Source organism: Sciurus carolinensis, chromosome 9 (assembly GCF_902686445.1).
Source record: "Sciurus carolinensis chromosome 9, mSciCar1.2, whole genome shotgun sequence".
Lineage (NCBI taxonomy): Eukaryota > Metazoa > Chordata > Mammalia > Rodentia > Sciuridae > Sciurus > Sciurus carolinensis.
The window spans coordinates 80,081,200-80,153,288 of NC_062221.1; the positions used below are offsets into that span (position 1 = coordinate 80,081,200).

Genomic DNA, 72,089 nt, shown 5'->3' on the forward strand with positions numbered 1-72,089 from the left:
GGTGAATGACATTTATTGATTTCCTGATGTTGAACCAACCTTGCATCCCTGGGATGAAACCCACTTGATCATGGTACACTATCTTTTTAATATGTTTTTGTATGCGATTTGCTAAAATTTTGTTTAGAATTTTTGCGTCAATGTTCATTAAGGATATTGGTCTGAAATTTTCTTTCCTTGATGTGTCTCTGTCTGGTTTAGGAATCAGGGTAATATTGGCTTCATAGAATGAGTTTGTGTGAGTTCCCTCCTCTTCTATTTTCTGGAATACTTTGAGCAGTATTGGAATGAGCTCTTCTTTAAAAGTTTTGTAGAACTCGGCTGAGAACCCATCTGGTCCTGGACTTTTCTTTGTTGGAAGGCTTTTGATGACTTCTTCTATTTCATTACTTGAAATTGGTCTATTTAAATTGTGTATGTCCTCCTTGTTCAGTTTAGGCAATTCATATGTCTCTAGAAACCTGTTGATGTCTTCGAAATTTTCTATTTTGTTGGAGTGTAGATTTTCAAAATAGCTTCTAATTATGTTTTGTATTTCAATCGTGTCTGTTGTGATATTTCCTTGTTCATTCCGAATTTTAGTGATTTGGGTTTTCTCTCGTCTTCTCTTTGTTAGTGTGGCTAAAGGTTTATCAATTTTGTTTATTTTTTCGAAGAACCAACTATTTATTTTGTCAATTTTTTGTATTGTTTCTTTCGTTTCAATTTCGTTGATTTCAGCTCTGAGTTTAACTATTTCCTGTCTTCTACTACTTTTGGTGTTGGTTTGTTCTTCTTTTTCTAGGGCTTTGAGCTGTAGTGTTAGGTCATTTATTTTTTGAGTTTTACTTCTTTTATTAAATGCGCTCCATGAAATAAATCTTCCTCTAAGTACTGCTTTCATAGTGTCCCAGAGATTTTGATATGATGTTTCTTTGTTCTCGTTTACCTCTAAGAATTTTTTAATTTCCTTCCTAATATCTTCTGTTATCCATTCATCATATAGTAGCATATTGTTTAATCTCCAGGTGTTGGAGTAGTTTCTGTTTTTTACTCTTTCATTAATTTGTAACTTCAATCCATTATGATCTGATAGAATACAAGGTAGTGTCTCTATCTTCTTGTATTTGCTGACATTAGCTTTGTGGCATAATATATGGTCTATTTTAGAGAAGGATCCATGTGCTGCTGAGAAGAAAGTGTATTCGCTCTTGGTTGGATGGTATATGCTATAAATGTCTGTTAAGTCTAAATTATTGATTGTGTTATTGAGATCTATGGTTTCTTTGTTCAATTTTTGTTTGGAAGATCTGTCCAGTGGTGAAAGAGGCGTGTTAAAATCACCTAGTATTATTGTGTTATGGTCTATTTGGTTTCTAAAATTGAGAAGGATTTGTTTAACATACATGGATGAGCCACTGTTTGGGGCATAGATGTTTATGATTGTTATATCTTGCTGATTTATGCTTCCCTTAAGCAGTATGAAATGTCCTTCTTTATCCCTTCTGACTAACTTTGGCTTGAAGTCCACATTATCTGAAATGAGGATGGATACTCCAGCTTTTTTGCTGAGTCCATGTGCATGGTATGTTTTTCCCCATCCTTTCACCTTTAGTCTATGTGTATCTCTTTCTATGAGGTGAGTCTCTTGCAGGCAACATATTGTTGGATCTTTCTTTTTAATCCAATCTGCCAGTCTATGTCTTTTGATTGATGAATTCAGGCCATTAACATTCAGGGTTATTATTGAGATATGATTTGTATTCCCAGTCATTTGGTTCATATTTAAAATTTTTGACACATCTTGGTTCCTCCTTTATTTGACAGTTCCTTTAGGATAATTCCTCTCTTTGCTGATTTGCTTCTTTGTTTTTTATCTCTTCCTCATGAAATATTTTGCTGAGAATGTTCTGTAATGCTGGCTTTCTTTTTGTAAATTCTTTTAGCTTTTGTTTATCATGGAATGATCTTATTTCATCGTCAAATTTGAAGGTAAGTTTTGCTGGGTATAAGATTCTTTCAGAGCTTGAAAAATGTTGTTCCAGGCCCTTCTAGCTTTTAGGGTCTGGATTGAAAAATCTGCTGATATCCGTATTGGCTTCCCCCTGAATGTAATTTGGTTCTTTTCTCTCACAGCCTTTAAAATTCTGTCTTTATTTTGTATGTTAGGTATTTTCATTATAATGTGCCTTGGTGTGGGTCTGTTGTAATTTTGTGTATTTGGAGTCCTATAAGCCTCTTGGACTTGATTTTCCATTTCATTCTTCAGATTTGGGAAATTTTCTGATATTATTTCTTCAAACATATTGTTCATTCCTTTGGTTTGTTTCTCTAAGCCTTCCTCAATCCCAATAATTCTCAAATTTGGCCTTTTCATGATATCCCATAGTTCTTGGAGATTCTGTTCATGATTTCTCACCATCTTCTCTGTTTGTTCAACTTTGTTTTCGAGGTTAAATATTTTGTCTTCAATATCTGAAGTTCTGTCTTCCAGGTGTTCTATCCTATTGGTTATGCTTTCTATGGAGTTCTTAATTTGGTTTATTGTTTCCTTCATTTCAAGGATTTCTGTTTGTTTTTTTTTCAATATCTCTAACTCTTTATTGAAATGATCTTTTGCTTCCTGAATTTGCTCTGTTAATTGTCGATTGGTGCGATCATTCAATGCCTGCATTTGCTCTTTCATCTCATCGTTTGCTTCCCTGATCATTTTAATTATGTACATTCTGAACTCCCTTTCTGTCATTTCTTCTGCCATGCTGTCGTTGGATTTTATTGATGTAACATCTAGATTTGTTTGGGGCATTTTCTTCCCTTGTTTTCTCATATTGTTCAGGAATCAGTGGGTCATTAAGATATTGCAGATTTCCTCTATCGACTTATAATGTCCCTGAAGATTGCTAGTATATCCCATCTTATCCTTCAGTAGCCTGAAGTCTTGGAGGAGGTTGATAATGAAGAGCTCCACGAAGAAGCTGCCTCTCTAGGGGTGGTGACCCTCAGGTGGCGTATATTCCCTGCTAGTGGGCAGAGGTGCCTCCACTTGTTGACCAATGGTCATCCAATGGGGAAGTAGACTGCGGGCTGAGGCAAGGCCTGTTTGTGCCTGTGTCTCTGGTTTTACCGTCCCTGTGGGAAAACCTCCGCCGGCCGGGAAGACTCACTCGGTGGGGACGTCTCGCTGGTCAGTTGCCCTCCTAGAGGTTCCCCTCAATCTACAACTACCACCTGGGCTGGGCTGTCTTCCTCTGCAACGATCCCAGGGGCCCGGACCTACGTCCTGGGCCTGGGAGCCTCACCCTTCGCAGGCGAGTCTCCTTAGGCTGCCTCTCCCAGAGAATCTGCCCGCTGCCCTGGAAACTTCACTCCGCCCCTAGGCGTGTCTCTGTGCGGCTCTTCCAGCAAGAAGCCACCTAGCTCCTGGGACCCTGCTCTGCACCAATCGCCTGGCTATGCAGCCCCTCCTCTGAGCCACCACCTGGAGCCCCATACAATAGCTCAGAGACCCAGAGACCCGCCAGACACCTCCTCCTCCGGACAACCGCCCGGTTTCCGATGCAGTCACTAGGAGTCCAAACAACTCATTTCGGGTCTCCTCCTCCCGCCAACCACCCGTAGCCCTAGGCAGTCACTCCAAGTCCAAGTGACCCGCCCTGTTCCTCCTCTTCCTCCTTGGGGTAGCCCCCCGGGTGTTCAGGAGCGGTGGCTCCAAGACCAAGTGACTCACCACGCTCCTCCTCCAGGTAGGCCACCGGTGTTCAGGAGCGGTCGCTTTGAGTACAATCAACTCACCACTCACCTCCTCCTCTGGCAACCGCCTGTGGCTCTGATGCAGTCACTCCTAGACCAAGCGTCCCACCGCTCTCCTCCTCCAGGCAGGCCACCAGTGTTCTGGAGTAGTTGTTCTGAGTTCAAACAGCTCGCCACGCAGCTCCTCCTCTGGCAACCGCCTGTGGCTCTGATGCAGTCACTCCTAGACCAAGCGACCCGCCGCGCTTCTCCTCTTCCTCCGGGCAACCCCCCGGTGTTCAGAAGCGGTTGTTCTGGGTCTAAACAGCTCGCCACGCAGCTCCTCCTCAGGCAGCTGCCCGGAGCCCCAGTGGTTGCTCGAGTCCAAGCGCTGTGCTGAGCTGCCTCCTCTATGATGATCCCAGTTGTCTGTGTTTACCGCTCCTGTGGGGGGAGGGGCGTCTCGCCGAGCAACTCCACTTCACAAATTCCCTGCGTTCCGGGGCTACCACCCCATCCGGGACGCCTCCCCAACAGGAGAGACTCACCCGGCGGCTTTGAGTTGGTCCCAAGTCTCTCACTATCTCCTCTTTTGAATCTTGCATCCTGCAGCAACGTGAAATGCAGCCGCCCTCTAGTCCGCCATCTTGGCCCGCCGAGAACAACAATCTCGCTTGTAGTATTAATTCTTAAAAAAAAAAAAAAAAAACTACCTTCTCCTTGAAGTAAACCAAAATTGATTAAAAAAATCAGTGAATTCATAGAAAAAATTCATTAAGGTTGAAACTAGGGAATATTTTTAATCTCATAGCATAAGCTTTTGAGAAATATATGCCTATTAACCATCCTCAACATGGAGAAATTGCACAGTTGGAAAGATAATTAACACATTTGACGTTCATTGCCATAACATAAGGTTTGTGGCTGACAGGCCAAAGATAGGAAATATAGCCATGCCAACATCCCCTCCCTTTTTTTTTCTGTTCCACCCATTTTCTTAAGTGGAGAAAGGAGGTGTTGGGAGGGTACATGGAGGTTTGTGGCTAGAGTGATAAAAGTCCTATATTTATCTTTGGGGACATCAGTATGTTCAGTTTTTGTTTCTTGGCCAAGATAAGTGCAATGAGATTTACGATGTGTTGTTTAATGTCTGACACTACCCTTTAGTCAGTTTCTTTAATGATGGTTTCCAACTGGCATAACAGATTAAGTAAGCCTGGCTGATGACACAGTCAAAAAGGCATTAAAACTCCTGCTTAGAAATTTTACTCTGAATTCATCCAAAGTCAAGATTTCTTACACAGATCTTATTGATTTAAGTTGGCGACAGTGGACACAGTATGGTCTGTCCATACAAATCAAGACCCTGGAGAGCTTATGTATAGTATCCCTTTTGGATTCCCAATGTCTGTATTTTCTTTTGTTTGATGGGCTATATCTTCTGACTGTAAATAAAAATTTTATGTAAGTATATTCTGTGGAGTCTGGTCAGCCATTTCAAATATATGAACTTGGAGGCCTGGGGATGTGGCTCAGTTGTAGAGTGCTTTGACTAGCATGCCTAAGATCCTGGGCTTGAACCCAAGCACTAGAAACAAACAAATGAAAAACAAACATATGAACTTGGGAAATCTTTGCAGATGGGAATCTTTGCATACACATGTAACTTTACATATAAACATATAAAATATAAAAATACTTTATATGCTTTATGTATATACATAATACAAAATATATAAAATATTACATAAGTATAAAATATTAAAATTCTAGTAGACGATTTCATGGTTGTAGAGAAAACTTATGTGTTGCTTTCAAGGTTCTTCAATTTAAGCTGAGTTCTCACCAAAGCTTAAAACCAAACAAAGTAAAATTCAAGTGATAACCTCCTCTTCATGTATAGTACATGGTGTGTATTATCCCTACCTTTGTAGAACTGGCCCTTACAGCAAAAGTATCACAGAAGAATAGGAAAAGCATGCAGCCACACAGTTCCCACATAGTAGATTTTCTGTGGCCTCTGCTTCCCTTCCACTTCCTCAAAGCAGCTTTCAACTGTTTAGCTTAAGTTCAAATAAGACTTCAGCATATAGGTAAAGAAAGCATTAGGGAAAGGAGATTTTGCCTACCTTATTTTATGGCAAGTAACAGCTTTAAATGGAATGTTAAACTCTGTTTAAACACGAGTACTCAGAAACCTTAAATAAAAGTGCCGGGCTCAGCATTGTAATCCTAGTGGTTTGAAGGGCTGAGGCAGGGAGGATCATGAGCTCAAAGCCAGCGTCAGCAATTCAGTGAGACCTTGTCTCTAAATAAAATACAAAAAAGGGCTGGGGATATGGCTCAATAGTTAAGCATCCCTGGGTTCAATCCTTGGTACCAAAATAGAAACAAAACAAAAAACACCTTAAATAAAGACCTGTACAAAAGGCATTCAAGCACAAAGGCTTAAAATATAGCTCACCTACCATCAGAAAAATAATATAATATATAAATATATGTACATACAAATCCATACATGTATACGTTTACATTAACCATACATAAGTACATTTATATTATAGTAGGAAAACTTTACTTCTTAGGAACATTAAATGGCACAAAAAAGATGATTTATGATGGAAAAAAAGGGTGACTAAAGAATTATTTTCTGAACAAGTTGTCATTTGTGTTAAATGGTTATAGAAAGTAATCAAAAGTGTAAAACCTCATTGAGCAATAATATGACTATAGAAAATCTGGAGTTAGTAAATAACACTAAGGAAGTATTACCAGCTAAAAACTTTTAGAAAACTAAAATCTATTGTTAGCTTCTGGTTGAAAGATTATTTAGTATTAAAAGTTATGAATCAGGAAATATGAAAATACTGCTTAATGAGCTATCATAATTGGAATTATAAACTAAAAGGCAAATAAACTAGTCTTAAAATAAAAGGCACATAATAAAAAAATTTTAAATAAATTTTCAAATTACACAAAATTTATGATAGCATCAATTTTAAGAGGCACTAGTATTTTAGATTCCATTAAGATAGTACACTGCAAATTAAATACAATAACTTTTTATCACTTCAAATATTTCATATTTGTCTGAAGAGGTTTTTAAAGATATTTATCATGTCTCACTCTTTTAATGGCACAATGTAAATACACATAATAGCAGGACTCATGTCATATTTGTACATACACATAACATAACTTGATCAATTTCATTCTCTAGAACCTTCCCTTTCCCTCTTTTTTTCCCTTCCCCTTGAACTGCTTGCTGTACTTTACTGTCAGGTATTACTCTTTACTAACATAAAAGGAAAACTACATGCTAAATAAATTAAACTATTTCTAAAGTACTTTCCCATTTCAAGCTGGAATCTTTTGAATCACTTTTGGATGATAACTTCTGATGTCTGAGGTCTTCCACACAAAGCAGTTCTCTGTGTCTTTAACACAACTAATGATGAAGCATTTCTTTCTTTTTTTTAAAATTTATTTTTATTGTACACAAATGGGATACATATTGTTTCTCTGTTGAAGAGAAGTAAAGGCATACCATTTGTGTAGTCATACATTTACATAGGGTAATAGTGTTTGATTCATTCTGCTATTTTTCCCTTTTCCCACCCCTCCCACCCCTCTTTTCCCTCTATACAGTCCCTCTTCCTCCATCCTTGTCCCCCTCCAACCCCCCACTATGTGTCATCATCTGCTTATCAGTGAGATCATTCGTCCTTTGGTTGAGATTGGCTTATCTCACTTAGCATGATATTCTCCAATTTAATCCATTTGCCTGCAAATGCCATAATTTTATTATTTTTTATGGCTGAATAATATTCCATTGTGTATATATATATATATATATATATATATATATATATATATATATATTTATATACCACAGTTTCTGAAGCATTTATTTCTTAGGAGAGATTTTCTTTTGTCTCCAGGTTATTTTTCCAAGCTGTTGACATCTATACAGTAAAATCTGAGGCTGGCATGTTCTTGATCTTACCAGGAGATATCGATGGAAGATTTTCAGATACACAGGACCATTCTTCTCCTTAAATGGTCCTAAAGTGGTTTGTTGCCTGAAATGTCAAGTGTTATTATGTAATTATGCCAAATGCTTGCACATGCAGGCAAAGACAACTTCACCACAATTGCTACCAGGCTGCATCTGTTTTAGCATGTCATCATTTAAAACAGCAAATTTCATAGATGGTAACACAAACTTTTAAACTGATGCAATACAGTACAACAAATTGGATGAAATTCCCAAAGTTTATAAGAAGAAGTAGTAGCTGGCAGGCAAATTATCATAAATTTCTCATCTTTCAGTGAAAAGAATCAATAACTTTTTTAATTCCTGAAGTTGATAAATTTGTAAATAAAGTTCTAAATTTACTTTTGAAAATAAAAAAGCAACTAGGAATAAAATAGACTAGAAATGTAAATGGAATAAATGTCAAATATTTTAAGAAACTTTCAGATTTTTAAATATTAAGCCAATACTAACTTTCTCAAATAGTTTACTGTATGCTAAAGGAAAAACCAAACTACACTTAATAATTCAGTCAAAATTATGAGACAGGAATACTAACATCAATTCTATTAATATGTCAACATCATAACATTAGCAATATTATCATTAATATATATATTTTATGAAATATGCAACATTATCAGTAATAACACTGTTCAAATAGAATGTAAAATCTAAAAGCATTAAATGAGAAAAATGGTGACTTTTTAATTATTAAGGGCATATACAAATCATTAAGCTATCACTGGCATGCACCTTTCTGTACCAAAAGACACAAGTGAATGATATAAAATAAAAGTTGTCAAAACCACAATGGGAAAGTGACAGATACCGGGCAATAAATTTTATACTAAGAAAATAGAGTATACCTTTGTCTAAATGCCCATGAAACATGCATAAAAGTGGTCATAATGGAAATGTCCCTTATCTCTATTAGAAAAGAATGAAAGATCTAATAGAAAAGAACATGGATCTCATTCTCTAATCAAATGTGTGAAAACTAGAAATGAACAAAAATATGAATAAAAACCTCAAGGACATTATCCCAAAATAGAACAGTTAGAAAGTAATGATAATGCCAATAGAATATTTCAGTCTTTGTGGATTTGTTGACATTCCCCCAGATGAGATGTCTACTAGTTTTAAACACATTCATTAACCAACCAAAAAGGAAATATATTTTCAACAAGATAGAAGAACAAAATCAAACCCTTAAAAAATTGAACACATTATACATTTTAATAAAGTAAAAATTAATTAGAAGAGAGGATTCTGATAACATGGTGGCACAGGAGGCATCAAGAATCTGTTTCCTCACCTAAATAATAATCACACTGGCAGATCTGCATCATGCAACTATTTTGGAACTATGAAGTTTACTGAAGGCTTGCAACTTCCAAGGGAAGGTTTGGATTATAAACTGCAGTTAATTTTGGTCAATGTCAGTTCTTAGTATAGTGGCAGCTACCCATAGTACACCCCTTAGCCCTGTGGCAGGGAGCTGTGCTTTATGTTCCTGACATAGACTGCTTGGAGCTGGACCCAGGGTGGTCAAAAAGGGCCTTGTTCTCCAAATATTGGGGAGCTGTGCTCTGATCATTGCTTCTGATCACAGAGGTGCAAAAAGGCGAAGCCAACGTTACAGCTCCCATCTCTCAATGTTGCACAGCCTTCAACTTTGGACTGAAGTGATTTCCATAGGACTTAAAAAGCTGGTACCCTTTCACCTCTGTGATGGTTAATTCTAGGTGTTAACTTGACTGGATTAAGTAATACCCGAGGGATTGGGGAAGCATTTTTCTGGTGTGTCTGTGAAAATGTTACCGGAGAAAACTGCCATGTAAGTCAGTGAAATGAGTGGAAAGGATCTGCTCCAAATGGGTAGAGTGGGGTACAGCCAATTGGCTCAGGAGGTGGGGTGGCCTGCATAGAATAAAAAAGGAAGAAAAGGGGACTGGGGATATAGCTCAGTTGGTAGAGTGCTTGCCTTGTCCCCCAGCACTGCAAAAAAAAAAAAAAAAAAAAAAAAGGTGATTTCTTCTCTATTCAGGAGCTAGGACACTCTTCTCCTGCCTTGAAGATCAGAACTTCAAGTTCTTTGGCTTGTGGACACCAGGGTGTATACTAATGGTCTCTTGGGTTCTCAGGTCTTTCATCTCAGACTGAGGATTATACTCTCTTTTCATGGTTCTGAAACCTTTGGATTTGTACTCAGTCACACTACCAGCATCCCACAATCACTACCCTAGAAACCAAGAATGTGGTAACTTTAGGATAATAAATGTAATCATTATGGTAACTACAAAGAAAACTAAAGAATATACATAAACGAGAAAAGAAAACACAAAGGAAGATAGTAATACAGGAAATGAGGAATAACAAAATACTCTAAGTTATTAAAGAAAATAGAAAATGGCATAAAGAAGTCCCTCCTATCATCAATTAATTTAAATGTATATAGATTAAGCTTTCCAATCAAAAGTTAGCGACTGGCAGAATCAATTAAAAAACCACTATATGCTATTTACCACAGACTTATTTTAGATCTAAGTTATTTTAGATCAACTTATTTCAATAAATAAGTTGAAAATGAAAGGATAAAAATGGATCTTGCATTTGAACAGGAAACATCATGTTCAGTGGTGAAGATTGAAGTTTTTCCTCTAAGATCAGCAACAAGGCAAGGAAGCCCAATTGAATCATTTATATTCAACACAGTATTCATAGGGCAATTAGGCAAGAAATAGAAAAAAAAGGCATCCATGACTGAAGAGAAGAAATAAATTATCTTTGTTCACAGATAGTATGATCTTATATGTAGAAAACTCTTAGAAGATTTCACACACACACACACACACACACACACACACACAAATCCATTAGGGCTAATTAACAAATTCAGCAACATAGTAGGATACAACCAAAGTAAATACACAAAAATCAACTGTAGTTCTAACAATAAAAAATTGAAAAAGAAAGTTAAGAAAACACTTTCAGGTAATAGCAGTAAAAAGAATAAAATACTTAGCAACTAAATGCAATCAAGATGGTAAAAAACTTACAAAAATAAAAACTATAAGATATTTCTGAAAGAAATTGAGGACATATACAAATGAAAACACATCTCATGTTCATGTATTGGAAGACTTAATTTTATTAAGATGTCAATACAAAGTAATCTACGGATTTAATGCAACCCTATTAAAATGCCAATTTTTTGGAGACATTAAAAACCCAAAATAAAAATCACATGGAATCTCAAGCTGTGTTGAGTAGCCAAAACAATGCTGAAAAAGAATTAAGCTAGAGGATGCACACTTTAAAATTTACAACAAAGCTATGGTAATCAAAACAAGTGTAATACTGGCCCTAAAGATAGACAAAGACCACTGAATAGAATTAAATTTTCACAAATAGTCAACTGATTTTCAACAAGGTTGTCAACAACATCCAATCATGACAACAATCTTTTCAACAAATGGTGCTGGGAAAACTGGATATCCACATACAAAAGGATGAAGTTGTACCTAACACTATATACAAAAATTAACTCAAAATGGATCCGTGACCTAAACGTAAGACATGAAACTACAAAAATCTTAGGAGAAAACATGGTGAAAGCTTTATTGCATTGGAGTTAGCAATGACTTCTTAGATATGACATCAAAGGTAGAGGAAACTAAAGAAAAAAATAGACAAGCTGGGTTTCATAAAAATTTTTAAAAAATTGTGTATCAAAAGACACTATCAACAGTGTAAAGCAGCAATCCACAGAATAGGAGAAAATATTCACAAATCATATATCTGAGAAGGGATTATATCTAGAACATATACAGAACCCCAAAACTCAATGGTAATAACAAAGCAAACTCATTGAAAAATGGGCAAAGGACTTAAATAGGCATTTCTCCAAGATATGCAATGGTCAATAAGCATATGAAAAGATGATTAACATCACGAATACTAGGAAAAGTCAAGTCAATTTATAAGGAAATGCCATCTTACACTCATTAGGATGACTACTACAAAGAACAACCACAACAACATAAAATAAGTGATAATATGGAGAAACTGGAACACTATTGGTAGGAATGTAAAATGGTATAGCCTCTGTGGAAAACAGTATGAACATTCCTCAAAATATTAAAAATAGAATTACCACATGATATAGCAATTCTACTTCTTGGTCTATATTTAGGAAATGAAAAGCAGGGTCTTGAAGAAATATTTATACCCCATGTTTATAGCAGTTACTCACAATAGTCAAAACATGAAAGCAACCTAAATGTCCACCAATGGATAAATAGATAAGCAAAATTTGGTATATACATACAAGGGAACATTATATAGCCTTAAAAGCAAGAAATTCTGATATGCTACCACATGGTAATTATAACAAATCAGTCACAGAAGAGAACTACTATAAAATTTCTATTTTTATAAAGTACTTAAAAGCAGTCAGACTCATACAAACTAAAATAGAAGTTGCAAGGGCTGAGGGGACAGTGAAATGAGGAATTATTGTTTAATTGATGTAAAGTTTCAATTTTACAAAAAGAAAAGGGTTCTAGAGATGGACAGTGATGATTGTACAATATGAATAATATACTTAGTAGCACTGAACTATACACTTAAAAATGTTAAGATATTAAATTTTGTATTATGAATATTTTGCCACAAAAAAATCTGGAAAAAAATAGGAACAGTTAACCTAAAAACAACAAAGAAACTGTTAAAAAAAAAGTAAACCATTCATATGTAAAACTAAGAATGAGAAAGAAATAACAGTAACAGAGGAAATTAAAGAAATTAAAAGAATAATTCAGACATAAAACAAATTTGAAAATCTGAATGGTTAATTTGCAAAATATAAATGAATGACTAAGAGTAAACCAAGAAAAGGATAAGGGAGAGAATGTGTGTGGGGGGGAAGTACTCCTCCTTAAAAACAAAAAAGTAAACCTAGGCGATTGTGTTGGTGAGTTCTTTCAGAACATAAGGGAACCTATAAAACTAATGTTTTAAAAAAATCTTTCCAGGGCATTGAGGCCAGTGGGAATTGGCAGCCTGGCCATGCTACATCCGTGTGGGATTATTAGACATGGTTTGATAAATCCCTGAAGGATTAAATGCATTACTAGCAATATCAGCAGGTTTCAGTAATTTTGGCAGAGGCATAATCGCGCTTGAAGAAACTAAAAGAGCAAAAGGGGAAGAAACTCTGCAGGGCTGGTGGGGGGGTCTATTGTGCATCTATTGATCAAAACTTTATTAAATTCATATTTGAATTTAGAATTCATTGATTTTTTTAGTTTTGTATTTTATTTAGTAAATGTTTTTGTTTTCATATGAAAATATAAGCAAGATTATACTTCCTATTATGTTTGTGTGTACTTAAGTAACAGTAAAATAGAAAACAAGGTTCCACCTGAGATATGTAAGAAAGTTTTTTCCCCCCTTCAAATGGAGAATGTGTATTATTTAATTTCAGAAACTCTGCTCTTAGCTTTAGAAAAGAAAAATCACCCTTTTCATTGCAATTAACTTTTTCTGCCTCTTTCCCCTACTGGAATGAAGCTCACAGACAAAATCAAGATACAGGTAAAGGGAAAAGGAATCAAGGACGTGGCTGTGCTTCATTCACCTGCTGGGCATGTTCAGGAGTAAGAGAACTCTCTGAAGTAATAGCAATTACAAAACTCTACAAAATCTAGCCCACTTTACAAGTGGCAGGGCTCTCACATAAGGAGGCAAAAAAAGCCTTAGTTATAAGCACAGTAATTCTGCCCAGGTGTCTTCTACATGTGGACCTTAAGAACCTACGGTTGCAGGATGCTGTGGCTAAGGATTTGGAATCATGGTCATAGCCACCTTTTCACCTATAACCAATAGCAATACTCCTGCTTTCCCTCAGGATTAGGCACATGTCAGGACAGAAAGAAATTCAGTTCTAGGACAAATAACAGAGTGGGATCAGGTTATCCATTGCAGGTCATATCTGTGTTCCAACCAATGGCTATTCAGAAACCATGGAGTAGATTCAGTGCATTAGTTGTCATAACTGCATAGAAAGGAATCTAAATGCAGAAAGGAATTTTAGAAATTACTTGGTCCAATTTCTATACCAAAAAAGAAATCTCTTCTAAAACATCCCAATGACACAATCTTTCCCTAAAACCTTCAATGATAATTTACTAATACTCTCTACTCTTCAGAAAGGCTTTTTCTACATATGAAAAATATTTTTTGAGAGAGTATTTATAACTTTACCCCATCACTCTTGCTGTAATTCACTTTTCTAAAGTTGGAAAGATGCCTACTTCTTTTTCCACATGATATTCTTCCCTCCAGGTTATACAATCCCTTGATTCCAAGAGCACCTAGGATATGGTTTCTAGACTTCTCCCCTTCAAACCATCCTCTTTAAAAGTAATGCCCATGAAGTATTCTAGGGCATCCACATAAGAACTTAGCATATTTTACCTTTAGCTTTCCCTCTCTTCTTTTCTCTCATTAAGTGGTCAGTTAACATAAGTAAACTTTATTTTGAGCAATACTTTCTAAAAAGGAGGGTGGGAAAAAAGTAAGAAAAACTTATCTCCATTCACTTCTGAAGTTTGCTATTTAATGTACTTGTAAGATAATTATTACTTTTTAAATTTTGGATCAAACCTAGGAGCATTCTACCTCTGAACTATGGATCCTTGCTCTTTTTAACTTTTTATTTTGAGGTAGATTCTCATTAAGTTTGCCCAGGCTAGCCTCAAACTTGAAATCCTCCTGCCTCAGCATCCCAAGTTGCTGGGATTATAGGTATTGCCACCATGCCCAGCTAAAAAAAAAAAAAAACAAAAACATTGTGCATACTATATTTCCTAAAAGTGAGGTTCTATACCTTGTTTTCACTACCTTTAAAATAGATTGCCATGATAGATATCATCTTCCTGTTTCACATAAATCTGATGGGAATGCCTATGTTCTACGTTAAGGTATATAGTTTTGCTATTTTTAGATGTCAAAATATACTCAATGAAAGTTTCAAAAGCTGTTTCAGTTTTTGCATTGCTCCATTTCTTGAATAAAAAAATTCCACATCCCACCTCATATGAAAGAGTGGTGACACAGATACAGGTTTAGTAATTAATTTAATCACAAATTGCGACCAATTCTTGACAGTCACATTATTCAGGATATCACAGATGGATTATATAATAGCATTATCTTACATATATAAAAATTAAGAGAAAAAAAGAAGAAATGTGTAGGCTCCCTGACATCTTATCACTTAAATTTATAGTATAAGACTTTGTAAATATACAGTGTTATTAACTAACCCTGTCCTCAGCTGCATGACCTTGAACAAGTCACTGTTTTCTTGTTTTTAAATTATCTATCACCTGATAGCTCTACCTAACAGAGTCAATTGGCTGCATGAGAAAGTACCTTTAAAAATACCATGCACTTATAAGTAAGAACTATTATTCTAAAGTGATTTCCTATTTTTAGGGTTATACTATTTATATTTCATTAAAAGTCAACAGTTATTTGCAAAATGATCCTTTTAAAAGGAACTCTTAGTCTTACTGATAATCTTGTATGATTATGAAGCCAGTGTCTTGACTCTCAGAAACAGGATATGATATAAAGATATATTAACAGTCACAAGCATTAATTAATAACTAATTAAACATGCCTTTATATTAATTTTCCCAAATGTAATAATTCAAGAGCAATGATGTCAAGATGTTGAGATACACAAATTGAAGAGGAGGAAAAAAACTCACAATGGTTGCTTAAATGATTTAAAATGCAAGTGTTAACTATGGTAACTTGGGAACCAACTTCACCTATATGAAGCTTACTTATATATAAAACAATGAAAGATAATTACTAAAAAAAATTCCCATAAATTTCTAAAAATTAAAATTCTGAAATTTTGTTTCTGAAAAATTGCTTCTTCAGCAAAATATTTAGCACAGACTACATCATCCCCAAACTATGGCAGAGTCATGCCCTCCAGCCAAAATTTTTAGTTTCATTGCTTTTTAAATGCAAAATGATTATCTCTATAGTCTCTAAGTTTGGGAAACAACCTAGATGTTATTTATGATAAAAAAGGGAAGACTGTGACATGCATACTAGAACTATATAATTATGATATCTGGCAAACTGATCTCTATCTGCATATAGGATATATTTAACATGATTACTTTTCTGGAAACTTGGAGTACAAAGAAAATTATCTGCAAATACATGTTGCTGACTTACTAAACACTGGGCTATTAATATGGTCTCTATGCTATGATTTTGTGTCATTTCCTCAGAAAATTTTTCACCCTTTGGGTAATTTAAGCCTTGGGATGGAACCGTTTTAGGAGTGATTAGATATATACAAAGAGTATTATGCTTTAGTACATCCTTGGTTTATCAAAATGAAAACATAAATATTACAAATATTGAAAATGTGAAAATACAATTTTTGAGAGCTGCCAACTATTTGGGTACCAATTAGAAATTGTCTTCATCTGACTCATCACTCTTGGGTTTGGTAAGCCTTTCCAGTTCCTCTCCATCCTAAAAGGAAATAGATAAAATCAGTAATTAATTAAAACAAAATTTAAAAGGTCAAATTTTTAATGATCAGTAAGAAGAAGTCTTATCTAACATGTAAATCAGGATCTTTGATTAAATTGTGAATATCATCTGGCCAAGTTAAATAAATATTTGGAAAGTTAACTTTAGAAGTATAATGAGGAATAGAAGGAACTTACCTCAAACCCAACGCCAAAATCAAAGTGAAGAGAAAAAAATTGAAAGTATTTCCTCTAAAATGAGGAAAAGACAAGGATGTTCGCTCTCACTGCTTCTATTCATTATAGTTCTTAAAACGCTAGCCAGAGCAATCAGGTAAGAGAAGATAATTAAAAGGATAAGAAAAGAAGACGTCAAATTAGCTGTTTCCTGATGTCATGATCCAATATCCAGAAAAACCCCAAAACTCCACCAGACTTCTAGAGCTGATCGATAAATTTGGCAAAGTAGCAGGATACAAGATCAACATTCATAATTCAATAGCGGACCTACACTCTAACAGTGATTCTCCTGAGAAAAAAAATCAGGAAAACTATCCCATTCACAATAACCTCAGAAAACAAAACAACTGTTAAAACCAAAAAACCTGGAAAATCAATCTAACCAAGGGGTGAAAAATCTCTACTATGAAAATTATAGAACACTGAAGAAATAAATTGAAGAAGACCTTAGAAGATGGAAAGACCTCCCAAGTTCTTGGATAGTCAGAATATTGTCAAATGGTCATCCCACCAAAAGCAATATACAGATTCAGTGCAATTCCCATCAAAATATCAACGCCATTCTATCAATGCCAATCTTCACAGAACTAGAAAAGCAGTCCTAAAATTTATCTGGAAGAATAAAAAACCCAGAATAGCCAAAGCCACCTGAGCAAGAAGAATGGTGCTGGAGGCATTACAATATCTGATCTGAAATTATACTACAGAGCTATAGTAATAAGAGAAGCATGGTACTGGCATCAAAATAGACATGAAGACCAATGGAATAGAAGACACAGATACAGTCATCTGATACTTGACAAAGGAGTCAAAAATATATGGCAGATAAAAGATAGCCTTTTTAACAACTGTACTGGGAAAACTAGATATCCACATGTAGAAGAATGAAACTAGATCCCTATCTCTCACCCTGCCCTGAAATCAAATCAAAGTGGATCAAAGACTTAGGAATTAGACCAGAAATTTTGCAACTGCTAGAAGAAAACAAAGTTAACACTCCATCATACTGATGCAGGCACCAACTTCCTTAATAGACCACTAAAGTTCAAGAAATAAAACCAAGAACCAATAAGTGGGATGCCATCGAATTAAAAAGCTTCAATACAGCAAAGAAAATGATAAGAGTGTGAAGAGAGAGCCCAGAGAATTGGAGAAAATCTTTGTCAGTTACTCCTCTGACAGGGAATATATAAAAATTTACATATTCAGAATATATAAAAAACTTGAAAAGATTAACCTCAAAGAAACAAATAACCCATTCAATAAATGAGCAAAAGAACTAAAACATATTTCTCAAAAGAAAAAAACAAATAGCCCACAAATATGTGAAAAAAATGTTCAACCATATCTAAGGGAAACACAAATCCAAACTATACTGAGATTTCATCTTGCTCCAGTTAGAATGGCAAAATTATCAAGAATACAAACAGCTGGACATGGCAGCACACACCTGTAATCCCAGTGGCTCAGGAGGCTGAGGCAGGAGGACTGTGAGTTCAAAGCCAGGCTCAGCAACTTAGCGAGGCCCTAAGCAACTCAGGGAGATCCTGTCTCTAATAAAATACAAAAAGGGGTTGGGGATGTAGCCCGGTGGTTAAGTGCCCCTGGGCTCAATTCCTGGTACCAAAAAATAAAAAAAACAAATAAAAAATAAATGTGGGAAAAAATTACACTCACACATTGTTGATGGAATTGCATTTTAGTATAACCACTCTAGGAAGCAGAATGGAGATTTCTCAAAAGACTAGGAATGGAACCATCCTATGACCCAGCTATCCTACTCCTTGATATTTATCCAAATGAACTAAAATCAGCACACTATAGTGATACAGTCACATCAATGTCTATATCAGCACAATTAAAAACAGTCAATTATGAAACCAGCCCAGGTGTCTGTCAATAGATGAATGGATTAAGAAAATGTGGTAGCCATAAAGGATAATGAAATCATGGCATTTGCCAGTAATTGGATGGAAATGGAGAACATCATGCAAAGTGAAATAAGCTACGCTCAGAAAATTAAGGGTTGAATATTTTCTCTCATATATGGAAGCTACAGAAAAATAAGGGGGGAAAAGGAGGGTGGGGGATTAGATACCATAAACATATAGGGAAGTTAGGTGGAGTAGGAGATTGAGAGCAAGGGAAGGGGAACAGGAAAGGGGAGAAAATGCAGAATGAATTCAACAAAATCACACTATGTGCATATAAAAATATACCACAGTGAATTTCACCTTTGTATATATGTAGAAAGCACCAATCAAAAATAAATAAATGTGCAAAAGAAAGATCAGCAGAGTAGACAAAGAACAAGGGGAGGGAGGAGGGAAAGGAAGTAGGAGGATAGGGATCAAAATGAAGTAAATCAAATTCCAAGACTGTATGATTTTTTTCAAAAGGAATCCAAGTACTATGTATAACTATAATGTTCTAATAAAAAATTAAGCTTAAAACAAGTAAAATGTACTCAAAAGTTAACAACATAAGTAAAGTAAGGAGCACCATCTGCTGGTCTTGAGGTGAAACGATGAAAGGATGGAGGAAAAATTTTAAAATAGTCTAACTACCTAAATTGATCTTATTTTACTTAAAAATTAGGGTAAATAGTATTATCAGCCCATTGGGGGGGAAAAAAGAAGAATTCTGAATGTATACTGTCTGGGACTGGGGCAACTGGGATATAAATTTCTAAATTTTTCATCTTCAGATGTGTTTTATTACCATCTGAGAGGTATGACACTTTTGGAAGGTCTGCCATGACCACTAATAAGTAACATATTTTCCCAAAGGACAAACCTGTGAATGTGTTCACCGTGTAAAACAGTTCATATTTTGCATACTCATGAAAATTGTAGATCTAAAGCTATATAGAAGAGTTCATTCCATTTTTCATTTAAACATACTTAACTCCTTAATTGAATCTCCAAAAGACTATTAATTTACTTATAACATGACTGAAAGATCCTTCCAAAATGATTGTAGGCAACCTGGCAAATATTCAGAATAACTATATAAGCATTTTTCTAGAGAATTTTTTTCTCCTACTTGTAAAGATCCTTCTGGAAACTACCTTCCTTAGTAAATTAAAAGAAATTCTGCCCTTCTGGCACACTGTGGTTTATAAATATAAGAAAGATTAAAGGGCTAACTTTTCCATTTAAGAAGATTGACCAACATAGAAGATCAACTTCTTTTTATGAATGAGGCTTATTATTCCATCTATTGTGCAGTGCAAAGAGTAAGAGATGAGGTGTCAGACCTTATGGATCTACTGTTAACTCTTTCATCTATTACCTGTAAAGCACTTAACCAGTTTCTCCAATCATAAAGCTAGGGAAACTGGACAAGACCTGTGAGGCATCTTCCAGGTTAATGATTCTATAATAGCTCCTGATACTATCAACACATAAAGTCCTTGAGAGATAATTTAAACTTTTCTCCATCTCTGATAGCATTTATCATGAGCCTTTGCAAACATCAATGCATGTCTGTTGACTGATTTTAAACAGTCACAGAGATCCAATAGTATCTTTATTTTTCCTTGAATAAACATGTTTTCAATTTGCAGAAGAACAAGTAAAAAAGCAGTATCCTCACAAACTTACCCCACTGGAACGCTCCCAAAGATTGCCACTTAGATCTCTGACCCTCTCTTGCCTAGGTGGATATTCCAGACTTTGAGGCTTGCTGGCATTATAAATAAAAATGGAGAGAAGGACTGATGGGGCTTCCAGGAAAAACTCCAGGGAGGGCTTGAAGTCAAAGACCAGGACAGATACTGCTGTGATGATGACAGTGGTGATTTGGGCCATCAAGACATGGAACATGTTATCCAGGAACTTCAGAATGAAAGCCACTGAAAGGCCCTGGAATGCAGTTACAAAAATAAGAGCTACTGAAAATGCATTATGGCCATAAAAAAATCCACAGTTCTTAATCTGATCACGGTTACTGCTTTGAAGGCCCAGTGTCAGTCCATTAAAAAGAATGCCAAAGAAATAGAGTTTGCTGTTTTGTATGAAGATGTTTTCAGTGAGCTGGTTCCCTTCCTTTAATATTTTTTCATTATAGATATTGGCCATTGAAGAAATGAAACACTGTACTATAATAAGAACATGGCCCAAGCCAAGGCGAATATGACTAAAAACTCTGGCTGTGGTGTTCCATTTAGTTTCAGGAAAAGTCCACTCCTTTGCAGTACAATTATCTTTTCTGGAACATTCGCTTCTGTAATGAAGGCAGGAATTGGATGGGGTGAAGAAGGCATCATGATGAAATCCATGTCCTGCCAGGTTATGCTGTGAAGTTTTAGTTCCAGCAGTTAGGGCCACAATAGACAAGAAGAGAATCAGGAGGGAAGCCCACTGTGTCCAGTTTAGATGCCGCCTGTTCCAAAGATGAAAAACAAGATTTTACTATCTTTCCCACCTGTATTCATTGTTTATACTGAAAATTCAGAAACTCAAGTACTTGGTTGAATAAACTATCCTCAGTTTTTGCCAGCATTCCCCTATACTTCAAGTTCAAAGAAAACCTGCTGGTGGTATCTTTGTGTCTCAAACTTGATATTTTAATTTGCTTTTATAATAACTTTCCCTTAAGGCCATTCAATCATTTCGGCACATGTAGGTTTCCTTTTAGGCAGCAAGTTTAACAAAGTACCCCATCTACATTCAGAGATATCTTGGTACAGTAACTTTTATTGTGCTATAGCATTGGTTACAGCAGTGATTCACCACTTGGTTTTTAGAAACCAGAAAGAATGTAGAGGAGCTTCAGAAATCTATACAGGTGAACTCCCCACCTACAAAGGAGATCAAATTTTCAGAAGTGTTCATGACCCACAAAATATTTAAGGAAGCTAGCCCCTAGGTCCTAATCTGAAGAGCATTATACTATTAACTGCTGGCTGAAAAGGTAAGGAAAAAGAGACTTTTGGGGAAGTATTTTAGTTTAAAAAACCTAACAATGCTTTATTAATTCACTTTGCTGTACAACAGACTTGTGAGATACAGGAGATATGAATTATTATTCCATTTTGCTGAAGCATTCAGTTCAACAGACATTTAATAAGCAGCTACTACATGCCAGGCAGATTGGGGAGATAAAACCTTGATCTTTCTCCTGGAAGAATTTATACTTTAATAAGGAGAGCTATAAAACAAATAAATAATGGCAGTAGAATGAATGACAAATGATCTATGGAACAACTGGAGTACACTGAGGAAGGAGCACTTGAATCTGTGAACAAAGTCAGGTATGACTTCAAAGAGGAAATGACATATGAGATGAAAAACAAAATGAAGTTTGTAATATAAAAAGGAAATTGGTCATCTCCGGGCAGAGTGAAGTGTCTACAAAAAGACAACAAGAATGTACAATGTTAAGGAAGAATGAAGGGATATCTAGGGTTATGGTACTCTGGGATGCTTCTGGAGAACAAACTTTGATGTTAGAAGATAAATTAGTTAGATAAAGAAGGGAGAAGGCCAGAAAAGAGAATGACATAAGAAAAGACAGAAGAGTAAAGCTATACATGAAATCCAGAAGTCCTAAGACTTTTTTGATATTATTGGAACATTTACTGAGCACCTACATTTTAGGGTAAGGCTCTGGGGGAGGAAAGCTGTCTTAAGAGGTTAAGTGACTTCCCAAAGGTCTATATTATGAAAGAGTAAGGAATGGATTTGAGTCATAGTGTTGTATGTCCTAGATCATCACAACAGTAACTCTGAGGGATGGGGATGTAGCTTAATGGTAGTGTGCTTGCCTAGGATGCTCAAGACCCCGAGTTCAATCTCCAGTATTGCTAAAAAACTAAACCAAACCAAACTGGCAACAAAAAAACTTTAGGAATAATTCTGAGTTCCCGGATATATATATATGAAAGATAAATATATAGGAAAACATGTCTGATTCCACTCATACTTCTATATAGCTTCATAGTTTGAAACTGTGAAATGCACATACCAGTCTAGATAACAGCATACCTGTCTACACACTCTCATGTTTTCTCATCCACATAATTTTCTAACTAATTTGATCTAGAGCTCAGTGATGGGGCTAGCTATAGCTCTACGTCACGAGGTCAAAAACGTCAACTACTTATATTTCTGAAGGTGCAGCTGGTACATATTAAGTAGTTGAAAGCAAACAATAGTAGAGAAAATACAGAGATGAAAAATGGATGTCCATTTTATAAAAATAATTATTCAAATATTATACATAAGAACTGAGGCAAAAACAGTGTCTTTAGAAGTTTTCAATTCTTGCAGATAGAGATTCTCCCCTAATAGTAACATTGCAAATAAAGAATCTAAGGAAACAAACTTTTTTTTTGGAAACAAACTATTAAAAACTATTAAATTAAAGAATAGCTACTATAAACAATTACTCACCAGAGGCAATATTCTAGAGAAGGTAAAAATTATTAAGAATTATTAAGAAATTGTATGTTTTCAGAAAAAAATATAAAGTTTCATCAATTATCTTGCAGTTAGCTAAGGACCTGTGTATTTATAAATGATGACCAATTACACATGGCAAAGTTTATTCTTCAGTTTAGTCAGTGCAATAAAATAGCTCACTTATCTAATCCCCCCTCTGCTCCAGTAAAACAGAGTCAATCACTGTTAGGAGCTGACTGCTTGTAGCTAAAAGACCATTCTTCCTGATGACCTCTGCTTCCATGCAAATTGTTTGCTTTCAGATCTCTGTTCCCAAGTATGTTTTTACTTGGTGACCTCCTTTATTGACATAAGTGATAAATTATGAAAAGGAATGCTGTTTATTTAAAACCGAGTTTAAGGCTTTAGAAAGACTACTTAAAGGCAAATAACACAGAGGATAAAAAGCCGGTTGCAAATTACATATAGGTAAGCTAATTGTGAAAGTTTAGGGAAAAAATAATAAAAATCTTTTAAAAAGTATTTTGAAAGTATTTTCAAATACTTGATGTACTTTAAAGTAACTGAAACCAAAAGTCATGGATGACAGATGACTATAGCGTCATACAAGAAAGAAACCAAAAAACTCCAAATAGCAAACCGTACATATACTCAAGGGAAAAACCCTAGAGCTCAACAATAGAAGGATATTCATCAAAAGGATGAAAAGATAAACAAAGTTAAAATAAATTTAGATTTACACACACACACACACATGGTATCCCCATTTGCAATTTTCTCATGTAAACCAAAAAATAACAAATGAAAAATCCCATAACAAAACAATTTATAAGTTCCAAATTCCTTGATGTTGAGGCAGGATGACTTTAGCTAGTCTATCCCACCTTGATATGAATCATCCCCTTTCCCTGTGTATCTATGTTGTATATGCAACCCACCCATCAGTCAGTTATCATACTTGCAGTTGAGTCTGTGCTCAAAGTAATGCTTAGTTTACTTAATAATAGCTTCAAAGAGCAAGAGTAGTGATGCCAACAATTCAGAAATGCCAAAGAGATACTGTACAGTGCTTCCTTTAGGCAAAAAGGAAAGTTCTCAACAGGGAAATAAACAGAAGGAGGAAAACAAAATATATGTTTTGCTGCCACACTTGAAACTGCAAAAGTTGTCATATGGTAAATATTTGGTTAAGATGGAAATGACATTACATTTGTATATGTGTATATAGGAAAAATCACTACAACAGGGTTCAGCACTATCTAGTTTCAGGCACCCACTGGGAGTATGGGAATGTCTACCTCCCATAGATAAAAGGGGATTACTATTTTTGCAGTCATCTTTCTGTATGGATGAGTGCTGCATCAATAGATTCAAACAACTCCCAATCAAAAATATTCAAAAAACAATTATATCTGATCATGTACAAACTTCATTATTTCCCAAACAATACAGTATGACAACACCTTATAAAACATTTACATTATATTAGGTATTTTAGATTACGTACAAATAATTGACTATATGAGAATATGGAGGGTATTTTAAGTTACCTAGAAGAAACTGAGTATATGGAAGTAGCATGCAAATAATATGCCATTTAATGTAAGAGACCTGAGTATTTATAAATTTGGTATCTGCAGGGGTCCTAGAACCAATCTTCTGTGAATATCTAAGGATAACTATATATAAAGATTCCTAGTAACTGAATAATTACATTCAAATTGTATCAGATAAGAATAATTCTACCAACTTTCATAATAAATCAAGGCAGAACATCAAAACAATTTAGTGGGTTATGAAACAATTTCTTATTTTCAAGGAACTGTACAAAACACATTTCCTAGTAGCATAGAGGCTGACTGGAATAGATTTATGAGAAATCATAAAACTTTGTCAAGTAAATAAATAATTTTGGAGAAAATGCTTGCAATACCGAGTGGGACTTTGCCTTAACTCTTTGGCTGACTGGGATAGTGTATGTATCAAAATGTTTGTTAATGATCTCTTCCCACAGCTTTTCTTTGGCAAGATCAGAGAACCTTATACATATAAAGTAGGTAAAAAAAAAAAAAAAAAAAAAACAACTAATCTTGGTTACCTTTTGCTCCAACAAATCAATTTTCAGGTTGACACTGTTATTTCCAAAGCCAAAACAAACAAGATTATACAGCTCTGCTAAGGTGCAAGAGCAAACCAATAAGGTAGACTGGGAGGCATAATGCCTGCCATCAGTTTCCACTTTGAATCAGTGGCTACCCTCAAAGAACAAATCTATAGTCACATAGAGTTTCTTTGGAAAAAACAACAGGACATTTAAATGGTAATTTTTCTCCCACTTTCAAATTCCTCCAAGAAATTCTTGCATTAATCACCACTTAATTTTTCCTACTTTTGCACCTTATTATGTTTTACCTATATGGAAAAGGTATTTGATGGCTCTGTTAGAGTCAAGCATAAAACAACCTTAATATTCCAAATGAAAAATGAGTTATGGCAAATAAACCAAGAACATGTGATAGAACTCTTAAGTTACTACTCCAAAGTCAAAATTTCATTGCAAAGGGCAAAGGAACCATCATATGATCCACAAAGAGTAGTATTAAACAGGGAAAAGCAAATAACATATACCAACAATGATGAAATGATTAAAAGAGAATACAATTGAATAGAGGAAAATTATTCAGATTCTAAAATGATGGAAATCCTGTTGCATGGTACAAAACAGAAGAACTTTGAAGACGATGTACTAAGTGCAAGAAGCCAGTCACAAAAAGAGAATGTATGATTCCACTGACATAAGGTTTCTAAAATGGTCAAATTCACAGAAACAAAAAGGAAAATGAATGGTGGTTACCAAGGATTAGAGGGAGAAAAGAGAGTTGATTACTGTTTCACGGAGTTTCAAATCCGTAAGATGGAAAACAGACTGGTTGCACAATAAAATAATCATGCCTAACATACAGAACCATATAATCAAGTGGTTAAGATGTCACTTATGTATAGTGTTTTTTAACAATTACAAAAGTTAAAAATGTAATAAAAGATAATATTAAATAAAATACTTAAAAGGCATTCTCATAAAAGACAATATTTATTAGCACAGTATTGTGGCTTTGTTATTTAGAGATGCTTCAGTGCTAATTTTTGAATTAGTACAATTAAGATCCACTCAGGTAGCTAATTTAGCTTTTATGGAAGTAATAAAACTGGGGTGTTTTTATTATTTTTTTAGTACAAACACTTCCAAGGGTTCAAAACAGAGAGATGTTAACAAACCATGTCTAAGAATCAATATTATTGCTCTGAAAATAAGAGGTAAAGAGTAATGGAAAATATTTTTTACTTTAGTTCATAAGTGTGATTATTAAAATTTGTAAAATATAATTATTATTATTATATTTAGTATTAAAACAATTAAAATTTACAGTAAAAGTAGATATGGATTTGGTTATATGAATTAACTTTCCTAATACAAATAGCTAAATGCTTAAAAATTTAGATTTACTACAGGGTAAAAGTTGGAACAACTAATGAATTTCAAATCATACATGTTATGATTTGGCAAATGAAGTTTAATGTAATCTTGATATAAACTTGTATATTACCTAAAAACTTAAGTATTATACTACGTGTCCTCATAAACTGTCATTTCACTGAAAAAGCTTTTACTTTAAAAAACACATTTGAGACCTCTATTCTCTTATTAAATTGTAAACATTTTATTATATGTTGGAACCAATTTTTCTTTTGGTTCATGGAAGTGTATCTCCATTTTATCATAGGGACTAATACAAAAATATTATCACTTACACAAATTATCCTGGAATTCAATTTTTTATACACAAGGTGAATTTCATGTTGATTTCAAAGGCCTCAAAACTTTTGAACTAGCATTTTTTAACTTGCAAGTTACAGAATAATTTTGCAATTCACAACTAAAGTGAAGAACATGAGGCACAGAGCAAATCTCAATGTAATCTAACATTTAAACTATACTAAGTGTACTATTAATTTTTTCTAATCTCTCAAATTAACTATCACATTGAATGCTTTCTCAGAGCAAATGTTTCCAGAATCTCATATAATTTATGTATTAAATGTACCATGGATTTAACAAACATTTAGGCTGCCTCTATATAAGCTACCCATCCTTTAGTACACATCAATTATGAAGGAACACCTATCACATAACATAGTGAGAAATAAGAAATTAAAAAGATAATATTACTCAGCTTTAAAGAGGAATGAAATTATGGCATTTGCTGGTAAATAGATGGAATTGTGGAATAACATGCTAAGTGAAATAAGCCAAACCCAAAAAAACTGAAGGCTGAATGTTTTCTCTGATATACAGATGCTAATTCACAATAAAGGGCAGGAGGGGTGATGCTAGGGAAAAACAGAGTTACTTTAGATTCGGTAGCGGGGAGTAAAGAGAGGGAAAGGGGTATAGGGGTAGGAAAAATAGTACAGTGAAACAGATATTATTACCTAATGTACACATATGAATGCATGACTGATGTGATCCTACATATGTATAATCGGAAAAATGAAAAATTATACTCCATCTATGTATGATTTATCAAAATACATAAATGTATTCTATTGTCATGTATAACTAATTTGAACAAATAAATTTTTTTAAAAAAGATAAAAAGAATGTAAAATTTAAAAACCAGCATGACAAATAGAGCAAAAAATTAATTTTACTTTTTATCATCATTATTAACAAATTAAACTAAGATTAAGTACCTACCATCTCTTTATCAGCCTCCTTAGACTAAGATATTTTGCTTTTTGCTTTGCAGCAGAGCCTATTTACCGAAAAATGTTTATACTATTCAATGGTCCTCCTGGACATTGTAAAGATGGGTGATAACATTTTAAAGTCTAAAGCCTATCATTCTTATTCATTTTGATTAGATTCTTCAAATTGTTTACCAATTAGGGATCAAATCATATATTTATCTCAAAGGGTTAAAAAAAGAATTTGTCACTCTATCATCTCCCAAGAACTAATGTATTAAATATCTTAGAAACCTCCTGGTTCCCTATTAAGTGTCTAGCGATTGTACATAAAAAGCTCATGAATTCTTTCTTGAAAATCTGGCACAAAAAATTAAAGTACCAAGTATAACCCAATTAATTATCTTATTTTCAAGATGCTCAAGACATTTTATACATTTGATCACAGAGGATTTAGACAGGCTATCACTGGAGTTGCTTTGAACATGGGTTAAACAATATGCCCAATACACAAAGCCAATTAGGAACAAAATCTTGGTCTTGGGATTCTGAGGGCTCAGCGCCCTGAGCATATCATCTGAAACCAGGCTGTGCCATTTTAAAGTATGATATATGCTTTCCCAGCAAGTTACTTACTTCAGCACTATCCTGAATAGAAGAGCTGTTGTTATAATGCTAAAATTTGAGAAGATAACAGCCATGGCCTAGAAAGAAAAAGAAGATAGAATTACAATCCAGAGTACTGACCTCAGAAATCTCTCAGTTTGGTAGTTCACCTGACAAGAAGAGCTTTTTAGTAAAAAACTAGAGGGGTTATTAGGGCAGCTATTTCACTAGAGGATTAAATTCCATTTTTATTGCTTGTTAAATTCATGAAGATATGATCAAAATTATTGTTTAGGCTTTTAAACTGTGTGTTCGAGTTCAGGCAATACCTGTGTAAATAATCTTTATAGATCTGAAAATACTTAGGACTTGTAAAGGTTTAGGTCTAGAAATTAACAGCTACCATGCCTATGAAATGTACTTTCCATAGCTTTCAATGAACTTTACAGGCTTTTAATACTGCTTCTGTAGGTGAGTAGGAAGTACCTTTAGGCCCATTTATATGGTAAGAAAATTTAGACAGATTTTTATGTATCTTTACTGTTATAGGAATTGAATCAATTTTCCAGCTTGAAATGAAATGACTCAAAAATCAAACTTTTCCCTTTGGATTGATTCAAGTTATTCTAAACACTTAGAAATATGTTAGCCAGATTTTACAGTGGTCTGTTTTTGTGAATTCAGTCGTATTTCACAAGAATGGTATTAATCTGCATATGTTTATTAATCTGAATACAGTTTTACTAATGATATGAATCTATGTTGTGTACAACCATAGAAATAAAATGATGTACCCCATTTGTGTATAATGAATCAAAATGCAGTCTGTAAAAAATAAAAAAATTTAACAAATTAAAAAAAGGAAAGCATAAAATTCTATCAAATTCTATATAACTGGACCTGACAATATCAATAATTTTTGGTTCACCCTGCTTTCTTCCTTGCTGTCAATTTAAGTTGATTAAACTCCACAGAGAGCCAGGTGTGGTGACACATATTTAAAATTCAAGTGACTCTGAGGGCCACAACAGGTAGATCTCAAGTTCAAGGACAACCTGGAAACTTAGCAAGACCGTCTCAAAATAAAAAGGGCTTGGGAAGAAATTCAGTGGTACAGCATCCCTGACTCTAATCCCTAATACCAAAAGTATAATAAAAAAATAAACCCCAAAGATTATAAATAGTCTCGTATAACCACTAATGACAACAAACATGGCTAATAAGCAGCTTTTTATTAAATTTAAAAGTCCAAGAAAAACTAGGAATAATTAAAAATATACACCATTGTTGCTTTTCTACTGAATTTTTAAAATTTTTCTTTGACATGCAATAACTGTAAATACTTATGGGGTACATAAAGGGTGATAATTTGATACACGTATATAATGTAATATAATACATGTAATATAATATAATGATCAAATCAAGGTAATTAGTACTTCTACTTTCTTAGCCATTTATCTTTTATTTTTTTGGGAAACTTTAAATTTTTTTTTTTTTTTTTTCAGTGCATGTCTCTGCAAAACAAATTCTTCTGAGCCTCCAGTTAAGAAAAGACTAAGAGAAGATGAGGAAAATGTTTGGTTAACAGTAAGGGAAGTAGTGTTCCAGGATAAACACATCAAAGGCAGTGCAAATACACTTAATTAAGCAGTCTAGTTGGTTTGATGAATTCTAAACACCTTCCATGTAGTACTATAAAATAAATAAAACATAAGAGCTCTATGCGCCCAAATTTTCATGTATCTTTAATTCTTTAAATAGACTCAAACAGAAATATAAGAGTATGCCATGTGATTTGCTTTGTAATATCTGTGTTTGTACATAGTTGGGAAGGAAAAGCAAAACTATAAATACAGAGGAAAAAGAAGAAAGATGAAGCAGGCATCATGGTGCACACCTGTGATCCCAGTGGCTTGGGAGGCTAAGACAGGAGGATCCAGTTCGAAATCAGCCTCAGGAACTTACCAAGGATCTAAACATTTGGCAAAATCCTGTCTCAAAATAAAAAATTAAAAAGGTAAGGGATGTGACTCAGTGGTTAAGCATCCCTGAAAAAAAAAAAAAAAAAAAAAAAGAAGGAAAGGGGTATAAAATTAGAGTTTCTTTGTTGGATACAAAAAAATACAACAAATATTTATTTACTGAATGTGAATAATTATGTTGTTGGGCACAGGAATTCTAGGATCTAAAAAGAAGAAGTGGAAACAAGAATTTATGAGAAGACACAATGAGCACTTACTACCAACATGGGTCAAGGAGTTAAAAGTAACCTCAGGTGATCAACTGGTCCAGATCCCTGACCTAGATTAGTTTACTTCTGTTTAATAAATTGAGTAACTGAAACTTAGTGCAGTTGGGATCTGCCTTGTTACACAGCTTTTAAGTTATGAAAAAAAATGTTAATCTCCTGTTTCTACTATAGCTACTGAGCCTTTTCACCCTGTTCTAAAATTCATGTGGTTATATGTAAAAGGTTTCACAGAGATCAGTGCCAATAAAAATCCTACTCACAACCAAAATGCCTACTTCAACTTTTTAAAGAAACTTAAAACACATTTTGGCAATAAAGGCAATAGAAATGTTCATTTTATAAGATGTTAATGGGAATACACATTTGACTCAAACTGAGTAATAAGTAGAAGCAGAAGACCAAATTTCAATGCTGATTACTGATGGCTTTCCAAAGTGACAAAGGCTTTTTCAGTTGGGAGGATATAATCCTTACTCTCAAACAATTTGCGGGTTAAATGATAAAATTAATGGAAAAAGAAAAACCACACAAATAGAAAACATTTGAACTACATTAGAACAGGTGTAAGAGAGGTATCTTCTGAGTTAGTCATGGAAGTCTGCTTGGATGTTGAGAATGAGATTAGAGGTTGATCACACGATGGCTCAGAAAATAGGCAGACTGATTAAAGTTACACAGAGAGGCATGGCTTCAGATCCCTTGGGCCAAGGAGCAACACCACCATAACATTCAGTATACTTTAATATAGTAATCTCTAACAGTGACAGAATCTGGCAAGCAGATCCATAATTTCACATTCAAATGATTCTGGGAAAATTTCAGCAAGGTCAGTGAGAGCAACAAGAAATGAACACAGTCTAGGAAAATGATAGATTAGTTCTGGAACTCATATCTCTGTTATCTTTTCAAAGGCATTCTCTCTGTCATATTTACTTACAGGCTGAAGATAGGATAGGACATAGAAGACAATCAAGTTGTCCAGGAAATAGAGAAAGGCAGGAATGGACCACTTCATGAAATTAGAAAATTCCTTCCAGGAAGCACATCTCAAATTTCTACTTCGATGAGGTTCTACAGAAAGAAACAGAGGAATAAATAAATGATCTTGATGAGAAAGCCTATATTTTTAGAGAAAGTACATTACATTTGATCACTGATAGAATTTGTCAAAAGAGGCTTTATAAACTTGCCTCTATAAGTGCCCATTAGCATAAAAAATATAGAACTTTACTAGTCTCTCTCTACCCACCTCTTTGTTCCATCACTAACAATTTGCAACATCCTTAGGAATACTATCTTAATTCCTGTTAACTTAGAGCAGAAGTTGACTCAAGATACACATGTGGTTTCTCTTGCTTCTCTGAGAGCATAAGAGCAAGAGGAAGATCAATAAGTTAAAGTAAGTGTGTGGGGAAGAGCAAGTTTCATGTTGGGATTCCTCCCTACCCCACAGAAGATCAAGAAAGGGAATTAATATGGGGAAATTTACAAATATGGAACTAGAAACAATTAAAATTAACTTTTACTAATTCTAGTGTGAGTTGTTATCCAGTTCCAGATTGCCAAACACTTGGAAGGCATACTGTAACAGAGAGACTATAAAATGAAAAGAGAGGAAGCAAAGAGTTTAAGCTAAGTAATGCTTCAGTTTCATTAAATTGGAAATGTATTCCACTAACAATAAACTCTGTACAGATTGAAAGCACTGAATATGAAAATTCAACCTCCTGGGCAAGCACTTTGGTGCTTTAAATTTTATGTTTACCTTACCTGAAAAGACAGATCAAAGAGAGGGCTAAGGGTTCATAACTGGGCAAATGAGATGAAGAATTAAGACAAAGTAAGAACCTATACAGTATATTTGAGGAAAGGATTAGTATCCCTATTTAACAGTTCTGCCTCAGAACTAATATCTCTTTGACTTCAGTGTACTATGATGACTTCCCTATAGGAAATGGAAACTGTTTTGCAATATGATGCACAGCATCAGCAGTGATTTAGAAAATCCTGAATTTAGATAAAAAGCCAGCCTAGCAAAAGTGAGGTGCTAAGCAACTCAGTGAGACCCTGTCTCTAAATAAAATATTAAAATAAAACAGGGCTGGGGACGTGGCTCAGAGGTCAAGTGCCCCTGAGTTCAATCCCTGGTACCCCCCCCAAAGCAAAACAAAACAAAAAACAAACAAAAAACTAACTTGGGGTGTTAAATCCTCAAAAGAACAAGTATGAGGTAAAGTACTGAACAGGACACTTGGAAGCATACTAGCTTTGTCCTTTCTAGCACAGCTCTACAATACATTTTCTTGGAGCAAATTTCTCTACCTACAAAACACAATTATGTTTGTGTCTTAGCTTCCTCAGATATAAAATAATAGATCAGAATGATATAAACTGTCATTTTCAGTTCTAATGTTTTTTGATTCTGTGATTTTTTTACATAGTACCATTTCAAGACTTACCTTTCTTTATAACACAGAATGACACAAGCACACAGAAAACGAGCTTCACCAGTTCTGAGCACACATTCACAGTAGTTGGTAGATAATCATACTTGTTCTCTGAAATATAACAGAAATGTTTTCTTAACTATATTCTATATGTTTATATATAGTTAATAATTGTTTTAAACTTAAAAGCTGGCTTTACACTAATAAATTTCTTACAACTGTCTCCACTTTTTTGAATTTTTCAAACAGTTCATCCAGTGTATTAGCCATCTCTCTTCTATTTAGCTTTATATTACCTTTGAGTTTGGAAAACATGCCTCAAGCTTTCATCCATGTTAATAACTATGTTGAAGAGTTTAGGGCCAAAGGCAAAGAAAGTTCTGTAGCAAGGTATTGCAGACTACCTTCTAAACTGACCATTAATCAATACGTGGGGGCTGACTAATCAAGCTGTTATGATTTTACTTGCTGCATTATTACTCAGTTTATGGTTCATCTCATGTGACTTGACTACCTTGTTAAAATCAAGATACATGTATCTATGACATTTTCTTAACTCAGAATTTTCCAGTGTGTTTCATTTCACAGTGAAAACATTTTTTTTTTCCTTTTCCTCAGACTGTCTCTGCATCTTTGCCAAGTTTCCATTACTGTACTTATTATTTTCACAATGTGTTTATGTCTCCCCAAATAAACTATGAGTTCTTAAGGACTATGGTTTATGCACTTTGAACTCATATTGCTAAGACTTAGTCTAGGACCTGACAAATTAATTGAAGTTGAGACACACACAACTCCCCAAGCAGACCAGTTAGTGTGAAGATATCATGGTTTTGTGTGTTATCAATAACTAGTGAGAAGTACTCAGAACAGTTTTATGGAATTGATGTATTTGGTTAAACTTTTACATTTAAAAAAAACAACAATTTCTTGAGTACATACTTACCAAATCTTATAATCTGTATTGACCCATTGATTTAACTCAAAAACAAGTGACTAAATATATCCTCCCATCTATTTCAAAGTAGGCTGTAATTAAGTTTTGTTATATGCCCAGAAACACCTGTTGACTGAAGCAATAATCAGATGTTGTGAGATGTTTTGTACAAAGGGTTTGATTACAAGTTTGCCTGACCCAAACTGCACCCACTATCAAAATTTTTTCTTGCTGAGGATTGAAAGGTTAAAGAATAATATTTAAACATGCTTTATCATTCATACGAAGCAAAATACTTCATAAGGTTTTATTAACTCCATTTTATACACAAGGAAACCAAAGACAAGAAAGATGATGTGTGATTAAATATTCTATACAGGTCTCCTCTTATCCCTGTGAGTTCTTTTTCTATTCTTCACACTTGAATAAATTCTCCTTTAACACACACACACACACACACACACACACACACAAAGGATTCTATCTGTACTGCAAGTGTTAACTTACCTTCATTGGCGGAATATTTTACCAGTAAGATGCGACTTGAGCTTAAAGCAATGAATAAGGCACCTAATAGGAATGTATACATTGTTGAGAAGGGCCATGACCCAGGTCGCCTACAGCACTTTCTTTCCATTCCACTGTTTTTAAATTGCCTTAAAGAGAAAAACACTTTCATGAGTAAACCTGTTGTCAGACCTAAAAATTAAACATAAAGCAAATACCAGTGGCTGTGCATAACAATAGGAAATTTTTAGTAATCTGGTTAGGGTTATATCAGAACCAAAAAAAGTTGAGGAATACAGGAAAAACATAGGGAAAGGAAATGAAAAAATCAAAATCTGGTAAGAGGGAGTACTCGAGAGAGAGAAAAGACAGGGCCAGATTAGAAATGATGACCAATGGTAGTAAGTGAGGAACTGACATTTTGTTACTGCTGAAAAGCAGTCTAACTCGTCAACAATTTTTTCCCTAGAAGAAAAGATTTCGGAATTATATTTTTTTCTCCTTAGTAGCAGCTCTTCCCTCAGATGAAGAAAAGGGGCTTGATGGGAAAGATTTCATTGTCATAATGACCGAAATGAAAACGTCTGAAACACAGCTGTTAATTTTTACTCGACCAGTGCAGGAAACTGAAGAGCCAATTTTTGGATTTAATGAATTTCAGGCCCTCTTGTGACAGCTTGAGGACAAGAAATCCCAGTCCGGGTGAGTACCTGCCCAAAGCATCCCAGCGTACCGGTAAGCACCGCACATGGAGCCTGCCCGGATTGGAAAGAAAATGCCAATTCTACCCAGCTGGGCGCAAGCGTGAGTGAACCAATGAGACACCTCCAGTTCAAGAAGAGGCCAAGTTTCCCTCCACAGGGAGGGAAACCCTCTCATCACACCTGCGCAGTAAGGATCTCGACTGGCGCGCCCCCTCTCATGCGCACGCGCAATACTTTGCCCGCGGGGCGCGGTTACCTCAGTCCGTCAGAAAAGCTTCTAGTGGAGGAACGCACATCATAGAGCTAAGACGGTGACTGTTTAGCTCCGTAGTAGCAGCAGTAGCTTTGTAGGGTCCATAGGAAGGAAAGCTATGAGAGGGAAACAGAGGCGAAAAAGCCTCTCTCCTCGGCTCTCTATTCCGGAACAAAAAAGCACTATAACGTCCCGACCGGGAAAGAGCGGACTCGGCGCCCATTGCGCAGGCGCGCTTAGCGTTAGGCTTCCGGCAGGAGGCGAGAAGCGGCGCGATTCCGCCCCGCGCGGCCTTTTCTTGCGTCACGTGGTGGGGGAGTCTGGTGTCACGTGAGGCCCAGGTGGCGGCGGAGCTACGGCGAGTGAAAGGAAGGGGAAGTCGGAAGGGGTTCGAGTGAGGCAAGGGGGGGAAAGACAGCTCTCTGGAGGGCCAGGGGTGCGTGTGCACTTGCCTCTCCCCGCCCCTCTCCGATCGGTCCTGCCTGGGTCGCTGTCGGCCAGGTGACAGCTGGGCCCGACCCGCAGTGCTCTGCCTGGGGCGTGAGGAGCGCGCGCCCTGCCCTCTCGCGCAGCTCCCGCCGCCCCTCCCCCTCGTCCCGTCCGTCCCGTCGCTTCGCGTCCCATCCCGTCCGGTCCTTTCGGGTGCCTTCGTCTGGGTGCCGATGCGAGTCGGCGGCATTGGGGACATCTTTTGACTTCCTGGCCCCTGTCCCGGCTGCTCTCCCCACCCCATCGCGGGGCCGGCCGCTGTTCCGGCCCCAGGATGCAGAATGTGATTAACACGGTGAAGGGAAAAGCACTGGAAGTGGCTGAGTACCTGACCCCGGTCCTCAAGGTAAGCCGGGCCGGGCTTGCCGGGGGCTCTCAGGCTCACGCTCTCATCTCTGCAAGGACCGGGCGTCAGAGGAGACCCCTGTTCCCCTGCGGGGAACAGTGTAGGAACGTGTAAGGGTGGGACGCAGCGAAGCGGGCAGCCCCCATCCCTGTCTTCCCTGGCTGTTCCGTAGGGCTTTCTGTCTCCTTTCTGATAAAGTTGGAGCCGACGCTCAGTGTGTGCTCGGGTCTCCACCCTTTACAACTCTGCGTCTGGGTTTGTAGGTTTGGAAGGTGGTCGGCATCTAAGATTTAACAATATTAAATCCTAACATCGGAAGTTTTAAAAACTTGAACAAGGATCTTGCTTATCTTTTGGACGAGTGAAATGTGTTGGTAGCAAAATGGCATATGCTACCCCCCTCCCCCGCCAAGTTTCATAGAAAGACTTTTATAAGTATGGAATAGGTAAATAGTGACTGCGGTTCCAATTCCTCTAGAGTTCAGAGGAACGAAGTGGAATTGGTAACATCGAACTGAGCTAAAGAGCAGAACTACGCTTTCCCACGTTTTTAAAATATCAGTAACTGGTTTTTAATCTTGAACTTGCAGTGATACTAAAGAGCAGTTTGACCCTCCTGATATATACTTTTTAGCATACTGGTAAAATACAGCACTTACAAAGTAAAAATGGTGACACATTAGCTGTTACAGCAGCGACTGAATTGTTTCTAGTTTTGAGAGATAAATTTCTAGAACTGCATTCAAGTTTCTCTTACTGTAGGGTACATTTTTGTTGTAACTTTATTTTTATTTTCTGAAAAGTGCACAGTGATACTAAATGAGTGGCAAGTGCTCGCTTAATTTTCTTTTTCATTTTGCACTTCAGTTAGAATTTTACTAATCATAGGTTGGAGTTGAAATATTCTGGTATACTAAGAGAAATGGTAAGCAGTTTTACTTTACTCCCTTTCCTTGACATAGGGGAATGTCATATCTGTATGTATTTTAGCATGCTTCCAAGACGCGATTTGAAATGAGACCTTGTTGGGCCAAATAAGAAAAAAGTCAGGTACCCTTAAATGAAAATCCTAACTCTTGCTTTCCTTATGTTTGTTTACTGTGAAAGTCATTTTAGTTTGGCTTATTCAGTTGACTAGTTAAAATTCAAAATTAATTTTGACATTGAATCAAATGCTTCTTGTTATGTTACCTTTTCAAAATAGCATGTCTATGTAAGTATACTGCATTTTAACAATACACAGTTACTACTTTTTGGTTTCAAGGAGAGAGGAACAAAAGACCTCCCGAATTAAATATAATAGTTATTTGATAGTCCAGTTGTATTTTATTGAACTTATGACATAGATTGTTTTGAAGAATTGTTTTACTTGTTTTCCAACTGGAAAGAAGTGTTAGCATGTCAGTATGTAAGGTGTATATTTTTGCTATAAAGGAGAGCAGAATTGTGACCCTCTCTTTGTCACTCCTTTGCTCTTGGTTTATAGAGAGAATCCTTAAAGTTTCCTGCTAAATGAGGGAAGGCAGGGAGAAAAAGGGAAAATTCCTAAGAAACAAATCAGGATAATGGCATTCTTGTAAACTTAAGAAAACACTCATGTTTTGTTTAGGGAAAAAAGCTTAAATCCTGGTAGTGATTTTCAAGACTCTACTTAATCAGTAGAGGTTGCAGTCTCAAGTTCTATTCTGTCCCATGATCAATTTTGCTTATGCCAACTTGACCTCTTTAGTACTCCATCAGGCACACTCCTACTTCTAAGATTTTGCATTTGCTCTTCTCTCAGCCTGAAATTCTCTCTCCCTTGGCCTTATGGTTTGTTCATTGACATAGGTGTTCAAGTCACCTATCAGTGGTTTTTATTCTGTTATTTCAATTTTTCATGGCACTCTTTCCCTACCACCTGGCAGATTCCTCTCTGCTTAATTTTTTTTTATACTATGGTATTCATTATCATTTGATTTTTTTTCTAGTTGAAGAATTAAAACAGTTTTTGAGGGCAGAGATGAGTTTGATCTGTTTTATTCATACATACATACCATTGCCTCAGACTGTGCCAGGCACAAAGTAGTTATAAATATTTGTTGAAAGAGTAGTGTTTATAAATGAATCTTTTCATTTTTGTAGACTACCATAAAACTTTACTTATAACCTAAAATTTAGAAAAATTTAGTAAATAGTATATTTAGAGGAGAGAATATTATTTTAATATCTTGGTGGAATGAGAATAATGGGAAATACTAAATGATTCCTACATTTGATTTCTAATATTACTCAGTTTAAGACATTGGCTGAATTCTTAAGATTCTTAAACATCTTTAAGACATTTTTATGGTACTGTTAAATAAAGGTATTTGTTCATTGCATAGAATCATTGTAGAACTTCATGCTTATTTAAACCTTTGAATGTTTTTTCTTAGAACTGTTTAGCACTGATCAAAGTATGATTATTTTCATGTAAGTTTTCCACATTAGACTAGTATAGATCTTTGTAATCAAGTACCAGTGACATACACAGTATGTACAGTGTGTAATTTTTTGAATGTACTCCATTGCCTAAAAGAATTAGTTGCCACCACAACATTTTGTAATTGAAATTGAAAGATGTTATAATACTGTTAATGTTTTTGCTTTCTGTAGGAATCAAAATTTAAGGAAACAGGTGTAATCACCCCAGAAGAGGTAAGTGTTTGAGATATTTTGAAATCTTTATATTTAAAATTGTATTAAACTGACATTTTTGCTTTGTTAGAGAACATCTTGAACTTTTTGATTTTAGTACAGTTAGATTTTGGTGATTTATGGGAATTTCTGCTGCTTATAGAAAAGAAGATGTAACTTCCTTCTTGCTTTGCAACTTCTCCTATTTCTCCATAGTTCCTCTTTATATAGAAATTAAGGTGGGAGAGGGAATGGGAAAGATTCCTATAGTCACATACCCTTTATGCATATTTGTATTGTGTTGAGCTGTGCTGTGGGCTCTGTAGGGTTTTCTGTGTCAGGGTGCTCTATCATGAATTTTTATGGCTTTCTGTTTGGAGACTTTGCTCATTGCTAAAGTTTTAATATTCAGCTTAAATATATTGTTATATCCTGGATGGTCATTTCGTTCACTTTTTATACTAAACAAGTAGTATTGAAGCTACATGAGATATGAGACTGGAACTAATAGTTATTTTGAAGGCCAGTTATATTTCATTGACTTTAAACATAGAATTGTGTTTTGAGGAGTCATTTCACTTATTGACCAAATCTATATGATAAGAGTTCTCTTTCATTTATTCACTCTATCCCTAGAGAAGTAAATACTGAGCTAGAAAACCTTTTTGGTTCCAATTTTGTATCAGATTTATTTTGTTCTTTAAATAAAAAGCAAGGGATTTATTTAAGCTTAATCTTTAACTCACTGAAAACATAATTCATTGGCAATCTGTACTCATTATTTTAAAAGAAATATTTTAAAACAAGCCATATTGTATCTTGGGACCACTGTTGTAGCTATAAATTCCAGGACTTCAGGTCAGAGAATTAACTGATCTTTTAATTTTCATTATGATGAACCTCTTACCAGTCCCAAATCCTTCTGAGTTTTAAGGATGAACTTATCTTTTATCTAAAACTGTCTTTATTTTTAAATGAAGACACATGGTATAATGGAAAAAACCTAAAGGACCTACTTTGTAGACACATTTCTCTAGTTTCTACTTATTTTGGCAAATCAGTTAAACTATCTAGGTCCAGGCCTCATGTTTCCTCATCTATAAAATAAAGGACTTGGGCCAGACATTCTCTGAAGAACCTATTCTGCCTTAGGCTTCATGAGTTTAATACCTCAAATACAAAAAAAGGGTAAGTTTTGATCAAAAGGCTATTATATTCTTGCCAACCAGAGCTGTAATGTAGACATGACTTTTTTAAGTATCTGAAATCAAGAGCAGAGATGAAAGTTTGTTGTTTTCTCACTCTTAGGCTTTATCTTCACTGTATGAAGATGACTAATTGTTAGAAAGTGGAAATTAGAGATGCATTCTATGGTGTTTGAATAGAATTCAGCTGTTTTAAAATAGGAATTCATTCTAAAGTGACTAGCTGTTACACTTAATAGCATGCAAGAAGTTAGTAATTTTTCTCTTTAAAAAAAAATTCAAGGCAGAACTACCCAAGTTGGGTACCATCCACATAATTTGAGTTGGGTTGGATATAGCACAATTACAGAATTGAGTTAGATTAGAATGAGCCTAGAGGAGGAAAATGGGAAGACATCATTTGCTTTGGGTAAATATTACATGCAAAATTCATTTATTTGTTTTTCCTTGTTGTTTCTGTCAGTCTCCAGCTATCTTTTTGTTTTCATTGAGAGGTGTAGAAGCATTTGTGTTTAAAAAGAGGGACAGCCAGTATCTACTATTGTATTGCCTGGGAAAAAAATAATGTTGGATGTATGTATGACTTGATTAAGTAGAATTCTTTTAATAAAGGACAGGTTGAAGAGTAAAGTTGCTCACCAAAAGTAAATATTGGTTCTATCTTATTGAAGTTATTCATTACTATCTATTGACAAATAGAGAATAAGTAATCAGAAAGAGAAAGGTACAGGAAACAATTTTTGATGATTTGAAATTTTACTGTATTTTACATGTTATTTCATTTAGACATGTGAAGCAAGGTGGTCGTTGCTAATGAGAGTAAATGTACATATGTGCCAATTATTAGAATAATTCTGTGTTCTTAAAAATAGTTTTCCTTACTTTCTAGTGTTTTGATTTTTTTTTATTAATGAATACCACCAAAGTGACCCACGAATTAGTCTTATGATACAAGGCACTATAATTAAAGAATTTTTATTTTTAATTATTTAACTTCCATTTTGCTAAGTATTACTTTTGCTGCTGATAAATTAGTTCCTGATAACCACAGAACTAAAGTACTCTTTGTTTGCAGTGACCCCAAAACGCTTGACTTTAGAGCAAAACTATTATTTTCATTTTTTTCACTAAACTAGTTTAAATAATAAAAAGATTATTTGAAATGAAGGAAAAGAAACATTTAAAAGTTTCCTATGGGAATGTATTTGATATATCTTACCCTGATGATATGTCATCTTAAAATAGGTTATTCTCAAAATTTTTATTTGATAGTTTTGCTCTCTTAAATTTGAGTATTTTATATAGATATTCTTTCTCAGGAAGGCATTAGAAGACTAAATATATTGTTTTTTTTTTTTCCTGTGTAATAAGCCCATAAACAATGCAATATTTTAAGTTAGAGATGTTGTGAAATAAAAGCAATTGGGAAAGTATGTGCACCAATTGCTTCAGTTGGGACACTGTAGTTATAGTTCTTCTGCTTTCTGCTCAAAAATAGGCTGATTGCTATCCTTTGGTAAGATCATCTTGTGTCCATGTAAACTGGAATTCTCAAAAGTTTCATCTATTTCTCTCTGAGTAGGTTTTTTTTTTTTTTTTTTTGAAGGGGAAAAAAATGTGAATAGTGTTTAACCCTGCCCATAAAACCTAAGGATTAATAGAGGATTTCATTTCTTAGTTTTGTGTGTGTTTTCAGCATCAGTCCAATAACTTCTAATTTTGGCCCCACTGTTTGGCACTACATTCTTGTTATTAATGATTTCTTAAAGAGTATGATGAAGTTTTCAAAATTGGCCATTACCTAAATTTTAAAAATTATTATAAAACAGTGCTGGGGTGTAGTTCCATGATAAGAGTGTTTACCTCACACACATACAAAGCCCTGGGTTCAGTTCCTAGCACTGAAAAAGGAAAGGAAAGGAAAGGAAAGGAACAGGAAAGAACAAAAAAAAGGTTAAAGAAAAAAAAAAAAAAAAGCCAGGCATAATGACAGTTCCTGTAATCCCAGCTACTGGGGAGGCTGATGCAGGAGGATCACAAGTTTGTGGGCAGCCTGGGCAATTTAGTGAGACCCTGTCTCAAAATAAAAAGGGCTTGGGGCTACTGGGGTTGTGGCTCAGTGGTAGAGCACTTATGTGTGAGGCACTGGGTTCAATCCTCAGCCCCACAATAAATAAATGTACAAAATAAAGACCCATCAACAACCAAAAAAAAAAAAAAAAAACTTAAAAAAAAAGAGAGCTGGGGAACTGGCAATGTATCTCAGTGGTAAAGTGCCATTGGTTAAATCCTTAGTTCTGCAAAAAAAAAAATACACACATACATATAAATTTATATATATACACGAATATTAAATATATAAGTAAAAGTAAGAAGAAGCATATACTGATGTAATAGAATAGACTTACGTCCTCTACCTGTACCTATTTAGTAATTTTTCAAAGGTTTGTATTGAGTTTTTCAGTCATTAACAAGAATCTCTAGTTTATTAATCAATAATAATAATCAAAAATAATTCTTGGGGCTGGTAGAGCAGGTTTGTTACACCTTAATTGATTGTTAAGTATCAAGGTTACCCGGAGTGATAAGTTTGGTATTTTGCAACCCCACATTCAGTGATGTTCCATTTTTCTTTTCCCCTCTTTCATATTCCTCCCGAATCTGGAATAGTTTGTGGCAGCTGGAGATCACTTAGTCCACCACTGTCCAACATGGCAATGGTAAGTAATCTTAAGTGAAAAACAGAAAACTAGAAAAAGAATGACTTCAGAATTATGGCAGTTTGCAAAATAGGTTAGTGCATGCAAGTTAAAATGACAAGCTTAACCTTCTTCCTATAGGTTTTTTTCAAACCCCAGTGATAATCAAAGTAACATAAAGGAAAAAATGATGTGGACCTATTTTATTTTGCTCTCATAGGATAAAAGATGGATATAATGGAGATAAACCTTCTTTACTCTAGTATTCCCTTTGTAGTGTCTGTGTCTAATTTTGTGGTTCTTTAAAAAATAATGTTCAGGTGTTTAATAAATTTAATCAAATTTCTTTTTTCAGTTTAACAAATGTTTATTGAACATTTTTTTGACAACAAAGATTTGGTGGCCTTTTATGTTCTCTAAAACATAAGGTGTGAACACTTTTTATTGAGTTTGAAAAGTATGTACCCTCTTTATAAATTGCCAAAGTTAAAAAAGGTTCATAATAACTAATTAAGGTCTTGACTACAAATCTACTTGTTAGACTTAAAGCTCTTATTTTTTATTAACTCATAATAAAATAATTAAATATAATGTATGTTTTGAAATATTTGAAAAATAATCAAATGTTATAAAGCAAATGTAGTTTCATTATTTCCAAGTAATAATGGTTAACTTTTATAGAAAAAGAGATCCCAGTACTGGCAGAAGTATCACCTTGTTTGAATGTAGCTGCTTCAACTTATGATTTTTTTTTTTTTTTTTGTCTTAATGAATTTTTTTTCAATTGTAGTTGAAAGGTACAGATTTGGTTGGGGGCAGTGGTTCCGGAATTAACAAGGTTTTAATTGATAATGTTTTTCTTAATATCTAAAGAACTTATATACTTCAGTACTTTAAACTAGTTGAAACACACTTTCATCTCTGGCCAGTTTTATTCTCCTTTATTTTTATATTTACTGTGTGCCTGAAACACTGTTTCTTTTTTTTTTTTTTCAACCAATTTTTATCTTGTTGGGCATTGTTTTTTTATGGACCAAGAAAGACTAAAATATCATCAGCTATATCTATTTTTATGTCTTTTTCTTTTATACTTGTATCTCTGTTCCATATATAAGAAAATTAAATTAATATTGTAGAATTTTTCTGACTTAAGAGAATTTTTTTTCCTTATATTCTAAGTTTTTTGTTAAAATTAGGTTCTGGTCTATAATATATTTCAATACAAATCAGTATAAAGTATTAGTGATTGTTTTGTGATAATATGATAAGTGTGCATTTTCTATATTGAGATTTCTTTATTGTAGACTTTAATTGTCTAAGTAGTTTAGCTATCTGATTTGTAGCATTGTGAATAGGGGTTTGTATGTGGACAGGATCTTCTAATAGTAGACCTATTTTATGAACAGGCATTAGTAGAATTCTATTTTTATGAATTATGATTGTTGAAATAATTTTTTTGAAACTTAGAACACAGTTATGTCCCACTTCAGTGTCCACACTTTGGACTGACTTGCTGGGACCAAAGGAATAATCTTAAATCATAGGTAGAAACAGATTATTTCTGTGCCAATACTTTCATGTGCTCAAGTGCTGTCATGAACTTATTTTTAACTTCTTTCTTCAGAACCTTAGGCATTGTCATCATATTGTTGAATTTGACAACTGAGATTAGTTGAAAGAAGAGACTGTTAAATATACTAGGGCATTTCCTGGCTTTATCTTGTGCTCCATACTATGGCTTGAAATTTCTGCTGAAGCTTGAAAAAGCAGTAGAACTCCAAGTTCATGTTCTTACATTTGTGAGGACAACATGTGGCCACCTCAGTTCTGGCTAAGTCTAGTAGGTAGCCCACAAAAATTCTTGATGAGAAATGTCAGAATAGCTCAAAAACGTTTCAATTGGTTCTGACCCACAGAGAAAGTAGTTTAAGATTAGAAATCCTGGAGTCACTTAGCTTGATCCTCTTTCTTTACACCTTCTGGTTTTGTGACTGTGGGAACCCGACGACACCTTTAAACTTTAGTTTACTTGCATAGAAAATGGAAATATTATTATTAGCTTCCTCTTAGACTTATGACAATAAATTAATAATAGTGTAAGTTTGAGTTTTATTATCCAATAAGAGACTTTTTTAAGCATTACTGTTGTCAATATTATTGTCTTGTTACTCAAAGCCATCTTTTCTTACTTCCAGTTTTAATACAGTGGTAGGAACAGGGATCTTGCCAACCACCTACTTTGTTATGTAATAACATGCAGCTTTTTCTTTTTCTTTTTTGCCTCTTGATTCTCAAGATGAACTATAATTTGTATTGATAACATGAAAGATTATTCTGTGGAATACAGCTCCCTTAGAGCAGCACTTCCTTTTTTTTAGAGACATAATGGTTTCTTGATAGTTCTGTTATCTTTCTATATTTGTCTAATAGTTAATCCAAATTCTCTTAAGTCTATCTGCATCTCTTAGTATATTTCACTTATTTTATTGTTATGCTTTTCTGTGTCCTGACATATATCACTTAAGGACATCCTTCCCCAACCAATTCTAAAACAATTCCTGAGTAGTGTGGATTCTGTAGTTTTGAAATTTATTTTTATATCTTCTGTTCCACATTTGATAAAATATATTTTGTATTTTGGTGCTTTTCACTGTTTTCAAAGGGCTACAGGGGAAGAATTGAAAGTGAAGGCATACCTACCAACAGGCAAACAATTTTTGGTAACCAAAAATGGTAAGAATTATGTTGTATACATTGGTAAACTTTGCACAGTTATATTAAAAACAACAATTTACACTTACCAGATTCTAATTTATTCCTAAAATAGACCTTAAAGCTTTTCAGACAGAAATGAGGAAATTTCATGAAACTCTAAAATTTCTATTCTTGTATTTTTTTCTAAGTTGATTTTTATCTCCTCTTCCTTTTGGTTATTTATTTTTGCAAAAAAATTGTCAAGATACGGAGGAAGAGAGCCTTAAGAAAAGTTAGATTTCTCCTAATTGGATATTTAATTGATACTGTCTTTGATATCTAAAAGTTCAAAGCTGAAGATTTTTATTATTTATTGTGCCATTGAAGGATTGCCTATAGGCACAAAAAAATGTTTTGAAACAGATTTCTTATTTATCAAGTTAAAAATAGCACTAAAAGGTTGTGATAGTCATTAAATAATCACATAACAATATATGATTTCCATTTAACTTATCCCATATGGGAAAAAAAATAATATGTAAAAAAAACCAGTATTTTTTACCTACAATATATTTACTTTTAGGATTGATTATTTTCTAATTAAGTAAAATCAGGAGATTTATAGCAATTTGTTGACCCTACATCATGTTCTTACTTTACAATTGTTCAATATTATGCTTATGAATCAAAATACTTATTAATTGATAGATCTGCTTTGTGAAAAACTGGGCACCAATATTGTATAAAGGGATAAATTTTACATTTTGGTTAATTTTAAACTATTTTATCCATTGGAATAGCTGGAACTTAAATATAAATTCTGACAGGTGGTACTTCCATGTTCTGAGAGTAAAGCCATTAATTAGTATAAGGTTATTGTTGGATTAGCCTGAAATTGAATAGTGTCATCTAACTTCAGCCTATAGTTCTTTACAGACCATTATTGTAAAGAATATGTAGAACACTCCCACCAGAGCCTTTCTATTTGTCTTCTAAAAAAGCATTTTAGGGAAAGATTAATGTGACCAAATAATTAGTTGAGTGTTCATGGGCTGAATATAATTCTTAATCATTTCATTAGAAGTGAAATATATTCACTTAATATTTTGTAGCATAAATATATCTATAATGGAATAAGCTTCCTCTTCTTTCTAATGGATTTGTGGTTAGCAGATTGTATACCACTAACTGTATTTACCATTCTTTTATAGTGCCATGCTACAAGCGATGCAAACAGATGGAATATTCAGATGAATTGGAAGCGATCATTGAAGAAGATGATGGTGATGGGGGATGGGTAGATACATACCACAACACAGGTAAAAGGGCAATAGAATGAAATATATTTAAATTGTATTAAACTTTTTTCAGTTTCGATAAGAAAAAGAGGTACATAATGTATAATTTTGTCCCAGTAGATGTTTACCTGAAAGAAGTAGGAGGACATATTGGAGGAAAAAGAGAGTAAAAAAAAAAAGAACTTTTGGAGTATACCAGATTTCCTTAGTACCTGCTGCTGTTTCAGTTGCAATTTGAAAATATCTATGTTATTTTCATTATTTCTAAATAGAGGCAAAAATAAAGCCAATCAAAATTACTAATACTTTGGTATAGAATCTCTTATTTATATGTTGTTGCATTACTGGATTATGAGCTCCTTTATGATAGGAACTCTTCTGTACTCATACTTGTTTTACCCACAGAACTAGGATCTAGAAGAAATTTTAAGTATTGTGAGCTTCATGAAGGTAGGGATTCATTATTGAATCCTTAATATCTATCTTAATGTCTTACATAGAAGTTATTCAATAGTTAATTGAATTAATTGTTAATTATTAATTGTTAATTATAATTAACAATTATAATAATTACAATATTATTAATTGTTAATTATTGTTAATTGAATTAGGGATTTTTAAAGTGTATGTTTTCATATTATTTGAAACACTGAATAAACTTTATTATTACAGGTTATAAAATTCTATTTTGCCACGTGTTTTTGTGTCTGTATAAATGCATATTATTATGTGCTGTCATAGCTTCCGCTTATTACTTAGTTTTCATGAAGAAAATGTGTTCTAAGTTCAAGTGTACCATCTAAAAATGAGTTTTCTCTCCCTGAATCCTAGAGACTAATAGGTTTATCCCCACAGTAGTAATAAAGCTGTGTTTCTTAACCTCAACACCATTGACATAATTGACATTTGGGGCTGGATAATTCTTGCCTTTCTCATGCATTGAAAAATGTTTAGTAGTATCTCTGTCCTCTGCCTACTAGATGCCAGTAACATCCCCCAGTTACAACCAAAAATGCCTCTATACATTGCTATATCTTTCATGATAGGCAAATTGTTGCTCTTATTTGTGGTTTATTGCAATAGACAATGGACTAAGTCTTCTGCACAGGTAGAAGTACCACCTTGAAAGGTCACTTTCTCCTCTACTTTATAAATTAAGAACACTGCCATCTGTTTCCTTATGGAGATATAGGCACAAATCCAGGACTTGAGCTTCTCAATCTGAAACTTGTGCTGCTGAGTTAAGTGATGTTATGTCAAAGCTTAGAGGAAATAAGAGATTCAGCAACTTTTTAAAATAGTCTTCTTTTCCCCCACCAATTAATGCTATTAGACTTTTTTCCCTGGTATTCACAAAATCTTTTAACTTCTCTAATTTTCCCATGACTGGAAGATGTAGTCACCAATTTAGTATTAAATTGTCTGTTGACTGACAAGAACAATCGGATATAGCACTATTTCTGATGTCAGCTTAATGAGTTACTCTATTGTTTAGTTGTGTTCTATTTCATATTCATTATCTCAAACTCCAGGGGTATATTTACAATATCATTTATCTCAGAGATAAGTAGATAGATATCAGTATGATTGGAGTGACAGAAATCTTTAGAAATTTGACAACTAAAAAAATAGTTTGATGATAGAGAACAGTGTCATTTTTGCACATGAAAAATAGCACAATATTTTACTTCAGTTAATGTACATTCTAATTATCCTTTATGAGATGTAAAATTTTAGCATATTTAGTGGATCATTTTTTAATGTCAATTTGATATGTTAAGATTTGGGTTTTGCATATCATTTAAAATATAGAGTATAAGATAGATTATAATACTATGAATAGTCAAGATAAATCCCACTTGTGGAGCACTAGCTGGTGTCCATTCAATAATTAATGTGATGAAAGCTGTTGTTTTACCTTTCAAACTTCAGCTATTATACTGATTCTTAGTAACCATGAAAATAGTGCCAAAAAATAAATCCAAAGATCTACTGTAGTCAAGTGCCCATTTGCATTTACCTGCCATAATAAAGACCTTTGCTTCATGCATAGCACTCTTCAGACTAAGGAAGAAAAAAAAAAAAAAAGATGGTTGTGGAATTATTGTACCTATTATAGTAGTTTTAGAAAAACTATAAAGTAAAAGCTTTATGCTAATTGTGGATTTTGACATCTTTCATTTGTGAAAGTGAGTATATTAAACAGGTACATTAAAGTTTCAGAGGATGAATATGCCTCACTGCTTCACTTATTAGGAGCTAAGAATGTATTGTATTTAGGGTTTTTTTGGTTTTTTTTTCCTGTAGTATCTTTACCTACGGTGGTCTTACTGAATTGCCTATTCTTAAAGAGTCTGATTGTGAATATTGACAGGTATTTTGAACTAGAAATATTATCTAGCTGACTCAGGGTGTTGCCACCTGCCATAATACTTTCATTGAGACATAGGTAGTTCTGAGGGATTTGCTCTATGAGTTACAGTGGAGAACCACTGAACCAAAAGTCAACTCACATGTATTTTAAGCCCAGCTTCTTCATAACTGTGAGACTCTAGCAGGTCATTTTGCTTCTTTGATTACTTCATTTCTGCATAAGAAGAAATTATTATTATAATTGCTTTAGAAGCTAATGTTTAGAAGAATTAAATAAGATGTGGAAACACTTGGCAAAGCAGTGGGCCATATATAAATATAAAATAGTGTTATCACATATCCTAAGTTTCTGAAGCAAGTAGCATGTTCTAAATATCTGAAGCAAATACATATTAATATAGCCAATATCTAGTTGAGAAATTTTGGATACAGGTTTAATAAAAAAAAATGTAAATGTGAGTACTGTAATTTCTTAATATTTTCACTATTAGAATGTATTGTGATAGTCAAAGTAAGTGAGAAATAGTAAAAGGAGAAGGATAAGTCATGGCAAATATTAAATTAGTTTATATTTTTAGTTTGAGATAGTGCATTTGGCATTATGTTAGTATTTACTTCTTCACTTCAGAGCAGTTGTGAGAATTTAGATAATTTTAAGTGCTTGTATGTTGCTTTATTCAAGTAAATGTGATGTTTACAGCTTAATTTTAGTTACTCTTTTTCTGCTGAATTGTAAACAGGTATTGCAGGAATAACTGAAGCAGTTAAGGAGATTACACTGGAAAGCAAGGTACTGGTTAGTTAATATTTCTATAATCAGTGACCTAGTTATTTGCCTATATAATATATCTGTATATATCTGTTGATATTGTTCATCTTTCTTACCCACACTTACTGATATCAAACTCATTTAAATTCCATCTTTTTTTCCCTCAATTTTCTACATCAAAATACTACTAAAATACTACTGCTTCTTAATGCTTCTCTTACTTTTCTTACCCTCCCTCCCTCCCTCCCTTCCTTCCTTCCTTCCTTCCATGCAGGGAATCAAACCCAGAACCTCATGCATACTAGGCAAACTCTGCCACTGAGCCACAAACCCAGCCCTCCCTTATTTTTATTTTAGTATGGCTTAAAAACCATATTGTGGGGCTTTACGGTATGGCTCAGTGGTTGAGCACTTACTCATGTACATACCAGGCCCTGGGTACAATTCCTAACACCATTAAAAAAAAAAGTAAAAGAAAAAATAATGCAAGAAAAAACATTTAAACTTTTTTGAACTTGTTACTAGTAAAAGCTGTTTTTCACTAATTGGAAAGGTGTCTAAGATAGTTGAAAAGAAGTGGATTTTGTTTTTAAGTGTATTCAATAGTACATTATATATATGTGTGTATATATATATATATACATGGAATATTTGGGAGAGTTAATTCTTGATAATAGACAGTGTCTTAATATTTAGACTTTGTACTTTAAATGTTATGAGCAATTTAATTATTCTCTGTTTTCTTAAATTACTGGCAAGATTTTTTTTGCTTTCATTTTTGAAAATGTAAATATATACTTCAGCTTAGCATTATCCAAAGTCATGGTATTTTGAATCACTAGAAGTTAAGTCAGTTAAGTTTTATTATATGATTTATTTTGGGGGAGAATAAAACATGTAATTGGCTGCTTGTAAGTTTTCATTTAATTTAGGTTGCATATATTATGTTAGTTTTCCATTTCTTGGAATGATTACAGTTGTTTTCACTTTTTTGTATAGTCATTTGAAATGATTTAAAAAATACAAAATGTCCTCACTTTTATCTTCTCTTAATTATTTCTTTTAATTATCAAGTCTCTTGGAGGATAGACTATTTGGATGGAATAATTGTGTCCCTATTGTTCATCGGAACCATTCCCTAAAACTCACTAATTTAAGACATTCCTTGTATTTTTGTCACTGCCTCTTCGGAAATTTGTAATTGAAGCTTAACAAGAAGTGTAAGAAAGTAAAATAACTTCCCTTTTTTGTTTTTTATACTTGGAGTTAAGGTTTGGTTCATTGACCTGAGAATTCATCTTTGGAATTTTTGCTTTTGGGAAAGTTTGATTGACTAAAGAGGAATTACACAAATGTTTTTGCTGCTTCAGATGATTTTATTTACTCTATTAATGTATATGCTTCAAATTTTAGAATAAGTAGCAGAGCAGGGTGGACAGGTTTTTTGGGAGGTGAAATATGTTTATGGTAATTCTTTCAAGAATTTTTAATAAATAATGGTTATTGTGATGCTTGGGATCCCACTTAACATCATTATGTGATACTAAAGGATGAATGCTTATAATTGAAAACTGGGATTTATCTTTCATATCATTTTTTTTAATTTAACACTATATAGAATTTATATTATTTTAAAAATAAGAGTCCTTAGAACATTTGCCATTTAGACTGAAGTATGAATTTTGTTTTTCATTTTGCTTTTTGGCACTGAAGGTTGAAACTAGGGCCTCACATAGGCTGAGCTCATTCTCTTCCACTGAACTACCCCTCCCAACTCTCAAACTTTAACCTTGGTTCTTGATTTGTTTTACTCTGTTCTACTATATCAAGTATGACTACCAGCATGATTAAAATTTTTCTTAATGATCAGTTTGTCAGATATTAGCTCATTTAATAATTATCCAGGTATAATCTTTCTTCTTTTGTTTACATTTTAAGTATAATTAGGATGCATTTGATTTAAATTTCTAGTGGTAAATAAAACTCTCCTTAAGTAAAATGTAACCTAAATGAAATGAGGTTATTTACTTACTTTTATCAATTTCATAATTTTAGAATATTAGTTTTGTGTATATTAGGCCTACCACTGGTTAGCATTATTCTTTCATAGGACACTTATTAACAATTAAGAAATTGAATGGAAATCTCATGTGTTATAATAACTAAAATTTGATAATTTTAACAGTTTTAGATTAATTAACAAATTAGAATATAATAGTGGGGTTTTTTGATTTTTGTTTTGGTTTTTTGTTTTGGTACTGGGGATATGAGCCCATGGGTGCTCAACCACTGAGCCACATCCCCAGCCCTTTTTATTTTTCATTATAAGGCATGGTCTTGCTTAGTTGCTTAGGACTTCACTAAGTTGCTGAGGCTGGCCTTGAACTTGAAATGTTCCTGCTTTCAGCCTCCCCAGTTGCTGGGAGGCTGTGCCACCATACTTGGCTAGAACATAATAGTGTTGGATTTATCATTTATTTTAATTTATAAATGTGTTGTGATTTATAAATTTTTCTTCTTTATAAATATACAAATTAACAAAATTTTGAACTGCTTTTCTAATATTACTGAATTAATAAAAATATACTATTAGTGAATTAATTAAAATATACTATTTTATTAGGAGTTCAATTGTCAGTTATTTTTAAAATGTTATCTCACTTGACTCTTGGTGCTTCCAAAAACCTTTGATATTATTCAGTCATAGCACTTAGCACATTACTTTCAACAACTGACTTACGGGTTTGTCATCCTCACCCATGGTGTTTGGATTTCTTGAGGATAAGAACTGCCTTATCATTCTTATTTTTCACAATGGTTAGCACTGTGCTAGCACCTGATTGTTCAGTGTTTGAACTAATGAACATATTTAGGTAAGTTTAAATGAAATTAATTTTGAATGGGGATATAACTCAGTGGTAGAGCATTTGCCTAGCATACCTGAGGCTCTTGGTTTGATCCTCAGTGCTGCAAAATAAACAAACAAACAAATATAATTAATTTCAAAGGACAGTATAAAACTCCAAGATTGCTCAGTGCTTTGTGAAGAAGAAGAAGAGGAAGATGAAGGAGAAGCTGCAGACATGGAAGGTATTTGTGTTCTAGATTTGCTTTAATTCAACTAAAATACTGTTTCTAGAATATTTGTAATTAATGCAGATTAAGAATTTTGTGCTCCAAGGCTATCTCTCTCCTGGAAGTGGCCAACATTTTCACTTGAATGTGAACTCCTTGTTTTACTCCAGAAGCTTCTCACTGTCCAGATGGCTGGCATTTTCTCTTAAATATATTTTTTTTTACTTCACCCTCAAAGACTTCTCTCCTTGAATATCTGATTTATTATATAAATATGTATCTTTAAAATAAAAACTGTACCCCCTTGAGTTTTAACTTTTGACATTTAGCAGTCTAGGGAATATTTTGTTAAAATTTCATCAGTACAAAACTTCTTTGATCTTGGACTCTTGCATAGTCTTAACAGCATTATTTCTGCTAGAATAAATGTCAAGTCCTAAATCTCAATGCTGGGTATAGCTGCAAACTACTACTTTTTAATTGGTTCAGAGCAGAACAAATTATGTGTTCTACAAATGGTTTGTTTTTTGTTTCTCCCTTTTTTTTTGGTACCAGGGATTGAATCTCCTCTGTCTAAAGAGAGAGGAGAGTAGTGAAGAGTGGAGTAAGGGAGGTAAACAGGAACCCATATTGTGCAGGGTCCTAACTAAGAATAAAACAAGAAACCATTTTTCTAACATAATTTAACAATCATATAACAGCAGTGAGAACATGTTGAAGGGGAAAAGAGACATCAGTAAATAATAAAGCTTTGGATTAGGGGTCTAGTATTGGTAGTGATGAGAAATAGTAGAATTCTGGACATATTTTGAGGGTAGGGCCAAAGGGATTTCCTTATAGATTGAGCTGGGATTTAAAGACAGAGTAGTCAAATGTGACTCCAAGATTTTTGACTTGATTGTCTAGAAAGATTCCGTTGACTGACGAGGGTAGGAATTCAAAGTGATTAGCTTTGGACTTCGAAGGGAGTGTCAATTTTAGACACGTGATATTTAGGGTGCCTATTAATCATCCAGTGGAGCTATAACCAGTTATATATCCATGTCTGTAGAAATAAGTTGGGGATCATCAATATTTAAAGCCATTGAAACTGATAAATTCATCCTAGGAGTAAATGTGGGTAGAGAAGAGACAAGGTCTAAGAATTGAGCTGTTAGTTACTGTCCTACTGTTGTATTTGTATCCAGAATTTCTAACAGCAGCCTCAAATATCATTTGGGTATGTGAAGCGCATATTGAAAGAATAGCCAGTGAGGTGTGAGGAAAGCCAAGAAAATATTATATCTTAAAAATCAAGGAAAGAAAGTGTTCCAAGGAGGAGAGAATAATTCATGTCAGATATTCTTAAGACATCAACTAAGATGAAAACTGGAAATTTACTGTTGAATGCAGCAAGGTGGAAATCACTGAGAAATATAATGAACATATTTTATGTAGTTAATCTCCCCTTATTTGTCATTTTGCTTTCTGGGGTTTCTCTTACCTAAGTTCAGCTGCAATTTGAAAATATTAATGAAAAGTTACAGAAAAAGAAGTCATAAATTTTAAATTGCATGCCATTCTTAGTAATGTGATGAAATCTTGTGCTGTCCCTTGGGTACCACCCTTAAAGAATTACCCCTTTCTTTAGTGTATCCATGTTTCTTGCCCCTTAGTCACTTAGTAGCCATCTCATTTATCAGATCAACTGTTACAGTATCACATTACTTATGCCCAGGTAGTCCTTATTTTACTAAATAATGATCCCAAAACATAAAAGTATTGATGCTGGCAATTCAGTATCAAAGACAAGCTGTAGAATGTGTTCTCTAAGTGAAAAAGTGAAAGTTCTTGACAGTCATGGAAAAAAAAAAATCTTACACTGAGGTTGCTAAGACCTATAGTAAGAACCTATCCATGAAACTGTGAAAAACAAAATGTTCCTCTTAGTTATGCTGATGATCCTCGGACTGCAAAAGTTAAGGGCACATGCATGATACTTGCTTGAGATGGAAGAGGCATCAAATTATAGAGTTTAATACTATCTCTGGTTTCAGGCATCCCCTGAAGGTCCTAAAGCATATCACCTTCAGATAAGTGGGGGTGAGGATTGCTGTATGTAATGGCCTTGAATTCACTGTGAAGTCACCAAAGACTCTTCAGTATTATTATGCCAGTTGATATTTCTAATAGACTGCAGCATAGACCAGGCCTTAAATATGCTGACTTTCATGCATATTTTGTCACGTAAGGTATCTGCTGCTTTAGAAGTACAGAATTTACTCATTCACATTGCTTCAGTATCTTCATTTAAAAACAAACAAACCCTAGTTTTTGAGTGATACTCTGAAGTAATATATAATATGTATAAATATATAATTTATAACAAATTATATGATTTATATAAGCATAAAATTTAAAGAATTTTCTTGAACTTGATTCATCTTTTATTCTTTTTATAACAGAATATGAAGAGAGTGGATTATTGGAAACAGATGAGGTTTGTAAATTGTTTTCTCAGTTAATTTCTAAAGAGTATACTTGAGGATTAATAGTATTATTAATGACCTATCACTCTTTCATAGAAATTTTTAAATATTTGTTTTACATTGGTTGTAATCTGAAATTTCAGCCATGAATTTTAAGTTCATTTACTTTTAAGGAAAAAACAATATAAAATGGAAAAAAATAGATTTTTCTAGAACATCACATTAATACTAATATAATGGCTGTAAATTTTCTCTATTGTGTGCCAGGCTACCCTAGACACAAGGAAAATAGTAGAAGCTTGTAAAACGAAAACTGATGCTGGAGGTGAAGATGCTATTTTGCAAACCAGAACTTACGACCTGTACATCACTTACGATAAATATTACCAGACACCAAGATTATGGTTGTTTGGCTATGATGAGGTAAAAATAAAGAGAAATATATTTCAGTAAAAATATTTTAAGTTGTTGGGTTTAATTCCTTAGTTAGATACATGGTTATATGGTCTTTTAAATTTTAGAAGTCATTTATTTTACAATTTTATGATTAGTATTGAACTTGTTTCTTATTTTGAATAAACTGAATTGTTAATGTGACACTAATGCTAATTAAACAATCTGTTTTAAGTTTATTCCTTTGCCTCTAAGTTTATCTCTTCAAAATATAAGGGAAATTTAATTTGGTATATTTTCTTAATTTTTGTTTGAGATTACATCTGTCAGATGTGTAAGCATTTACAAACTGATCATGACACATGAATCTGTCCCTTATGACCATTTAAATTCATTTGCTTAATTGAATTAAATGAAAGAGTAACTAAAATTGACTTTTTGTTGTTGTGTTGATATTGGGGATTGAACCCAGGGTCACTTTACCCCTGGACTATATCTCCAGTCAGTCCTTTTTTCTTTATATTAAGACAGCCAGGGTCTCATAAATTGCTAAGATGGCTTCAAAATTTGCCATCCTCTGGCTTCAACCTCCTGAGTCACTGGGATTATAGGTGTGGTGCACACCATGCCTGGCTCAACTTATTTAACCTATCATTCATATGACTATAAATGGGAAACAAGAAAATAAAACAAAATAGGCCTATGAGATGAATTGAGTTTTAAAATGCCTTGGCAGCCACACATTTGCCTTTCTGTGGAATCTTTTCTGCATTAGATCATGACCAATGTTAGATAGCCTGAATGTGTGTGCTTCTTCATTGCTCTCTGCCTTGATCTAAATAAGTTGTAAACTTTACCCCAAATAATTTGGTAATTCTAAATTTTAATTAAGGTGAGATGGGAGAGTGATGGGAGAGTACGTTTATTAAAGATATTGAGGTTTAGTCTGAAAGCTTTTAGAGTACTTTCAAAGCATTTTTTATGCTCTCAGCAACGGCAGCCTTTAACAGTTGAGCACATGTATGAAGATATCAGTCAAGATCATGTGAAGAAAACAGTGACCATTGAAAATCACCCACATCTCCCACCACCTCCCATGTGTTCCGTTCACCCATGCAGGTCTGTATATAGAGAGAGTGTATGTGTTTATGTGTGTGTATATTTTGTGTTTATTTGGGAATCTGTAAATATAGAAAAACAGAAAAATTTATAAGTAAATAATTTTTTTCATCTTTAGAAATGTTCTTGTGCTTAAATGTGTGAAAGAAAGGAAGAAAACCTCATCAATTTAAGTTTAATTCATTAAGAACTTTTTTGTTCTCCTAATGTGTTTAGTTGTAGAGCATATCTTCCTCTTTTTAGCTTCCAGAATAGCTTGGAAGATCCTGTTTTGGACTCATAAATACTCATCATTTTGATATGATTTGCATTATTGAAAGTACATCTTTCTGTGAATGTGTAGTATAAAATTAAACCCAACAGTCTAATGAGGGTTGGAGGGGAGAAGATTTTTTAGCTATTACATATTAAAATTTCACCAACAACAGGTTGTTTCACAAGTGGATATGTGCTTTTCCTGTTTTCATCTATTTCATCTACACTAATAGGATTTGTTCTTTGCTTTCAGGCATGCTGAAGTGATGAAGAAAATCATTGAGACTGTTGCAGAAGGAGGGGGAGAGCTTGGTGTTCATATGTATCCTTACTTGTGTGTGTGATTGATGGCAAAATGGCTCCTAGGTTTTTTTTTTTTTTTTTTTCTTTCCATTTTTGGGAGATTAGTGACGAAAACCTTAATGATTGAATACTTAAAACTTGTTTTGACTCCTCATGTCTGGAAGTCCTAATGGGAGTCTAATTTACTTAGATATTATATTGCGATATTATATTGTGATAGGCCTTGTTCATTGAGTAGAACATGTCCCTGTGCACTGGTTACCTCTGCCTTATTACACAGGTAATCTTCTAATTTAGAATAACAGATATCTTTAAGTATATTTCCAATTTAACATGTTACCAAAAATATGCTTTCGCATCATGTAAGAATAAAGTTAGGTTGTATCAATTTGAAGTCTCCCTGAAGCAAAGAATTCAACTTTAAAACAAATAGGTTAATTAAAACTTAAAGTACAAGAAGTACTTTAGGTATTTTTAAAATATAGTATTTTATTTTTCTCCAGTGAAAATCATCTTTCCTAGTACCTTACTATGGTTCTCCGAGGTTGACAAGAGCATTAAATGAAAGTCTGTGTCTAAGTACATTGTCAGATGCTGAGATACTTGTATCTGTATTCATAGAGGCATTCAGATTCAACAGTTTAAATGCCATATAACTTGAATTAGTTTTTTTTTTTTTTTTTTTAGGTTGCTGTTAGTTCATAGCACTCAGTGTTAGATATAGACTGAGTGGTCATCAGTGTCTTAAAGTACAGATAACTATAAGCATTGGTAATAAAACTTAAGTCTCTCTGAGAACTTTGGGCTTATTTGACATTGAAATAAACCAAGAACTTTCTTGTTACATATAATTTTCTCATTCATCTCTGTATTAGAGGCTAGGTAGCAACTTGGAATACTCTGTGTAATTCATTGTAGAGTTACTAGTTTCTCCAGTAAACCTTAACTCATAGTATTTCCTGGTACAGTAGAATGTTTAAAAATATATATTGCAAGATTTGATTGTATATACAGTCCAAAATAGAAATCCTAGCAAACTTATAAGCTGTAAGGGGTAAAGAAAATGAATAGGGGCTGGGGTTGTGACTCAGCGATAGAGTGCTTGCCTAGCATGTGTGAGGCACTGGATTCAATTCTCAGCACCACATACAAGTAAATGAATAAAGGTCCATCAACATCTAAGTATTTTTTTAAAAAATAAGAAAATGAATAAATCTTATACTTATTTAAACATGGGCAATTTTGTCCTTATTTTTATATCAGAGGGCCTATATGAACTTCTCATTAAGAAGTTCAAATTCATATAATGGAATAGGTGGTCAGGCAGTGTTAAAGTTCTGTGATTAAATTTTTTTAATGAAATTGATATAAGATTTTGTCAGTTTTTCCCTGAGGAATTAATTATTGCTTAATAAAATGGATAATTACAGTGTGGGTTTAAAACAACACCATTTACAAATCTTATTTTCCTTAGCTAAAGACCTTCAGGTATCTTCTAATATTTTTGAAATTTGTACAAGCTGTCATTCCAACAATAGAATATGACTACACAAGGCACTTCACAATGTAATGAAGAAAGCATAGAATCTATTCTTAATTATTGGTTCTGATTTTTAAATAATTAACACATAGGTGTGACCATTGACCATATTCACCAGTATGTACAATTTCTCTAATAGAGGGACTTATATGTTTATGCATTAAATAAAAAAAATGTTCCACTACCAGCCTTACTTGTTTAATAAAAATGTGTGTAAAGAGACAGTTTTTCTCAATTTTTATCAAAAGGCCAGAGAAGGATTTCCCCTCAATAATAGCTCTTTGGGTGAAGATGTGTCTAATTTATAATCATGACAATATTTTGGGTTCATATTTATTAGGAATGTATTAAAGATATAATAATGCCAAAAAGCTACTACTAAAAAATATTGCCTGCTGAACTGTCTTCCCTTCTTCTCTTCATAATTGTTCCTTTTGTTTTCCCTCTCTTCCCAATCTCCTATCTGCTAATAGTATTTATGAAGCACTTACTATATGCCAGGAAATAAATTTAGTACTGTTACATATCTTGTTTCCTGATCATCGGAGTTCAGAACAACCCTTAAAGCCAAAAAGTAGCGCCCAGACCCTTTCACACTTCCTCTTTTTATATTCTCTTTATACCCTTGCATTGTCTCTCATCCCTGTTCATCCTAGTCTATTCAAACTGGACTGGCTAATCTTTCCCCTAAAGAAACTTTTTTTGTTTGTAATGCCTCTTTATTTCCCTCTCTTTTCCAGTTGTCATTCAATTCTTAATATTTCACAAGGAAAGCTCCATAAGAAAGATAATGACTTAGTGGAGATACTGTGATATTTGTTTTGGTACACAGGAAGATATAAATGTGGATGTCATCCTCTGATGTGTTTTAAATATCCTGCTTGCTCATTTAGCCAACAGGGTAGTCTGTTTTATTAATTTAATCTTCCAAACTAATTTTACCAGAAATTTTATTTTTTGAATACTTTTAATTACCTCTAATACAGATATTATCAAATTGTTTTCTCCCATTTAAGACTTCTTTTTTTTTTTTTTTTTCCTTCCTTAATACTGGGGATTTAGAGACAGGGTCTCACTGAGTTGCCTAGTGCTTCAATTTTGCTGAAGCTTATGATCCTCCTGCCTCAGCCTCCCAAGCCACTGGGATTACAGGTGTGCACCACTGTGCCTGGCCCTTTTTATTTTTTATTTTGAGACAGGGTCTCACTAGGTTGCTTAGGGTTTCACCAAGTTGCTGAGGCTGGCTTTGTACTTGTGATCCTCCTGCCTTGGCCTCCTGAGCTGCTGAAATAATAGGTGCCCAGCAATACAGAGATCCTCAATTCTTTGTTTTTTAGTTAGGAAAATAGTCATATTTATCTTAGTCACCAGGTGGTGGCATAAATATTTTTGGTCCAACCTTTGTTGGACCAGTTTTTTTTTTTTCCCAATTGAAATTTTTGTTTGGATCCCCAATACATATGCAAAAGGTATAAATGTACTTTTATGAGTTCATTTTATAGCACTCACTGAGAACAATGCATTGTTTTAATGAGTGGAGTTGATGAGATTAAAACTGAAATTCAGATTATGGTTAAATAAGTTCAATTTATTTTAAATTTTAGTTTCATAGTATTTTAAAACATCTGATTTACATAAGTAGCAGCAAATGGTGATTTTTTTTAACTTTTCATTTTTAAATGTTTTTTAGATTCATAGAACTCTTCCAAAGGTAGCACAGAATCTGTAAATTCTTCACCTATCTTCCTCTGATGTGTTAATATCTTACATAATCATGATGTGGTATTATCAAAACTAAGAAATTATCATTGATATATTGTTTAGATTTTATTGATACTTCCCCAGGTTTTATGTTTTTTTTTGGTTCCAGAATCCAAACTAAGATACCATTAGCTGTCATTTGTCTTAGTCTCTTCCAGTCTGCCACAGTATCCTTGTCTTTTTTTTCTTTCATGACCCTGATACTTTTGAAGAGAAATTGTGGATGATATCCCTCAATTTGGGTTTTTCTGATGTGCTCTCATGATTAGCCTGTTATGAATTTTTGAAAATACCACTGTTAGTGACGAGCCCTTTCCTTTGCATTATGTGAGATACACTTTGTAAGGTGTATCTGCTAAGTTTTCTACTGTGGAGTTAGTATTTGTTCTCTGGCATTGCTGGAAATGAATGGATAAATATATAGTTTATAGCCTCAAGGGAAAAGAGATTAGTCTTTTCTTCCTGGAGAAATGCATATGAAAGAGAAAGAACGTGGGCTGTGTTGAAACCACCATAAGAATTAGTAAAATTGGGGAGATACCAGTATAAATATCTAGTTTTTAACTAAAGTTCATCCAGTTTTAACATTCATCAGTGAATCTTGTCTGCAATAACTGTTATAATGGTGTTCTAATGGTGTACCTATTTTGCCAATCCCACACAGCCTTGATTAAGATAGTAAACCTTGAAATTGGGTAGTGTGAGACCTCCACCTTTGTTATTTCAAAGAACTTTTTCACCATTATGGTTTATTTGCCTTTTCATGTAAATTTTAGAATGAATGTACAAAAATTCTTGCTGGGACTTTGATTGGAAGTGCCTTGAGTCTATAGATGAAGTAAGGTGAATTCACATGTCAACAAGATTGTATTTATGAATCTGTCTCTCCCTTTCTTTAGATTTTCAAAAATTTTCATCCTATACATATTTTGTTATATTTACACTGAGTACTTTGGGTTTTTTTTTTTTTTTGGTATAACTATGCATTTTTTAAAAATTTCAAATCACAATTGTTTATTCCTTATGTTTATAGGAATACGATTGACTTTCATATACTGACTGGTCATTTGTTCTGCAACCTTACTAAAGTCATTTTTAATTCTAGTAGTTTATTGTAGCTCCTTTCAGATTTTCCACATAGAAAATTATGTCTCATGAAAATATATACAGTTTCACTTTTTTATGTATGTTTTTTTTTCTCACCTCACCTCTAGCAAGTGTTGAGGAGAAATGATGAGATGGAATGTCTTTGCCTTGTTCCTGATCTTTGAAAGAGCAGTTTCTCACTATTATGTAGAATGTTAGCTATAACTTTTGAAGATTCCCTTTGCTGAGAGTTTTATCATTGAATGTTGATTTCTTTCCAATGTCTATTGAGATGACCATATAATCTTTAAAATGTGGTTGTTAATTTGGTGAATTGCATTGATTATTGAGATAGCCTTGCATTCTATGGATGAATCCCATATGATTTTATACATTGTTTGAATTTAGTTTTCTAAAATTGGATTGATGACTTGTGGATCTGTGCTCCTGAGAAGAATTGGCCTGTGGTTTTCTACCATCTCTGTTGATTTTAGTTTTGGGGTAATGCTAGCCTTAATAGGAGTTGGGAAGTATTTCTTTCTCTTCTGTTTTCTGGAATATGTTACACAGAATTAGAATATGCTTGATCAGAACTGGACATTTAATTTTCAAGAGCACTTACACATAATTGGCAAGTTGGTGTTGGCTGATGGCTTTCACCTTGTGAACCTCTCCACAAGACTGCTTAGTGTTCTTGGACTCATGACATTGGGCTTGTCCCAGAGCAAGACACCTAAGTAGGAAAGAAGCCATAATCTCTCTTATGACCTAGTCTCAGACTCCACATGCTGTACTTTGCTTAGTATTCTGTTGGTTACACTGGTCAGTCTTTTCAGTGTGGGAGGGAACTATATGAGCATGTGAATGCCATGTGGCAAAGTTCATAGTGGGCCATCTTGGAGGACCACTGACATAACCTGATACCTCTTTATACTTATACAGTTGGCAAAAATTAGGTTGTTTAATGGTAAGTATTCAAAGATATGAAAAGATAGAGAAGTGCTTTTGCAGTGCTGATAGATTATAGATGACTCCAGCCATTTTGATTATTATTTTTACAATATCTTGTTAAGTATATCCCACTCCCAAGTGTACACCCCAGAGATGGATGCAGAGAACATTTAGGATGATGCTCATTGCTCTTGTTTGTGGTTGCAGGAATTGGAAGCAATCTGGTCATCCAGCAATTAGAAACAGATAAACATGAAGCAACAAGAATAGATGTTATTGGGGGTGGTGAGGAGGGAGAGAAGAATAGGGGAACTTTATGTAAAAGGAATTGAGAGGGAGGAGGATATAAAAATGGCGGAATGAGACAGACAACCTTACCCTATGAACATGTATGATTACATGAATGGTATGAATCTACATGGTGTTCAACCATAGAAACAAAATGATGTACCCCATTTGTGTACAATGAATCAAAATGCAGTCTGTAAAAAATTAAAAGATAAATAAAAGAAAAAAGCACTATGTAGAAGAAGAGGAAAAAAGAATAGATATTAAATAGATTGGAATTTAAAAATTCAGTTATTTGTGTGGTTATCTACTTGGCATCACAAACATAACATGCCTAGCCCCAAACTCCTGATTTTAAATCTGCCAAAACAACTACCACAAGTGAATTAACAATAAAAACCCATGCTTCTCTCCCAGTCCCTCCCATCTCAGTTGATGTCATTGATGTCTACCCAGATGCTTAGCCAAAAGTTCTGATGTCATCTCTAATTAATTCCTCCTGGTCTTTCTGCACTCCACCCAATTAGCCCCATTTCTTAGCATCAAGTCCTACCCTCTCCATCTCCAAAACATATCCTACTGTCTGGGATTCTGTGCTTAGGCCAACACTCACGTGATGATTCCAGGGCAGGAGATTCAGGCATGTATCACATGGAGAGAAACCTTGAGAAGCATTCATTCCTAGTGTCAGGAAAGAATTCATCCAGCAGAGGGCAGTGGAACAGCACAAGATTTGAGCACATAGACATTTTTATTTTAATGTGGAAGGAGATGGATGATATTGATGAAAGTCTTATGTTTAAGAGGAAAGGAGTCAACTTCCTCTGATAAATTTGGGACCTTCTTCAGAGGAAGAAACTAATGGAAAATGTTTATTTGGGACTTTTTAGAATAAAGGTCATTTTCATAATTCCATTGTTATTAATCAATGAATCAGTAGATCTCAAGTGATAATACCGGTCCAGGTTTATCACCAAAGCATTTGACAAATTCAGAGTTTATATTTGATGAACACAAGTTATGAAGAACAGGTCTGTAGAACCAATATTTAATTTTCTTTTTTAGTTGTATCTCCTTGGTTGGTTTACTTATTTCTGAGCCTCCAGGTTCTTCACTGACAAAAGTGAAGATAAAGTATTCCAACCATAGAGTAGTTAGGATTAAATGAGCTCAGGACGTAAGCATGTGACTCAGTGCTTGAGCTCAACAATGCTGCAGCTGGTATGATGATGGCAGTGATTGTTCCCATGACTTGGAAAGGCACTTCATTTTGAGGCCACAAATAACTATGTTCATCCAGCAGAGGGCGGTAGAACAGCACAAAATTTAAGCACATGGGTGTCAAATTTACCAAATATAGCTCTTATGTTTCTTATCAGTGTACGAGGAGAGGGATGAAATTTGTGAATTTCATCTGTTTGAGAGTCTCACTCCTACATTTATTGAAGGATTGTGGTGCATCCAGATCTAGCATTGACTTGTAATCATTGGCAGTCTCACCTAACATCCTTATAGTCTTTCTCATAGTAACCTTCACTCCAGGTTCCCCTTTCTAAAATGAGGGGAATGGATTAAATAGAATTTGTTTTTTAAGTCCTGTTCTCAAAATTCCGTGGTGCTGCTGAGCTATAAAGGGCTGTCAGGGTTGGAGATGGGAGCTCTACTCTCCCTACCACTGTCTTAACAAAACATGTTTATGTGTTTGATATTTTGGAGTTTCTCCTAAAATTTCATATTGGGGTGAGTATACTTTAAAAAAGTGGATGCCCACTAAAGTCCCTTCCAGGTCTGTTTTTCCATATTTCTAGTTTGCTAGGGGTCCTTGTTGTTTCAACAAATAATAGCATTCTTTAACATTTTTCAACATTTGGTCAGTTCATGAGTTAAAAATCAGTTATTGGAATTTTTATATGAATTAATGGAATATAATAAAACAACTGAAAATAACATTCACTGACTGTAGTAAGGGACATTGTTTTAAAACCCTTTCAGATATGATAAAATGAATTTATATTGTAGGTTATGATTAGAAGTTTGAAAGCCATTGCTATGACTCCTTTTAACACACTACTAATTTACCAGGACTGCTCTAGCAAAATATCCTTCCCACACCTTATCTGTCCACTAACCCATCTTGAAAAACATTTAAAAGGAATTTACAGATATCCATACACTTTACCCAAACTAATGTGCATATCCTTAACTAGGATTTATTATTATTTTAATTTTTTCTCTTCATGTAAACTGTATCTACAATGAAATGCACAATCCTTAAATTTCCTTTGAGGTCTAACAAATGCACATGCCTTTATAATCCAAATTGCTATCAAGATACAAACTTATCACCATAGAAAATTCCCTCAAACCCCTTCCCAGTCAGTCCTTGCCCTCATTCCTCCAGCAACAACTACTGTTCTGATTTTTTTTCCCCAGAGTAGTTTTATTAGAGAATATAAATGGAATAGCATTTATTTCTAAGACTTCTTTCACTACAGATACATTACTATATTGCAGAATAGTATTTCATTGTTTGAATGCCAGTTTTTTAAAGCTGGTATTTAAGTAGAGCATACTTTATTAAATGAGGGGAAACACAGCTAAAAATGAAGCATTTTTATTTGATCTTATTCAGATTTAAACTTCTAAAAGAGGATAAATTACGAACACCTGAAGTCTAATTCTAAAGAGTGAAATAATTTGTTGGCAGATCATCTGTTTTAAAAATGAACATGGTAGAAATTTTACTGTGCTATGAGACTTAAATCTTTTTAAATGCAGTATTAAGTATGGCCATAATGTACATCAGACTTCTAGAATTTATTAATTTTGTATAAATGACACTTTATACATGTTGAACAGCAACTCCCATTTTCCTCTCCCACAGCCCCTGGCAACCACCATTTGACTCTGTTTCTATGAGTTTGACTATGTTAGCTGTACTTCATGTAAGTGATATCATGCAGTATGTGTCTTTCAGTGACTTACTGACTTTTTATTATGTCCTCCAGGTTCATCCATGTTCCATAAAGTAACATTTCCTTCTTTTTAAAAGATGAGTAATAGTTCATGTTTATATAATATAACATTTCTTTATTTATCCATCTAAGGGGCATTTAGGTTGTTTCTACATCTTGTGTCTTGTGAATAATGCTTCAGTGAACATGATAGTGCAGGTATTTCTTCAAGATCTTGATTTCAGTTCCTTGGGTATATACCCAGAAGTAGATTGCTGGATCATATTGGTAGCTCTAGTTTTAATAATTTGAAGAACCTCCATACCGTTTTCCATAGTGGCTACGTTATTTTGCATTTCCACTAACAGTGAAAAGGAATTCTAATTTCTCCACATACTCACCAGTATTTATCTTTTGCTTTTTTAAGTTAGCTGTCTTGATATATTTTTTGTTGCTGTGATAAAACCCTTAAACCTGGTTACTTTATAAAGAAAGAAGTTTATTTAGCTCATAATTCTGGAGGTTTAAGAGAATGCTATCCACATCTACTGGGCTCTGGTGAGGGCCTCATGGCAGATGGCATCAAAAAGGTGGAGCACATATAGAAGAGATCATATGTTGGGAAAGCAAGCAGTAGACCAGGGAAGGGCTAGGCTCATTCAACCCAGTATGATGGAAACTAAATCCATGGCCCAGTTACCTTTTACTAGACCCCATCTCTTAAGGATCCCATCCCTCAATACTGCCACACTGGGGATCAAGCTTTCAGCACATGAAACTTTGAGGGACACATTCAAACAGATCATAGTATTCCAGCACTGACCCCCAACGTTCACGGCCTCACAATTCAAAATGTTTATTTTATGCCAAGAGCCCCCAGAGTTTTAACTGGTTCTAAAATCTGAAGTCCAAAGTCTCTCCTAGAACTCAAGGCAAACTTCTTTTAGCTATGTGCCTGTAAAATCAAGAACAAATTACAACAGTGGAACAGGCAAAAGGTAAACTTTCTTAAACATAACCCAAAAAGGAGTCCCAGGCCCTCAACAAGACTGAAACTGAATAGGGAAGGCAATAAATCTTAAAACTCCAAGTCTGACTTCTTCTAAACACAGGCAGAGGAAGGTCTCCAAAGTATCAGGCAGCCTGCCCCATGGCTGTGTCAGGGAATGAACTCAATGCAGCTAACCTGCATTATGAAGCACCAAAACAAGAATGAGCTCTTAATTTCTAATAAGATATTCCTTATTTCCATCTGAATCCTTGTCCACATGACCTTTACTATCCACATTTCTATCAGTGTTCTGGTCTTGAGCACCCAACCAATCTCCAAGGAGTTCTAAGTCTCCTACTCTTCTCATTTGAACCCTTTCTAGAATTGCTCATAATACTCAAATGACTGTAAAAGTGTAGTAATGTGAGGGCTTTCTCTTTTGTTCCTTTGATCTCCTTGTCAATCCTTATGTCATGTCTTCATTGATAGAGCCTTATAGGAAGATCTGAAATCAAGTAGCATAATGTCCTCCAATTCTTCTTTTTCCCAAATTGCTTTGGATGTTCTGAGTCCTTTGAATTTTCATATATAGTTGTAAATCAATTTGTATAGGTAAATTTATTTGGAATTTTGATTGGGATTGTGCCACATCTATAGATCAACTTGGAAGAGAATTGGCATTTTTAACAATATCAAGTTTTTCAGTACATGAATATGGTATATCTTAATTTATTTCAGTTTTTGGGTTTTGTTACTGGGATTGAACCCAGGGATGCTTTACTCCTGAGCATCCACTCCTTTTCTTTTCTTTTCTTTTTTTTTTTTTTTTTTTTTTTTGAGACAAGGTCTTGCTAAATTTCTAAGAAGAGTCTCACTAAATTGCCAAGGCTGGCCTGAAACTCCAGATCCTCCTGCCTCAGACCCCAAATCACTGGAATTACAGGCATGCATGAACATACCCAGATTCATATATTTAGGTCTTTTATTTCAGCAGTACTTTTAGTTTCCAGAGTAAATGTTTTAAATATCTGAAATTTATTTTTAAACATTTTTAGAATTCCATTTCAGTGTTTGTTGCTAGTATGTATAAGTACAAATTTAAAAACATTAAGCATTATCTTAGTTTGAACTTATATAAGAGGATAACCACATACTGGGTGGTTTAAATAACAAACACCTATTTCTTTATAGTCCTGGAGGTTAAGAAGTTCACAAATCAAGGTGACTGCTGTATGGTGAGGTCACTTCCTGGATTAAAGGTGACTATCTTATATCCTTATGTGCCCAAGAGAGAAATTATCTATCACATTTCTGATAAAAGCACTTATCCCACTTTTGAAGGCTGTAAAATCAAGGCCTAAATTACCTTCTGAAAACTCTGCCTCCTAATACCAACATATGAATTTGAAGAGATAAAAGTAGTGCTCAAAAACCACCTTAGTATGTAACCTTACCAAGTTCACTTATTTTCATTTATGGGTTCTTTAGGATTTTCCATGTAAATAATTATACTTTCTGAATAGAGAGACAGTTATGCTTTTTTAAATATATCATGCTTTTTATTTCTTTCTCTTATGTTATTACAATGAATAAGACCTCCAGAATAATATTGCATTGAAATGATATAACTGCTCATACTTGTTCTTGATTTTATTTAAAAAGCATTTAATATGTCATTATCAGTTATGTTAGCTATGGTGTAATATAGATCCCTCTTAGGAGACAATTTTCTGTGAACCTCTCATGTTGCAACATAATTTGTGAGCAGATATTCTACCATTTTGTTCTGAACTCTCTTTTAAGTATATTTATATAATGAAGAGCTTTGGAAAGTATAGTGTCTCTCTTTGTTTTACTGTCCAGCATAATAAGAATAACACCTCCCTCTGAGTGAATTTGGTCATATTTCTTTATTGCTAATTAGAAGACATTTTGACTCCCTAAGTTCAGAGTATCTCCTCTGTAATACAAACCACTGTGTGTACAAGTGTTACCCAGCCCTTTGTGTCACCTTTTGAGAAATGGAACTTGGGACACTGACACCAAAAAAATGAAGATACCCAGTACTATTGCTATGAAAAACAAACTTGTAGAGACTTGTTTAAGTAGCCCTAAGATGGCAGCTGGCATTGGGCCAAGAGGTGATGCGTAATTAGTGTTAATATGGTGTGATCTCTCATGACCTTTTGCCTGATTGATTAATGTCTCTTCTGCGTTAGTGGTCGACACATGTTCCTCATTCTTTCTTGATTGGTACCGTGGCGCATGCTCCAATCATGCTACTTAATCCTAAGCTGATTGGCTGCCTTAGTGTATATAAGACATTCTCTTCACCTGGGAGGAGATCGCATAACACACCACTAAGAACACACCTCTGGGTTGCAGGTTGCAGGTCACAGGATGCAGGACGCAGGCTGCCGGCTGCAGCCACATGCTGCACACCGCACCCCTCACCTCCAAGAAGTGACCCACCTCTAAGAAGCAGTAGATCTCTGAAAGCATAGCCTCTCTGAAAGCATAGCATCTCTAAAATTAAGCAAGCCTCTCTTCCTCTAAGCAAAGTCTCTCTTCCTCTAAGCAAAGCCTCTCTTCCTCTATAAACAAGTAAGCAAGCAAGGAAGCAGCCCAGAAATAGAAGTTCATTCCCAGTCCACCTCCGATTCCTCCCCACGGGATTGTTGCTGCGGGTGGCAACACAAACTATCCTTTACAGCTGACCCAGGAGCCTTGTATCTTCTGCCAACATCTGTGAAACAATGACAGGCTAATTTATTAAAATTGTAAATAAAGTACAATCAATCTCAGAATTTCAGTTTCCATTATTATCATCCTTGATCAGATTGAAAAAGTTCCCTTCTGTCTATAATCTGATGAGTTTTATTCATAAATTAGTGTTGTTTTATAAAATGCTTTTTTAATCCATTGAAATTATCATCTGTTTCTCTTCATATTGAAGTATTTTATAAATTACATTGACTGATATTTGAATGTTAAATTACTCATGTGTTCCTGGGATATATCCTATTTATTTGTAATGTATTATTTTGTTTATATACTACTGGTTTTGTTTAAGGATCTTTTCCATCTATGCTGGTGAGGAATGCTGTTCTGTAATTTTTCTCATCTTCCCCTTCTTTTCCCTCTTTCTTTACTGAAATTCTTTTGTTAGTTTGATATTCAGGGCATGCTGACCTCATTTTAAAAAATTGTAAGCTTTCCTTTCTTTGCTGTGATCTGGTAGGATTTGTGTAAGATAGGTTTTATTTTTTTCCCCTTAATACATGATAGAATTGACTAGTACCACTATCTGGCATGGGATCTTCATTCTGGGCAAGTTTTAATGACATATTTAATTTCTTTAACATATATAGTCTTATTCAAATTTTGTCTCATTTTTATTTGTAATGATTAGTTGTGTTTTTCAAAGAATTTCCTTATTCATCTGTCAAATTTGTTTGTATAAAACTATTCATTATATTTTCTTATCCTTTTAATGTGTGTGGGATCTGTGATAATAAGTTTCCTTTCATTCCTTACATTTGTAATTTCTGTTCTTTATGGCTACAGCTCCACCAATTTTGTTAATCTTTTCAAAAAAATGAACATTTTGCCTTGATAAAGTTTCTCAGTTCACTTGTTTTATTTCATGTATTTCTGCTCTTACCTTTATTGTGTTCTTCTTTCTACTACTATGGGTGTGTATTACCTTCCTATTGCTAGTTTTTGAGCTCTATGCTTAACTAATTAATTTTGACCTTTCTTTTCTAAAATAAGTATTTCAAATTAAGAATTTCCCTCTAAGCAGTGCTTTAGGTAAATCCACAAAGTTTGATATGTTGTATTGTCATGATTCTACTCAAAATAGCATTTTCCCCTATAGACTTAGTAAGATATAATTGACAATAAAAGTTGCATTTTTATAGTTCACAAAGTACTGTTTAGATATAGTATTCATTGTAAAATGATTAAATAACTAATTGGTATATCATCACCTCATACACTTATTTTTGTGACAACATTTAAGATGTTCTCTCTTAGTTTCAATTATGCAATCATTATTAGCTTTACAACAGATTGCCCAGCTTATTCATCCTAATTAAAACATTCAAAATAATTTCTAATTTCTCATATCTTTTTTCTTTGTTCCATAAACTATTGAGAAGTTGTTTCCAAATTTGGGGATTTTGCTAAATCTCTTAATAAGAACTTCTAATTGAATCTAATTGTAGTCAAAGCACATGTGCTGTTTGATTTCAATAATTTAAAGTCGATTGAGATACTACAGTCCCAATATTTTTCCATCTTAGTAAACATATCATGTGCACTTGATAAAAATATGTTCTGCAGTTTCAAGATATATAGTCCTATAAAAATCAATTTTATTAAAGTGTTATTTAGATCTGTCTTTATTAACAAGTTCAATACATTCACTTCAGACTATAGTATGTATGAAGAGGAAGGAAAGAAAGCTTGATGTTTAGAACTCTGACTTTATTATAATTTACATAAAACATTTCTGTATATATCTACTAATTAGAGCTAATGATTGGGATCATTATGGGAGACTGCATATGCCTACTAATAGAATAATTAGCACTCCCACTTAAAAATTATATAAAGGTATGGATTTGTTGATAATCCAGTGGGAAGACAAGTAGTTAAAAGTAGGAGGACTGCCTTTAAGACTTATGTAGGGCTGGGGTTGTAGCTTTGTGGTAGAGCGCTTGCTACGCACATGTGAGACATTGGGTTCCTTAGCACCACATATAAATAAATAAAGGTATTGTGTCCATCTACAACTAAAAATATTTTTTTTAAAAAAAGACATGCAGTCTGGGACATGGTTATATGTATTCTTCAGTGAGTCCATTGTGTTATGGCAAGTTTACTGTCCTGTCTCACCTTGGGAAGAAAAGAATCTACCATTACTGAGCTCCAGTGATGTGAAAGCATTTT

The 72,089-nt window shown here is 34.2% G+C and overlaps 2 protein-coding genes across 5 annotated transcripts; one reads left to right on the forward strand and one right to left on the reverse strand.

The window, feature by feature from the left end:
• Window positions 1–14,872: 14,872 nt before the first annotated feature.
• On the reverse strand, window positions 14,873–35,640 carry Slc35a5 (solute carrier family 35 member A5). Of its 4 annotated transcripts, none has more exons than XM_047563866.1 (7): window positions 35,422–35,640; window positions 34,462–34,610; window positions 33,030–33,128; window positions 31,508–31,641; window positions 28,347–28,414; window positions 20,163–20,943; window positions 14,873–16,318 (listed from the first exon to the last, which is right to left on the reverse strand). In XM_047563866.1, exons 2-7 carry the CDS (start codon window positions 34,589–34,591, stop codon window positions 16,253–16,255), a joined length of 1,278 nt encoding a protein of 425 aa, XP_047419822.1. In that variant the 5' UTR covers window positions 34,592–34,610; window positions 35,422–35,640; the 3' UTR covers window positions 14,873–16,252. The 4 variants fall into 4 exon arrangements, with proteins under 4 accessions (XP_047419822.1, XP_047419820.1, XP_047419823.1 ...); XM_047563864.1 differs by lacking the exon at window positions 35,422–35,640 and adding an exon at window positions 35,195–35,328; XM_047563867.1 differs by lacking the exon at window positions 35,422–35,640 and adding an exon at window positions 35,172–35,291.
• A 103-nt stretch (window positions 35,641–35,743) lies between these two features.
• Window positions 35,744–59,326, forward strand: Atg3 (autophagy related 3). The gene is made up of 12 exons (XM_047563869.1): window positions 35,744–36,253; window positions 38,891–38,932; window positions 42,787–42,836; window positions 45,478–45,548; window positions 46,721–46,828; window positions 49,921–49,970; window positions 52,958–53,039; window positions 55,469–55,503; window positions 55,760–55,915; window positions 56,877–57,004; window positions 57,513–57,581; window positions 59,051–59,326. Exons 1-12 carry the CDS (start codon window positions 36,182–36,184, stop codon window positions 59,130–59,132), a joined length of 945 nt encoding a protein of 314 aa, XP_047419825.1. The 5' UTR covers window positions 35,744–36,181; the 3' UTR covers window positions 59,133–59,326.
• Window positions 59,327–72,089: the final 12,763 nt, after the last annotated feature.

What these genes read in the sequence shown, in the direction of transcription:
- Slc35a5 (XM_047563864.1), bottom strand. An exon ending in AAAATATTCCGCCAATGAAG is followed by an intron (nt 33,129 to 34,461) that starts GTAAGTTAACAC and finishes GTTATATTTCAG; the next exon opens with AGAACAAGTATGATTATCTA. An exon ending in TCCTATCCTATCTTCAGCCT is followed by an intron (nt 28,415 to 31,507) that starts GTAAGTAAATAT and finishes TTTTCTTTCTAG; the next exon opens with GCCATGGCTGTTATCTTCTC.
- Atg3 (XM_047563869.1), top strand. Translation starts at nt 36,182, where the DNA reads ATGCAGAATGTGATTAACACGGTGAAGGGAAAAGCACTGGAAGTGGCT. An exon ending in GGTTGTTTGGCTATGATGAG is followed by an intron (nt 55,916 to 56,876) that starts GTAAAAATAAAG and finishes TTATGCTCTCAG; the next exon opens with CAACGGCAGCCTTTAACAGT. An exon ending in GGAGAGCTTGGTGTTCATAT is followed by an intron (nt 57,582 to 59,050) that starts GTATCCTTACTT and finishes AAAGACCTTCAG; the next exon opens with GTATCTTCTAATATTTTTGA.